We start from the raw sequence: 72,089 nt of genomic DNA, 5'->3' as shown, positions 1-72,089 counted from the left end.
CATTGCGTTGTGTCAAGATGTGCGTGGCCAGCTTGTTTCTTGTTGGGAGGTAGCGTATCAGCAAAGGACAGGCTATTGCCAGGGATGTAGAAGAGGATGTGGAGTTTGTGTGGCCTCTGAGACCCCTAGAAAAGTGGTGTCACCCAAGGTTTCTCACCAGAGAGCAAATTAATGTAGCAGCTCAGCTATCCCACCCTTCCTCCCCTCCCTACTCCTCTGACACATTCTCTTTCATTCAGTAGATGCATCTAAGCTAGGTACCAGCGTGGCTTTTTGGATGGACTACATGTCCCGCCCAGTGGTCAACCTATATTTCCAGATGTGCTTGTTTGGGAACTGGCTCAAATCCCAGCATTATCTAAGATAAGCCAGAGGAAGAGCCTGCAGTGGTCCAGCTCAGGAAGGCAGCTGGTGGAGTGAGGACTGCCTCTGTCAGTGGGTTGCAGGGAGCCTTTTGGCTTAAAGGGATAGGAATACCATTTCACCCTCTCTCCAGTGTTTTATTGCCTGCTGGAACAGCTCATGTGTCTCAGATGACAGGGTAGAGATGGTCTGACCCGTCTCTCCTGATGGGACTCTTAAGCCACGTCAGCAGTAGCAGCTTTAGGTGACCTTGGCTCACTTCTGGAGGCCATTCTCTTCAAGGTGTCATCTTTAAGCAGCACAGACATGAGGTGGGTGAAGGTAGAACAGACTCTTGCAGGTAGCCATGATGCCAATAGTTAGCAGGGGCCTGGCCAAGAAAAAGCCTATCTCATCTTACAGTGAGATAGGAGAAGGTCATTAGTTCCTACATAATAACCAGAATGTTTTGACCTTTCTCTCTGCAGTAATCTTTCAGATATAGACAGGTGATGGGACCCCCCATGCTCACCCAACAAATGCAGCTGCCCAAATTGATCAGGCTTCAGTGTGCAGGGGTAGGGCAGGGGATACCTCCAGCATGGAGCTGAAAGTAGCCACAGAGCAGCAGCTTGGTATGAGAGCAGGGGCGAGTTGTGGGGAAATCTCATGTGTGATCTAAACTTCACTGCTTGCTTCTGACTCTGCTTGCCCTCGCTCACTCTGTTTGTCACCCTGGATTACTCACAGTGTAAGATCCTTCACAGTGGGCCTCAGCAGAACAAGATGTGACTTTTCTAGCCCTGATCCAGAGAATATCTGTGTACCCACTAAATGTCAACATGGGAGGGAATTGTTGCCATTCGAGACTCCAACCCCATCTCTGTCGTCTCCAGATTGACCATGGAGGGAACAGTCAGACAGTCCCCATGACCTTCCCTATCAGTGATGGTGCCTTGTCTCCTTCCTCCCCAGGGGGCCCGCTGTGCTCGTGCTGCGTTCCAGACCCCATGGGCCTCTCCTTCCTGCCCACCTACGGCTGCCAAAGCAACCGCACCGCCAGCGTGGCCGCGCTGCGCATGAAGGCCCGGGAGCACTCGGAGGCTGTGCTCCAGTCTGCCAACCTCCTGCCCGCCACCAGCAGCAGCCCCACTCCTCCCACCAAACCCGGCCCCGAGGGCAGCCAGGACAAGCAGCCCTCTCCGGCCAAGGAGCACATGGAAGGGGAGAAGAGTGTATGAGACCGGACCGGCACTGGCCCCTCAGCTGAGGGCAGGGACCCGCCGCCAGGGCTCTGCCACGGGGTGAACTACAGTGTGGCCATGCCCCAGCAGGATGTCATGGGGCCACCAGGGACCCAGCAAATCTGAGTGGCCTCTTTGGCTGCCTTTCACGCACCCTTGCTTTTCTTGCGCCGCTGTAGGTCCATTCCCCTGATTTATCAGCACTATCTGTGTTTGGAAACATTTGTGAAACTGTTTTTAGCTCCCCCCTCCACATCCCAGGGGCACTGAAACACCCAGGATCCTGGCTTCCTCCCACACATCTCAGTTTCCCATCCTGCGTGAGGTGGAGGGCTGGCAGCAGGGCAGCACTTCCAGATGCGAGGTCTGAGGCAGGAGAGGCATCCAGGCATCGTTTACCCCACCGCGCACAGCAGAGGTGAAGGAATATGCAGGTATATACCAATTTGGCCTGCTGTTTTCTGATGGCATTTGACTTCAGTCAAATCTATCCCACGCAAGCCAGGTGTAAGAGAAGCAGAAAATAGAACAAAATTCTTCAGAATTTTTTCCTTGTCCCTTCTTTTCTCTGAAAGTGAAACTTTTCATGAGTAGATTACTGGGAAATTTCTGAGATCAGTTTACCTGTGAATAAAATCCTTGCACTAGTGTCTGTGTGAACATTAGTCTGCTATTCTTGCCATTCCCTGGGTTAGACATAAAGGACACATGACTGCAGAGCAGCATTCATAGCTTCAAATGGTAATGCTGGTATTTATTGGAGAGTGCAGTTGTGTCTAGATCTGCACAAAGCTGGGAGTATTTTAGCATCATTCTCTTGGAAAGAAAGACTGGAGAACAAAATAATCCTGCATTGCAACACTGCAAATATGTGCTTGCATGTTTTGTTTTTAATAAAGAGAAAATAAAGCTTGGAAGGATATTCCTTTATGCCATCCAAAATCAGATTATTTCATTCACTGAAGGCTTGTAATGAATCTAGATATGAAAATGTCTTAATTATTACAGAGTGGGCACAGTGCAAAGGAGAAATTGGTGCCTCAGGAAATATAGTTTTATCTCTGACCCAAAACTCCCTAAAGCAAAACAGACTAATATCTGATGCTCTAGAGCAGGCATTTCCATCTGGGGTGCCCCACATATTTTTCATGGGAAATGCACATGCAGATTTAAACTTAGTGACATGGATTTGCTTTTCTTAGGTGCGTTTTGCAGACTCCTTACACTTGTCCACAGATGTCTCTGGAGAACAGGGTGAAACCACTGCTCTGAGCCTTGACCAAGTAACGTGGAGGCTAGTGGAAGGATTCCTGTCAGCTCTGATTCTGCACGTTGTGCTGAGGACCTCCTGCAATGCACTGAGCATGTGCTTTTACTTGGGGTTGTGTTTGGCTTCTCACAGGATCTGAGGTTGGGTATGTGCTTAGAAAGGCAATCCTGAGTAAGATTGGCAGCAAAAATCTCTCTCCCCCACCTAACTGATCTCAGCCCATGAATTTCATAGAACCTGGGACTCCTCTGGGGTTTGCAGGACTCTCCTACCCCCCCTGGTGCACACCTTCCTTTCCACGAGGCAGGGCTTGGTGCCAGCACCCATTTAAATGGTGGAAGCCCTGGTCTTCAGGGGGTGGCTTGGCAGCACCAAACACCTTCATTGCTCCAGGAGTGAAGAGTACCAGGCATTCCTCCAGGGTGGAGTTTGTGTCTTCTGGACACAAGTCATCAGAGAGGGCATTGCTGGGTCTATCCTTGGATCCAGGTACAAAGAAAAGTCTGACAGGGCCCACATTCATCAAATGGAGTAATTTTGCTTTTCTTTTGCTACATGTGTGTTTCTTTCAGCAATCCTGAACTGTCCTAATTAAGGGGGAGAACATGCAGTAGTCTGTGATCCACCTTTGTGTTCCAGCTTCAGGAGCTGCTCTGCTGAACTGTAGGTAGAGGTGGCTTCCCTGGTTGCAAAATTATGGCTCAGATTAAACAACAGCAACAATCTTTTTCTTCCACCAAAATAAAATAGATTGCTGTGTGCTTTGTTGTGGGAAGTGGTTGGAGAAGAGAGAATTTTTCTTAGTGATCTTCCCAATCATAGTTTTTTTGTGCTCCCTCTCCCAAAAGACTAAAAAAAAAATTCCACTCCAAAGAGGCAGGTCCAACTTCATTTCAACATAATTACCTTGCATTCAGTTGATCTTCAGCCCTTCTGTACACTAACTCTTCAATCTAATTGTTTGATTAAACTCGTATTTCCTCCAGAAAGGTACATAAATAAGTGAATTGTTGAGCAAATTAAGAATACTTAACAGCATTGCATCTGAAAAGTAGTTACGCTGATTAAATTTTCTGTCCTTGAGGATTTTCAGGAAATTACTTTTGATCGTCAATAACACAATTAAGTAAACTACACACACATTAGCATGAATAATTGATAAGAAATTATGTATTACCACGAAGCACTGATTTAATAATTCATGATGCGACACTCTAGTGACTGTGCAAAACTGGATAGCATCGACAAGTCTGCCTGATGTTGCTGGAAATGCTGCAATTACAAACAAGTCCATAGTTTTGTTGTACAATAAAGAAAAGTATCTGATGCATGCTGTAGTTTCTGTTTGTTTAATACTTGAATAAATTTAGAAAGAAGACTCTGAAAAGTTCCTGTACTGTTTTCATTCAGATCAATTTCTCCGTCCAAGCATCTGCTCTCACATTGTTGACTGTCCAGTTCTGCTTAGACCACAAAGATGTTGCAGAGTGGAGGGGGCTCTCAGATTCACAGCTGGAACCTGCTGGGTGTCTCACAACTTGCAAAATCAGGGGGCTCAAAGTTTTGCAGAGACCCCTGTTAGGAACAAAGTGGCCTTAGTCCCCGTTAAGCCTGAGCCCAAAGTCTTTTACACTCTTCAGTGTCTGATGTATCTGTGATTATAATTATTTGGTATGATTTTGTGGGTGGTTGCTCTAAGCCAGCCATAAATGAAGCTTTCAGATTTGTATGTTCTGAGTCTGCACAATACCACATTAAACCCTAGCCCAATTCACCAATGATCCTTGCGACTTCCCTAGGGGAGGCAGATACATATTTTCATTCTCGTTAGCATGTTGGGGAAACAAGGGCATGGTGAGCCACGTGTTCCTCTCAAGTTTTGTTCTGAGATCTGTCTGCTCAGGGCAGCGCAGCCCAAGGGAACTTGCTCGAGGTCACTGAGCAGTAGCACAAGGGCAAGAGCAAAACTCAAGAGATCTGTGTCTCAGTCGTGCCCGCTTCTAGCCACCAGACCCTGCTCCCTTCCAGATAGACTGCCCACTGCGGATGAGCCACCTACCTTCTTTCTGTGCTATCATATATCAGGGCTATGCCACTTAAACCACTCCTGTAATGGCCATCTCAGTAGCTCTGATTAAGTCTGGCATTTAAAAGTTTATAACTCAGCTATAAAAAGTCACTCAGGCTGAACCCCAGCGTGAGAGGCCCAAGCCCAAGGGGATGATTTACATGCGAGCTATTCCAAAATCAACCTGTGTGATATTTTTTCAGTTCTGTGATGGAAAAATGGAAGCCCAAGGTTTGAGGGACAGATATAAGACAAAGATGTTTTGTTTAATGGCTTACTGCATTGTCACTAGATCCCATGCAGTAATTCTCTGTGAATTTCCACACTAGCATGAGCCACACATAGCATGAACAGCCTCTGTGCAAATGTCACTTGCATGATTTTGGTAAAGCATTTCCAGTTCTGTGCTCTTTTCTCAAGAAATCACAAACATCCACAATGCCCAAATTTACCCTCATCCCCCACCTTCCCTGTTTGGACCATCTCCCAACATCCTCACTCACTACTCTGCAGAAAGCCTGCGGTCCTGCCTCCAGCTCTGGTGCTGACTTTCAGCTTGTGCTTTCCCCATGCCACAGTCCCTGCTGCCCGGCGCAGGGCCCGGCCCCACTGCTGAGGCCAGTGCCGGGGAGGCTATGGCAGAGTCAGCCAGTGAGCCGGTGCTCCCGGCGTGTGCGTGCGGTTATTGCAGCACGTTGGTCTGGGTTTTGTTAATGGGGGTTGATGCAAAGCATCAGGCCATGAGACCTTCTTTAGAAGGTTGCATGCCATTCTCTCAGTTCTCCGTGCTTTTTATCTCTTGCACATATATTTAGGCCTCCTTATGCCTACATACATTAGCAGGAAATGTGGAGTCAAGAATGCACCTTTGCTCAGTTATGCTGTAGACCAGTCCTTCCTACACTGCATGCTGGATAGTAATGAGATTGTTAGGCTAATAGGCTCTTTATTAAGAGTATTATTTACAGTGATGCTGAAGGCCATGTGCATGCAGAAAAATATCTTGGTATACCATTAGTTCTTCCCTCTTGCAGTCGGTGCCCTCCGCTCTGTGTGCCCCACAGGTTGCTGCCCTTGGTGAGTTTGGGTTGACCTTCTCTACACCTCCCGGAGGACTCCCCCATCATGTGTCAGGGCCAGGGAGAAAAGCCTGCTGGTAGTGCTGTGTCTCTGGGAAGTTTGCACTTCTGCTGCGCACTTAAGCTTTCTGCTTCCCTGCAGCAGAAAGAAACCGGCACAGTGTGGGAGGAAGTCGTTTGCTGCTGGGTGGACCACGAGGGAGCAGGGGATGGAGATGAAATGCTTGTGGTGTGCTGCTGCGGCGCATTCTCCCTCTAAAAGAGCTGTTACTCAATAAAGATCCTGTTGTGCCTGGCCGTTTACGTGGTGGAAGCTGTGTGTAAAGCGGGGGAAGTGAGAAGCCCTGAATTGATACCCAGGCTCTGAGTACTTAATTCAGACCTTTCCACTGAAGAGTTTGACACCCCTTCCATAAATAAAAGAACAGTAGAGTACAATAAACAATGCTTTATTCTTTCCAGTTAAAAACTTCCTTTGCACTGTAGTAAAATATTGACTTCAGGTCACCATATTACCACACAATATGATCTTTTCCTGATACCAACCAAAGCAGCCTTTCAATAGATCTGGCCCGTGAGAATGAGAATATCATTGGTATGTAGCAAATCCAGCCTTATTTGAGAGTGATGTGTTGACAATATTTTAATAATCCAACCACAACATCCTTGTTACAAGGCCTAAGCTCTCTTCCATAAAACAAGTAGGTGCTGGTCTGCTGTCTCAGAAGTCTGAGCATCATTTTGTGGAGCTGTGACAAGTCTCCTGTGGTAAACTCATAATAGTTAAAACTCACCAAGATTTAAAGTATTGGCCTGCATAACTCGTCAAGTATCTAACCTTGATGGCTTCTTCTGCCCAGGTTGGGAGACCTCTGATAGTACGGTCAGAAAATGCACCCGAGAGAGCAGCCATTAGAAGGAAGCCCAGACACAACCAGTCTGAGATGCTGGTCCTTGGGACTGGTCAAGACCAGGAGAAAACTTTTAATTTCTAATTAAGGTGTGTTTGCTTTGTCAGCTGAACTGGTTTACCTTTCAGTTCTCCTGCTTCAGAATTTTTGTTTATTAAATTCCAGCATTCAGCATTGCCCCTAGAGACTAACACTTGCTATAGTGGCAAATTTATTAAGACTCCCCTAGGTATTGAATAGGCTGATGTTTTTTATTATATGCACACAGCTTCTTTACACCCGCACTGTACATGAGCCGATGTGTTAAATAAGATCCAAAGCCCATTAAATGAAGAAGCCCATCTCTGCAAAGAAGACTCCCCAGGAACCTAAACTCTGCCTGTTATATCACAGCTGGCTCACCCTTGCTCCATCGTGCTGGCTGAAGCCATCAGGTTTTGGCAGATGCTTGAGAACCAAGATGCTGATGTGATCACCACTCCTTGGCACAGCAAGGGAAAGGAGCATCCCTGGGAGTTGTTCATTTTTATTAGAAATATTTCTGTAGCAGTGTGCAAGAAATTGACTGCTGGCAGGGAAGGAAGATGTACAGGAGAAAAGAACTGATCCTATTTCTTCTCTGAACCATTATTCATGTTTAGAGCTAAACCTAACTGGGACTGAGCAAGAGGTTCTCCAGGGAGGATTTCACAATCATCATCTGATGGGGGTCAGAAAGTTTCAAAAATCCCACCCAGAAAGCCAAGTACCTGAATACTTCTCCTGTGGGGCTGAATGTGGGAGTAATCCAGATTGATGTTGCAGCTTGTTGTTCAGACAAATAATACAGACCATAAGCAGCCAGGCATTTATGTGTGTGTACACGCACGTGTGAGCACATGCAAACTACAGCTTAATTTATTTTTGGTGGAGCTTCCCTCCACAGAGCTCAGGACCTGCATTTAGGTGAGTCAGCTTCATGCACCCCACAGCCATTTCTCTGTCAGAGAAGCCCAGGACACTCTGCACATTTTATCCCTACCTTCACTATAACGCTGTGGGACGGAGCTCACAGCATGGGTCCAAGCTGGAAGGAAAGGAAAGAGGGTTTCTTGCTCAGTGCTTTCTTACTAGTGATCCCTTTGCACCGTGCCCAGCCATCCTGAGCCCTACGTAACTCTTTTTTTCAGTGCAGATGTACCAAAGGGAGGTTTTTCTTGCTAAGGATCCCCTTTTATAGTAACTGAACCAGCCTCCATAGCTTGGGAGGTTTGCTGTTCCCTCAGTGGGGGCTCATGGGCCATCTAAGACCCCTCAGTACCTCTGTCACCCTGCTGCTCAATGCCACACTGCCTTGGCTGCACCACATCGTCACCAGAGATGAGGAGCAGTACAGCTGAAAATAAAAGTGATCCTCTTTGCCCCACACAAAGGGATCACCAAATTTTGACTGAAATTGTGTTGGTTGGATTCAATTTGTTTTGTTAAAATATCATAGGTCTGCCGCTCTGTACAAATGTCAAGTGTCTAGAGAGCTGCTGAGGCTGGGAAGCCTCTCGTTTATGGGAAACTCTGGCAATCTTCCAATTTCTACCCAGTTCAGGTCAAATCAAACTTTTAAAACAATAATACAGTGAATTAAGAGTTATGCCTTTGCACCAGCTTGATGAATCAGATACATATTAAAATTACTTTAGTGACACAGGTGCTCTTCTGTTCTGCAATACACCATTTACCAGATACTGTGAAACAGGAAGGGAGTGAATAAATGAGAATCATTGTTATCAATTATATTTTAGAATTGCGTTAATGAGCCAGGAAAGGAGGAGCCAAGGTACTAGAGACACCTTGTTCCTACTGCCACCGTGTGGGCAGGTGATTTAGCCTTCATTTCATTGTCTCTGGGACTTACATGTGTCCAACCCAAACAGCTCCTGCATGTCAGGGTGGATATATCTGGGCCACAGTTTAACAAGGCCCATAGGAAAGCAAACCTTAGCACCTGCTACTAAAGGGACTTGCGCTGGCCAGATGTTACTTTTGTAAACGATGACACCTTTTAAGAACATTACTCTTCCTTCACCCTCTCGCCCTGCCCTCTGCCTGGGACTCTCTCGCTTCCTGAGCTCAGCTCCTCGCATTTCTATAAACAGGATGGAGCATTTTGGGCTCAGTACAGGCGGACTGGGAAGCCTTTGTGAAGTGCTCCTGCTGGCAGACGGCAATAAGCAACGAGGGGCAGAAAAGTCTTCAAACAGCCCAGCATGGTATGGAAGATGATGTCTGCTGTGTGCTGTGTTAGCAGCATATACACAGCAATGTGAGCATTAATTTGGGGGAATTAGGAATGAGCAAGCGTTTTGTTTGATTCAGGCTTGATTTAAGATTAGCCAGAATAAAAAGTACACGTTGGGATCTATGTGGTTTTATTTATGGCCTCTGAGCACCACAGGCTTCCTCCTGCTCAGGCCCTATATCAGGCATATGTGAGATTAGCTGACAAAGCTGTTCCAGCAAAAGCCCATAGTACAGATGCAGTCACATGTATAAACCTTAGTTTTAACACTTGAATCAGATTTATTTACAGGGTGGTCTTACTGCCATGGTACAAAGCTCGGTTCTACCAACAAAGCTGTGCCCCCTGAAGGAGTGTGTCAAGCTCTGTATGGATATACCGCTGCTCTTACATTAGTGCCACTCTTACAGTGTAAATGTGGCTGGAAGCTTTTCAAGGACCAGGCTGTTGTTTGGGTTTTTCAGATGAGAAGCATAAAAATTGACAAGTGTAAGCCACATGGTTAGAGTCCTACTGAGCACAATCAGATAACCTCTCTTAGTATACTCCAGGGATGCAGATATTGCACACCATTAAACATGTCTTGAATGCCCAGAAGGATATAAAACTACAACCAGGTTCCTCTACCACTTGAAAACACAGTTAGTTAGCAGCGGGAATAGCCCCCCCCCCCCCCATCAGTGTTAATAACAAGACCGTCAGCACAGAGCTGGTCGCACGGCAGCTGTATCCAGAGCTACGGACAGTCCAGCACAAGAGGGAGCTCCACAGTGGCTCATCAGTGGCAGCCGGCGCTATGACCACTTGTCTGTAACTGGACCAGAAACTGTTCTGCCCTCACATAGTCATTTTGCTGATGGTGACATCTCTTCCTCATTCCATACTGGAGCAAAAAAAAAAACCCACCTCAAAAAACAAACACTGAAAAAAAAAAAAGCCAAAACAATATTCATCCCAACCACCACAATGTAATGAACCAACTTGGACTATTGGAAACATTCTGAGATATTTGGAAATGTTTGCTTTAGCTTCAACTTCTTAATACATGTTTTTTAATTAATGATTTCTTTGAAAAGAAAAAAAAAGGTCTAGGACTGTTCACTTATACATACATGTAAGCAAATGAGGTCTTCTCAATAATCTTTCAGCAAATTTCCCAGCTCAGAAGTCAGCTGTTGAAATCAAGTGATTTTTTTAACCAGCAATTTCATTGTTGTCAAAGCAGCCTTTTTTTTTTTTTTTTTTTTTCAGCAGAGAAGCTGTTTTACTGGAAAATTCCTGCTAAGGTGCAGTCACATGACTTGGCTCTGTCAGTAGGTTTCTGGGCCAGTACTCCAGCTGGTATTTGATCCTGCTTGGTTTATGCTAGAGCTCATCTGGTTGCTAAGGTAAGAAGTTTACTGTTAGTAGGATCAGTGCTAGGGCCAGTTATGCTGATGTTGGGACTGATCCCGTTGCCAGGAGAAGTGTTTGGTGTCTTGAGTTGATAATTCAGTGGTTTCACGAAGGGGGAGTATTAAGCAAAAGGGATTCTCCATCTCGCTTTACAATCCTATCTGCCCCAGCCTGGGGGACTGCTCAGGACTCACCAGCTGCATCAGCTTTAGCAAGAGGTGTGAGGGTGACCACTCGTTCCTCCAAGAGGGGAGATGAAGATATGGGGGCATCCCAGGTACATCCCCTAGTCCTGGCAAGAATATGGAAAGAAACAAACATTCATGTCCCCAGGGTAGTGGAACATGGGAAGCCCAGGGAAAATGGAGCTCCCTTGAGGCAGACTGTGCAAGTAACTGGACTGACAGGTGGGAGATGCAAAGGACAGTTCAAGGGCACTGTTTAGATCACATCCAGACACTTCAATAGAACATGAATAGTATATCTATAATTATATATACAGATATAGACATACCTATATACATGTCTATATAGGCATACATCCATGTATGGATGTATTATCAACAGTAAGATTGTCTTATAATATAATGGAGTATGACATTCTCCTTTAATTTATTTCTGACTTTTCCATTGGAAAGTTCACAAAGACACAGCCAGTTTTGACATGGAATAATTCTGAAATGTTTTCATCCATATTCCTTGGGAAGGGATGCAGTCTCAGGAGACCTGATCCAGGCAGGCAGCAATCGCCAGCAGAAACCAATTTTGCCAAAAGACTTTCAGTGATCTCAGTGCAATCAAAGAAAGGATTTCTCTTGGGCCAGATCCAGTTCGCATCCTCTGCAGCTTATCGGCAATGGGAATAGCAAGAAGGATTGCTGTTTATCTCAGAGTCTGTCTGCCATCTGTGGCCTGTCAATGTAAGGAAGATCCCGTAGAAGGCCACCTTAGCTCACCTGAAATGCTTCATGTTGTTGGTGACAACACTGGCATTTCTGGCATAGCAATAAGCAGGGTCCATTTTTGTGTGCTCTGAATGCTGCCATTTCCTATGTCAGTTTTAAGCAACTGGAGGGACAGTTGTGAGAAGATGAGACTCTGACGCTGAATGCAAGTGGGCAGGAGTGTGAACACACTGGGGAGCTCCAGAACAAGGGATTCCAAGCCTGCCAGGCAGCTTGACTTTGACAAGCCCTGGCTTTTCAAAGCATACCTCCAGCTTTGAACATTTTTTACCTTTTGCTGGAGTTCAACTTCTTTCCATTGATAGAAGGATTTCAAAGATTGTCCCTGCTTCTCACAGAGTCTTCCCCTTCTCCTTCTTTCAAAGTACACGATATGGACTTTGACATGGGAAAGTGTTTATCTTTTAGCACTGCAAGCTGCTTCCCCAAAGGCTTGAGTTAAATCTGCTTTAATAAAAACACAGAGCTTTAGGCAATTGGGACATAAATGATTTCTCTTCTGCACTATTGAAATGCTGCTTTCTAAGTATGTTCAATAGCATATTAGAAACAAGTCTCTAACTGGCCATAGAGTACCAAAGACCTGACTGTCTAATGTAAAAAATCAACATCATGAAAACTTTGAGAATATAAAAAAGAAGAAAGGGAAGACCTCAAGTCATTTTCAGTCATTCCCTGTCCATTTAAACCCCATAATTACAATATTATCTTTAATATCGGGGGACAGTGGTGAATGTAAGATCATCATAAGACCAGAATAATCATCCTAAAGACAGAATAAATTAATCATTGACCTCTGTTGTTATAATGAGCATTTCACAAAAAAAAAACCCCAAACCACATTGAAGCTCAATTTACTCAAGTGTTCTGTTCTTTCTATCTCCTGTAAGGCTCTGAAGCAGAGTTTCTTTAATAAAAATGACTGATGTACACCAGTTGCTCCAAATTACACATTTGTATGTATTCACTAGAGCCCACGTAACCCATCATGTACAATATCACCAGCTTTTGATGCTGCTTTTCAGTGAGACAGAGGATCAAACTTAGAGTTCTTTATTTACTCAGAAAGGAAAGAGAGTATATCCCTCAAATACAGATATGCAAATCTGTCAGTGGATTTCTGGTAAAAACATAACTAGCCAACTTTTCTGTTTATTCTCTGTTATATTTCAACTACACTAACATTTTCACCATCAGCAAGGATTGCTTGGCTAGTCATGGATCAAAGCAGAGCAGATCTAAATAAAATTGCCAGTCTGGACAAGGACTGAGCCAAAATGACTTTGAGAAGAGTCTCTGCTGGGTTTCATAATCCAGCAGACAATAAGAGAAACTGAGGAGAAATGTAAAACCATCACTGACAAGACTTTGGAGATTACATACAGTCTAGTTAGTAACAAAAAAGTGAAGTTACACACTTGGTAACTTCCCCGAGGTGGCTGGGCCATAGAGAATGCAAAAGCCCTGCTGTCCTCTGGGTGATGGGAAGAAGGTGATCCTCTTCCAGTGCTGCTGGACTGAGTGCTGGTACCACATCCCCAGGGTCCTCTGGCCAGACCGCTGCCCTCACACAGCAGGGAGGGGTGGGAACATTCACAGGAGTCCTGGGCCAAAGGTGTTTCTGCCCAGCTTCCTGCTCCCTCTCTTCAGGAGGGGGAGGAAGGGGGAGGAAGTCCTGCATCCACTCATCTCTTAGATCTTTTGATTGTGTACCACACACATGCACAAACACACACTGCAATGTTGTCGGCTTTTTCTGCTGACATAGATGGAGATAAAATTACAACGAGACATAATTACAATGAAAAATCTGGCTAGAAGTCATTCCAGTATTGTAAAACAAGTCTCATTTATTTTGTTTATTAATTAATAAATAATTACTTATTTGCAAATACAGTTGCATTGATGGAACATGCTGATGACACACATTTTCTTGGACAGATGTAGGAAGGCACTGAACACACAAGGAGGAGTTAATAAAAATCCACACATCCAGGCCATTTCAATTAAACTGCACTCTCTAAAACAAATCTAGCAGTTTGCATGAGGAAATTTGAGCTCTTGGGACAGAGTCAAGGCTGAGGGATGGCAGTCCAAGTCTGCTGTGTGACAACTGGACTGGAAGGTTTTGCAGTTGCCCCAGAAGGAGAAGGAGGTTTAGAGGGAGGCAGTTCTGGCCCTAGAGCTAAAGACTAGGTAAGCCAGGTTTGGCCTCAGTCATGTCTGCCAAGGAAGAATGACCACTGTAAACAAGCCTCAGGGCACCAAGAAATGCAACACACAAAAAAGGCCACGTGCAGGAGAAGGGAGCAGTGAAAGCAATGGCCTTCTGTTCCCTTCAGCCTGCTGTACTTCTGTGCCTGCAAGGAGCTTGCTGTGTACTTTAGTCCTAACCACTGTCTGCTGGCAAGGCAGAATTCAGCTTAGTTTGTCGCAACACCTTTTTAACCTATGATTTAATGTCACTGTTGTTTGCCCCACAAAACAGTGCTTTCCTACAATTGCTTTCGTGACTATTGCACATTTCCCATAGCCCCCCCCTCCTTCAAAGAAAGAGGTGAATTCACAGTTGTCACTTTACCTAATAATGACCTCTCTGTCCTAGTTTCCCACAGCAGCAATGGAAAAAACTCCCAACAAACAGAAACAGAAAAGAATAAGGAAAGAAAAATGTTTGTTATTTGAAAAGGTGTCATTTGGCTTCCTTTTAACGCACAAATATCTTGAGTTCACCATCGCAAGCATTACTGCTATCTTATATTGATATGCAAATGGAAGTTTTATAGGTATATTATATATATAAAAAAATACTTACATATAAATAGGGTTGTTTATGCGCATGCACGTGTGTGTTTGTACATACACACTCCCATGGCCTAGCAAGAAGTTGGCCAACAGCGTGGTCTAGGCCACAGACAGGTTTGCTGATGGGTTCATACTCAAATGGACTCAGCACCAGGCTGGGACCTGGAGCAACACTTTTATAATATCATTCACTCCTTGTGGCAAATAACTCTAGGGAAAGCTCTGGATGCATGATGAGAGCCACTTTCATATTTGTTTTCAAAACTCCCAGTTCTGTTTGTTTCATTTAGCTACATATTCTCTAGGTCAAAACTCCCTTTGGGATGTGCATGTTTAGAGACACAGTCTGCTGTGAATGCAGCTCCCTTAAGCTAACAGAAAGGATTGGCCAAAATAAAGAAGTCCTACTTGAAATGTATTTGGTATCCAAGTTAGGACTGGCTCCTTTTCAGCTGCCCACATTTCAGTTTACCTTCACAGCAGAGTGAAAAATACACTCTGACTTCCTCTCATACCTAGAAGTAGTATACTGGAGAATCCCATTCTCCACAGTAAGAGTTTAAGAAGGCCCTGAAGAAAAGGGTGCACAAGGAGAAGTGTGAACATCTACAAAACAAATGACAATTAACCAAGCAGAAGGGATTTTTTTTTTTTTAATGCAGCTGTATATTTTGCTTATCAAATTACCATTTATTTTATATCTGTGAACAGATACTTTGTATCCACAGCCTCCCCTTGGAAAGCAAGCTTTTATCCTGTCCTCCGAGACTCTGCCACTTGACTTGTGGCTATTAAGGGCATTTAAATTTGTAATATCAAACAAAAAAAAATGGCTTGTGCACTCTGCTAGACTTTCAGATTACGTAGGTTCTGTCTAAATGTACCCTGGAAAACTTTAATAGATCTATTTATCCATATTTTAACATGTAGATGACATTCTGCTCTATACTGGATAGACATTATGCTGTATATAGTGACAGCAACAGAGAAGTGCAACATGAATGGCACCATGTCAGTTTAGAAAAATGTTTGTGACCAAAAAAACCAAAAAATATTTCCCTTAATTTAAAAACTTGAAAATTGATCCTTGTTCCTGGAACACTCTTGATTTTCAAATTCTTTTTTATTTCTTTCAAAATGAGTCCTTTCCCAGGGGAAACTGCATTTTCTGAGTTCCAAGTCAAAGTTGGTATAAAAATGTTAACATTTGCAGTATAAAGTCATAGGATAATTCAGGCTGCAAGAGATCTCAGGAGTCTCTGGATGAACCTACTGTTCAAGGAAGGTCAGCTCAGAGGGCAGCCTAGGTTGTTCAGGGCCTTATCCGGTCAGGTGTTGAAAACTTTCAAGGGTGGAGACTGAACAATAAATGTTTATTCAAATATGGGTATTTGGTTGAATGTGCTCAAAACCCACACCAAACCAGTACAAGCTTCTCTGCTTCTACCCCACACCTCTGCTGTAACTGTCCCTGCCAAATCACAAAATGGCAAAACTGACACAACTCTGCATAACAGGTGAAATGAACCTTAGAAAAGGTGAAATCCAAACCCCACTGAAATCAATGAAGAGATGCCCTCAGTGTCTGTCTAGCCCCTCTAAGGGAAATGTTTTAGCAAATAGCACTGGCGAAAGGAAGTGCCTGATGGGACCAGGACAGGTTCTGAATGCATGGCTCTTGTCAGGGATGGAGGAAGGTTGGGAACTGCATTCAGGTTAGGGACAGCGTCAAACTACCAAGTGTTCTGTGCCCTGAGAGCAGCCTCAGTCCTGAGAAATTAAGAATTTACTGAAGAAAACCTCTATCATAAATATTAAAACTGGGAGAGTGGAGCACTACCCGTGTCCCATCTCCACACTGTATTTATTAACAAAAGGCCTGATGCTTCCCTTTCTTTTCAGGAGTTAGCTTAACTGAAAACAATCCTGCAAAAATAGCCTAAGATGTGAATCAGGCTGATAGTCACTGGTATAGTTCTACCTTAGAGCTCCTGCACTTCAGTTTTAATTGGGGAAAACTATGAAAATGAGACAGAGAAAAAGTAAACCAATACTCCAAATATAGATATTTATAAGCAGGCACATTATATTCAATTTTTCCACCTTTAAACCAAGGTTGTCTCATTATCTATGATGATAAAGAAGAGCTTACGCAAGGATGAGTGATATTATGATACAGATCTTTCAAAGAAAAGTGATAATTCGAAGAAATACTTTTATGGAAATGAATACTTTGGATGTTTTATACCCTTTTTTAAAAAAAAGATCACAGAGTTCACAAGACCAAAATAGGTATGTTTTTCAGATTTTAAAAGTTATTGCTGTATTTCAGTGGGAGTCTGAAGACAAAACAAAACAACATGCATTTCAATTATAATAACCAAAGATCTTCTCATCCTAACAAAAAATTAAATACTGTCATGGGATTTCATTCAACTTTGCTCCTTACCAAAATATTTTAGGCCAAGTATCAAGATGAGTTGAATTTTTAAGCTGCATTATAAATAACCCCTGACTCTAGGGGAACTTATCTGGAGATTATCAAGAAGTATACAGAATTCAGCAGCATATTAGAGGATGCTGCAAAAGTATATGAGAAGTCTAGAGCAGCTGCAACTGTATTCTGGTTGTTTAAAGCTTTTTTGACAGGGCTGTTGTATTGTGCATCCAGTGTACAATCTTCTTGTCAATTACATCTGGGCAATCAATGTGTGCAGAAAATGAATCTTGGGTTTATGGCATACTTGTAAGCCATATGCTTTCTACCTGTTGATATAGTTCAAAGGCAGTGAGTGAGGAAAGTTCAGTAGATGCAGCATCTGTCCTAAGTCTCATAGGATGGATAAGATGGTCTCATAGGTTTTACTTTGTGTCATATATCATGCAACACATCTGGGCAAAAGGACACTTGCTTTGGCAATCCCAGCCACCATAATGGCAAAGCAGCAGCAGCAGCAAGCAGTGGCTTCATACTGTCATATTTATTTGTTTAGCTGGCATTGCCCCTTCATCTCACTGATAATTTGGTGCTTACTCAATTTCAGTCTTCTTCAGAGTGATCGTCACCTTGCATCTTTCAATGTGGTCAGCTTTCATTTTCCTTCCCACCCAAACCACAATGAGATTCGGACATAAAGTGTTGTACAAACATCAAATCTGCATGTGCTTTCATGTGCATGTGTCTGTCCAGACAGTTCTTAAAAACACTAGCTGGTGTATTTTGTTACTTCAGTTTTCAAGATACTCCTTCAGCAGCAAAATCGTCTAAATCAGTGAGGGACACTATGTCAGTATTTGGGGTTGGACTCATGTCCTTTCCTACACGAACTTGAGTTTCTTCAGTGTCTTGACTGTAGGAGTAAGAGGTGGGTTCAATATAGGGCTGAGTATCCACAACTTCACTGTACCTGTGGTCCTGTTGACCATCTTCAGGTAGTTCAGCTGGTTCTGGTACAGCTGGTATTAACTCGGTAGGTTCAGAGAGCTGAGAAGGTGACTTTAGCACTGCTACAGATGAAGCTGGTAAAGGCAGCACTCTAGGATAGGAGACATAGGGAGAATTCGTAATTTCTGAGGAGGGGGGCTGGTCTAAGTTCCCTTCTGAGGAAGGGACTGAGACTTGAACATATTTGCCAGTTTCTGGGTCATAAAATGTCTTTAAATTAACTTCAGCTGGTAAATCAACTACATAGTATTGACCAGAGTCAGGGTCTTGGAGGAGTTTACGCTGGGTTGAAGAGGGTGAAGGGCTTACTGCTGATGTACCACTGGGTCTTCCTGTACTGGTTTCTGTGGGAATAGAAGTTGAGTGAGGAGCAGGATGAAGATGAGAATATCCCAAGCGTGAAGGAGATGCTAATGTCTGTCCAGAATGAGAAGGCTTTCTCCCTACAGTATCTGTATGCTCAGTCTGATGTTTTTTCTGCTGCTCTTGCATTTTCTTTCTCCTGCTTGCTAGTTTTTTGGCCCGTCGCAGAGCCTTTTCTGTTTTTGGTGGCACAGCAGGAGGCTTGCCTGCTGCTCTCTCCCCAAGTCCCCTGGGCTCCAGTCTCTCAGCTTCCCCTCCAGAATCAGAAAGCAGATTCCTCCTTGCTAAATCAAGTATCTCTTCTGAAGACATATCAGCTTGGTTCTTTAATGCCATGTTCAGCAAGGCAGGGTTTGTAACATCCTCTGTCTCTCTAAGGCCAGAAATTGTTGGTTTGTCTGACGACAAACCGACAGCAAGAGAGTGCATCATGCTGCCTGACCTGGGATTTGTAACAGATGAGCATACATGACTGTCTAACAAAACCGGTGCACCTTCTGTATGTAGGATGTCCTCTAAAGCTTCATGGGATACAGGAGAATATGTGTGGTCCTCTGATATGAAGCCAGTCACAGGGGAAGTTGTCTCCCTAGTGATTATTTTTTTTGCACAAGAGCCACCTCTGCGATTAGATAAATGACGATTCTTAAAGTAATTTGTCTTTCTTTCTGTGGGATAGCTGGGATTGTTTTGTGCTTGGTCACTTTCCAGACCTAAATTTGGCTGTGTTAAGCTGTGTCTTGTCTTCCTAGTCTGGGGCTTCTCTTTCCTTCTGCAGACACTTTCCTCATTCTTTTTCTCAACTTTATTTAACAAAGCACAAGTGTCTCCATCTTCTTCCATCAGCTTCCCTAATGAAAAGCTCTCTCTATCTTCCAGAAGACTGGGATCCAGTGCTGTTGAAGCAGACCCAGGCTCACTGGCCTCTTTCCCTCTGTCAGTTGTTCCATCTCTCACATTCTGCTGCCCTCTGCGCCTTGATGCCAACCAGCCTACCTCCTGGGCATGCAACATGTTTTGGTGCTGCTTCTTGTGCTCCGTTGGGGGCATCAACCTACTTTCCATTTCCTTATAACTGCTGCTCACTGTATCATCCAGGGAAAACGACCTGAACAGTGGCAGCTTGACAGCCCTTATTACCTGAGGTGATCTGAATGTGTTATCTTTAATCATAAAAAGACTGGGTTTGGTTGAGCTTGAAGATGGTGGTGTTTGTGGTTCTTCAGACCTGGGGATAGACATCTCCCTCATACCGTCAGAAGAAGAATCCATGCTGTTGGTCTCTTCCCTTTTCTCTCTACTTAGTTTCTCTTTCATCAAGCTCCTCTGTTCATTCCCAGTAACCTTCCCCTCCCTCTTCTCTGCTGCACCAGTACCAGAGATGATACAAGCATAATATTCCAGTTCATCTTCCCCAACATCTTTCCCTCTCTCCTTGTGGCTTTTGTTACTGTCTGCACCTATTTCGCTCTTAGTCCTCTGGCTTTCCTGCAGGCATGCCTTCTGCATCAGGGGCACTGGTGGAAACGGCTCCTCCTGAAGTGGCTGCTCTACTGTGGAGACGAAAGATTGCTCCGAAGAACTAGTGCTTCTTTTGCCTTGGGCTTCATGGCCAAGTACCACCACATTGGTTTGGGTGTCACTGTGAGGCACATCCTCTGCTGGTGAGTGTTGGTTTGGGAGTGTTTTGAAGGTAAAATTTTCATTCTGAATAGCAGCCTGTCTCTCATTTTCCTCACCCTGGACACTCGGACTTTGCATGGGCTGCCCAGCTGCATTGTCTCTACTGAATGGTTTCAGTGCTGGATACTGCACATGTTTTCTTAAATCAGGTTCACTTGATTCATGTCTAAACAAAGGCAAGTTTTCATTATCCCTTGTGTTTTTAACCAGATCTTTGTGTTTTGAATTGTCTTGCTGCAAGTTGTCTCCAGTTTGGTAAAATAAAAGGTCTGCTGTTGTCTGGGGTGAACTTAAAGTCAGGTAATTGTCTGTAAAGTGTCCAGTTAAATCAGCTTTATTGTCCTTTCTGTGAACACTGCCAGACAATATGGAGGTTATATCACTTGATTCATCTTCCTCTGCAATATTTTTGTTACTTTTTTCTTGTAAAGTCGGGAGTGTGGCATTCATTTTTGTACTCTCTTGTATATTCTCCCTAGTTTTATTTTTCTCCTCCAAGGCCCTTAACAGGGGAGAAGGGGTATAAATGCTTTTAACACGTTTACGCACATCCTTCAAGTTGAATAACAGACTTGATGCTTTCGATTTGTAACTATCCCGAGATGTGTAGTCACCAAATGCACTCCCCTCATGGTCTCTTGATGCTGTGCTCTCAGTGGGAGGAGGTGTCAGTGGGATCAACTCACTTTCAACAGCATCCATCTCCTGTTTTGGTGGTATGATGGGTGTTAAGAGTTCGGTGATGTTGAAAGAGGGACTGATCGATCCAGGGGAGTTTACCTGTTTAGCCAGAGGAGTCACATCCATATCAGGCTTGGCACCAGTTGCCTTTTTAGACAATGAACACGTCTCATTACTGGCTGTGAACTTCTCCTTTGAAGTTTGTCTCTTCTCTGTTGCCTCTTTTGTAGCCCTCTGTCTCCTCCAGGGTGGACAGGTATTACCCAGCTGGGGACCGACAGCCTCCCCTTCAGTTAAGGTGGCCAGGGGTCTTGGTGGAGATGGATTGGGTGCCTGGGACATAGCTGAGGGTGAAACCATCCTGTAGGATGTGGACTGAGGTGAGACAGAGGCCTGGGACAAGGCAGGAGGGGAAAGTTGAGCTGGAATTGGGGGTGGTGGCATAGGAGGGGCTTCAGGGATTGGGGGTGTTGGTGGATGGCCCTGCTGGGTGGGGAGTGGAGGAGGAAGTACCTGGGGGACAGGGGGTGGCCGAGGAGGACCCTGGTGCACATGTACCCTAGCAGGGGGTGCAGGAGGAAGAGCAGCAGGAAATTCGGTTTCTGAAGGGAAGGGGCCCTGAGGTACACATACAGTTTGGAGAGGGATGCTGAAAGCAGCTTCTGGTGGAGTTGGCTTCATCTGAAAATCTTCCTCCTGCTTCTTAGCAACAGTGGTTTTGACAGGTGGCAACTGACGTTCACATATGTGGGATCCTTTAATAAACGGTGCTTCTTCCAGGTATGTAAGACCTTCCTTTTTCATTTTTATATCAACAAATTTGTCCTTTTCAGTCAGTTTTTTGTGATGAATATTCCATGATTCAAAAGCACTATTCTCACTGTGAAGAAAATTACCTCTTTTTGCTGGCTCATTAACTTTCACACTTCTGTTTTTTAAAGCCTTTTTAGAAGAACGGGAAAAATTTGACTTGGCTACTTTTGACATCTCAATCAGCACAGGATAATAACCATCAGAGCCACAATAACTCAGGTCTATTTTATTAGATCTTTTCTGTGGCTCATGTTTGCCACTGAGACAGTGGCTACCTTGACTAGCCTCAGAAAATTCAGAAAGTTCCTTCTGGATGCTTAAAATGTCTGTGTCATCCCACCAAGCCATATCATTTCCACGACTTAATTTCCATTTTTGAAAGCTATTCTTAATGGGCTGCTTAATGGCTATCAGGGAACCTCCTGACCCTTGGTCTGCTGTCTTATCAAATGTCTTAATCAGTGAGGACACTTTCGAAACATGTTTACTGTTCCTTGGACCAGGGACTGGCAAATTCAGATTTTTCCTTTCTGTGGCAAAGGTGTTATTTTTAGCAATCCTTTTCTCCTCTGGAACACACTTTGGTAGCTGCTGGAATGTGGAAGCCCATATTGTATGTTCATTGTTTCTTGCTGTTAGCTTGTTACAGACATTGCTTTTCTTGATTGCATGGTTTAACGTCCCTGGGTGAAATTTAGCAGAGAACTGGAGGGCAAAGTCAGGTGAAATGGCAAGATCTGGTTCATTGTAAGAGTCTTCAAGTTCTGCCACACACAAACTTTTGAAAGCCCGGTCTGTGAGGCTGCTCACCTCTCTGTCTGTGTCATCCAGGAGACTCCCAATACTTGAGGAGTCACTATGTCCTTCTGTATGTTTCTTATTTCCCTGCATTGTTCATAGGAGTCATGAATGAATTATCCAAAGGATTAATTTCAGGTGTCAAATAGGCAGATAACTGTGTTGGGTGGTTTCAGCTGTTTGCAATTCACAAGCACAAAGCAATTCTTCCAGATGGTGCTGTTGCACATCAATTCATCTTACGGAATAGCTGAAGGAAACTTTCTTCTCTGCAAAGCCAAAAATTATAAATTATAATTTTTCTATATCAACACTATCAGACAGAGAGCATATTCCAGATATATTAGTCACTGACTAATTTGCTCCTACATATACTCTAAACAAGGTGCTAGCAATACATGAAAAATAATTGTTATTTTGGTCAATTCAATTAGCTCATGGTAGATAGTTTAATTTCTGGAAAGTGCCATTAAAAAAAAGTGGTTTCACTTCAGATTCTTTACTTGGGCTCTTAAACAAGGATATAAGAGCCAAATTTCAAGTGCTTCCCTTTCCATACCTCCAACCATAAATGCTTCCAAGTGCTGTGCATGTATTTAGCGAAGGTTAGCCATTTTTTGGCCAGGAAGAAGTAGTAATAGAAAGGGAGAAATCTTACTTAAAAAAAGAATGTCACTGGGTATATCATTGCACACGATGTCCAAAATGAAAGAAAAGTTGATAAAACCTAGTTGGCAAGACATCATGATTATAATTTAAAATATTTTGTGAAAAATAAAGTTATTATAGAAGATTCTATTCTCACTCATCTGTTAGCTCATGACTGTGGAAAATGAAGTCTATAGAACCTGCTTGTATCAGGCTGAAGCTTTGCTGTGACAATTACCGTGAGTTGGACCCTTGTTTGAGAAAGCAGAATGGCACCACAGGTAAAGAGGATTTACTGTCCATTAGCATGTTCCAAGCAAATATTGCTGGGGTAAATTCCTTTAGCCACTCATATCCAGATACGGTTTGGTTGGTATATTGAAAGTGAGAGGCTGCTAATATCAGCTTAGCCAGCAGAAGGCAGGAGTGCCTAGGGGACTCTAGCAGACCCACTAAAGGAGCACAGGGAACATTTGGTTTCAGTTCCAGAATTGCTGAGAGCAAACGGTAACCCATTCAACACAATTATAAAATACACAGCCTTCCATTAATCCCTGGTTTCGATGCACAGTCAGGGCCCACAGCATTGTGGTTTTTGTCTATCTCCACATCAGTCTGAAGACAGGATGGGGGAATCTTTGGATGGAACAAGCAAAAGCAAAATAGACCCTTAAGCTATACTTGAAATCTATACACTAAAACTCTTTAAAGTTTGCTCTGCAAACTCTTTAGATACTTATTCTCACATTCAGGGGCTTAAGCAGGGTATTGACTAAACTACAGTGAGACTCAATTTAAAAGCATATTCAAGAGCTAGCTAAAACCTACTTCTTAAAGTCTGATCTGTATCTCCATTTCCTAGTACAATTGCATCATGAACTTGTGATGAGCTGAAACACCACAGTTCACATCTACAGCAGCTTCTACAAGCCTGAGATGGAAGCTGTCTCCATCTCAAGCCTGAAGCTGTCTCCATCTCAAGCCTGAATCCACTGTAGAACTGAACAACAAAATCCAGATCCAGATTTCAGCCCCTCCAGCTGTCCAAATCCATGATTTCACCTTTGGCCCATCTTAGTGAAACTCTTGGAAAGGGCATGTTTTCCCCTGTGATGACTCAGTGCTGGTCAAAGTACAAAAAGTCAGAGTAACTGGGCTTAATCAGCTGAATTACTCAGGCTCAGTTGTTTCTTCAAATGAAAACACTCCTCACCCTCCTTTTCTATTAAAAAAAACCTCAGCCAGCCTATTTTTAGACTAAAAGTATCACAGTGAATCTTGATTCTGTCCTTCCAGCCATACAATTCCAATGACTTATGCAGAACTACAATAGATTTACACCAGAAATAAAATGAGTTTAATAGAGCTTCTCCATTTTATTTTATACAAAGATTTTTCAAAAGTGAGTTTCACTCCCCACACTGCACATACATTTTTGTGTATAATGCAGCAAGAAAAAAAGAGAAGACAAATGAAAGGTTATTCCACTCTTGGATTTGATTCTTAACTGTTATATGAGTGGGCAGTACAGGTACATACCTGCCATATAATTTTGCTTATCTTCAGAACTCCCTCTCATGTTTGTATTTGGCTTCATTTCTGATCATCTTTAGTGAGGAGGTAGAAATAGTCCAGTGATGTAGATTTGACAGAAGTAGTGTCCAAGGATGTTTCCAACCTTCAGCATTTTTTGATCTTAAGTGAACTCTGTAACTTGAACACAGAGACATCTGTTTACATGATCTGTCATTATGTCATGCTATATTCATTAATTTATTTGTTCATTCACATTTTACAACCATTTTAGGAGTGATTTGCTGGTTTTCTTACCAAAAGAGACAGGTATTCATCCCAGAGTGATAATAACCAGATATCTTGAGGGTTTGGTAGCTCGTGGAGTGCAGTCAGGTTCCTAGCAAACAACTATCACAACCCCCAGCACTTTCTTGTATCACCAGCAGGGGCTAACAGCTGAGTGAGCAATGGTTTCCTGGTAGTCTGCCCATTGCAAAGGCTGGGTGACGTCTTCAGGCTAAAAAGAGGGGTTGTGCCAGATGATTTCTTCCCTGCTGCTGTGTACGTCCTTGCTGTGCCTCTCTTTCAGAGGGACTGCAGAGGAAAATGTGTGCCTCCACTCCACCTGTATATGACTTCCTACTGCCAACAGGAATAGACATCAATCTGGTGGACTGGGAACCAATGCAGCTGAGGTTTGAAAGTCCATCCTTTACACTGTCCCTGTTATAAAGGAGAGGAAAGGTGGACAGCTTGATGGTGAGGGGCAGTAAACAAAACATATTTTTGCTTCCATGCATGAATCAGAGGCAGGAGATGCTAAATGAAAGCTCAGCTGTGGTGAATGTGCATCGCTGCTGTCCTTTTGCTGTGGAGACCCCCAAGGTTCAGGCTAGTTTGCTTACTCTTTGCAAGAATATATCCATTTCCAACAAGGAGAACTGCCTGGCCCTGAGGTAATGCAAATAGCACAAAGGTGTAGATACAGTAGATTTTCCTGAAGCAAGGTTTTCCTCTAAGGAAACTTTTGTGTCAGCCCATGATATTCAAAACACACTAGCAAAAGTGGCAACAAGGGCTCACCCATTGGGATGTTCTTCTATACCTTACATGAGGAAGGACAGTTGTCAGTGTTAGTTTAGGGACAAGCCTCTACCAATCAGAGCTTTTTGTGGTCTGTTTAAGATGTCTGAGTGAAAAAAAAAGTAAAAGCAAAGAAAAAAAACCCCAATGCTATGTCTGGTTGCAGCCAGATGTAAAAAGGCATCATCACTGCAGAGATCTGTACTTAGTTATCTCTTTGCTCAGAGGTTAAATTACAGTTTTACTGCTTCTGTGGCACTCTTAACTGTGCAAAGCTGACACAGCCGTGGGAGATTGTGATTATGTTCTGGCTCACTCATCAACGGGGCTATTGACTAAATTCCAGCAGCACAATGTTCATCACTGTTTATTGGTAGTGGTGCCTGGACTAGGAGGAAGCTTGGCTTTCAGATCTTATGGACAGAGGTCTGAAGAAACATCTTGTCCCTTGTAAACTGAGAACATTTGCTGAAAAGTGAGTAGGGTAACAATAAACATGTAGATCATGATGTAATCTCAGCAATTATTTTCCTAGATGGAGTCACTGTTACAAAAACAACTCAAAGCCACTGATTAAAAAAGAAGCGACTCTCACTGCCTCTGAAACCGTTGTGAAGATCCTTGTCTTGCCTGGCTATAATACTAGTACTTGGACAGTGTAATGTTTCAAGCCGGAAAAGCTGTATCTACATCAAGTGTTCAAGGTGCAGATCACTACTGGGACTGGGTGGAAACAGCAGCACTGTACTGATCTAACTATCCCTTGTGTAAGTATGATAGTAACTTCTGAACTTTGGACAACGAAGCTGTTCATGGCTGATTTAATAACCTGGTAAAGTCCCATTTCTTTATCTTTTTGGACAAACATGGCAGCCTGCAGCAAGGTGCAGTGTTTGATCTTAGGTCAGGATTCACCTAGTTCAAACACTTAAGGATATCTGGATTTAGTCTATTTTCAAGACAGAGGAAAGCAATGCTGGGTGTTTGGAACTGCCTGGGAAATGCTGAGAAACATGTGAAGTGTTTGCAGTAGGCATCATCTGATATGAGCTACTGAAAAAGCTTGCATGAATGTACAGATTTCAAGGAGCTTAATCAGAAATGAACCTCCCCCCTCTTTTAAACAGGAGGCTTTCTTAAGTGCCTAGCAAGTTGTGATGAGGAGGTTAAATTACAGAGACTATTCCTGGCCTGGCACAGACTGAATGTCAACTCTTTTCACTAGACAGGAGCTGGGCAAACCAGCAAACTTCGCTGGAGAGTGTGACATCACTGCTGCTGCAATATATAAAGGGCCGGTTGGTTCCTCCACTCCCCTTGGGCTGGTATTTGGCTGAAATGCTGTGCCATGAGACATCGTAGTGGCATTTTGGCAGCACCCTTGAGAGTTCCATAGCAGTCTGAAGTCAGCAGCACTACATTCCCCTTGAGGATGGGAAGAGAAGGGAGAGGGAGGGAAGGTGGGTTTTTTTTAATCTTTGTGAGCTGATTTCTTCATGTGGTGCGCTCTATATGGCATCCATCCACAGCTCCAGCGCAAAACTTAGAGCCCTATGGCGACTGCTGGCTGAGCTTTATTCAGTGGTGTGCTCTACTTGCACACAGGCTGCTGCTTTGGGCTTCCAGAGGCTCATCGTGACAATGAATAGTGCTTCTTACCATGGGAAATAGGAGTATCCCTAATGAATTGATGACTTTTTTGCATAGGTGCATGTTTGTTCATGGCATACACAGGAGCTCATAATCAGATGAGAGGGCTGGATGGAAACAGGCCTGTTCAGCTTATGTGTGATCAGCCCGAGACAATGCTCCCACAGACAATGGCAGCTCCTCGCTAGGCTGAGCAGTGCTTGGCTCAGTGAGCTCTCTTGGCTCTTGGATATCACCAAAAAATCCTGCATGGAAGCAGTGATCAGTATGTGAATGACTACTGAGTGTGCTGCTGTCGGTCAATGATCACAGTACTGCTGTCTTCACTGTGCAGTTAGGAAAACAGACAAAATGGTGTCAGGGAGTTAAAGGTCACCCTGTAAGTCCCTGCCAGAGACAAGGAGCCAGAAGGACGTCCAGGAGAAATTAAAAACCTCTGTAGTCTGGTGTAGGATACCTGAACGTCCCTTGTGCTGGGCTTCTTGGACCGCCAAGGGTGTGTGGGCTGGTCATATTGGGCTGCATTGGAGCCAAATGCTCTTTCTGATCTGCCCTGCTGCCTGGACTACTCCAGGCACACTGCTTCTCTGAGCAGCCCTCAGGGCACATGGACCAGGAGGATCGCAATACCCTCGCCAAGGAGGGGAGCTGCCTGGCAAAAGAGACGGTGGTGCTCCAGCCACATTTCCCTGAACTGTCAAGAAAGGCAACTTCTGGATTAAAATGACCATAAGATGAAAGCTATTAGCATGAGCCTCCACTTCCCTTATCCAACAAGATCATGTTCATCTATGCTTTGTGGTCATAAAAGGCAGCCAAAATGAATTCTCCTGCTTGGGGAAAGGGGAACCAATTTCCTCAAATACAAATACCTGCTCCAGTAGATGGAGGTGAAGAACTGGATCTGTCCACCTTGCGGTGAAGATCCCAAACACTGACAGAAATGACTAGCATAGAACAAGGTGACCTCAGCTATTCCAGCAGCAGATCTTTGATCATTGCACTGGTGAGGCAAGGTGAAGGAACCATGTGTCTGAACCAAACCAGTGTAGACTGGGTCCATTCCCCTTGATGATTTGGCCCAGTAATTGTGTGTCGAACAGCTTGTCCTGGGCCAGCGAAGAGGAGAGACTGTTCTTGACTTTGGGCCAACTTCTGTTCTCAGTTACACTGGTATAAATCTAGAGTCATTTTACTGACGTCAGTAGAATAACTGAGAACAGAATTGGTGACTCTAAATACATCTACTTCCTAAGCTGACACTGGTGCACTATCCAGAAGGCTACATAAGTAACTGTAACCACAGTAAAGTGAAATCCAACATCTCTGAAGAGCCAAACCTCACCACCATGTGGCATTCAGACCAACATGTGAAGGAAAGGGATTTTTGAACTGATACCATTTTGCTATGCCACCAAATGATGTCCTCTGTACAGTTATGATTTTCTAACCTGTATCACTCACCACTGACAATAGCAGTGCATTTGGGACAAAGTAATTTTGATCTTTTCTGCAATATTCACTAGAATATCTAGACCTAAGAGTGGTGTGGTAGATGTGCAGTCCCAGACTGGACCAGCAAAGCTGGCTGCCAATCTGAATTGCCATCCTGTGGACAATATCATCTTTTGGAAATGTGTTTGTGTGTGTGTGATGGGAGGATGTTCTCATTTAGATTGTTTTTGAAATTTCACATGGAATAAAGATTCTGAAGAAAAATTAAATTGAAAAGATTTTTTTTAAATTCTGAATGAAATTTTGAAATTTATATTTCAGATTATTTCACTATTTTTACACTATAGGCCATGAGAAGTAGCATGTAATATATACCATAATAGTTAAAATAGTATATTATTACTGTCCTTAAGTCAGAGAGGGTGTATGCTATTTAACATTAACTGAAACTTTTCATTTTATTTTCTACATGAAACAATACTCTGATGGTATTGCAACAGAGTGTGATCTTGTTTTGAAATTTCCCTAAGTAAATATTCCAAATGATCAAAAAAATAATTTCCAATTATCTTTCTAGGGGAAATGTCATTAAAATGAATATGATTGTGATTTTATTTGTTTAGTCAAACCATTTTTTTCTGAAGAAAAGACAGCTGAAGTATTTTTCTCCCAATGAGCTCTGCTGAAGCTGGTGCATCTGTTGCCATGGGAGCTGGAACCAGGGTCTCACCAGACTCACAGCTCAAGGAAGGTCAGTGGAACCTGGTGGAAACATGAATGCAGGGAGGGAGTGTACCTAGCTAATGATCATGTGTTATGTATCCTGCACTGCATCCTTTCCCCAAAGGACGTGAACCTCCAGGCCCCAGCTGGAATGCTTACCTCTTCATCTCAGACCACAAAGCTTCAAGCACTGGGAGATGAAGACCTCACATGAAGAAAAATTGGAGGCACAGAGACTGCTTGCAACAGCTATGGAGAATCATGGCAAGACTCTCTACCTTTCCCTTTCTGGTTCAATGGCAAAGACCCAACAGTTATTTCCAGATGGTCTCCATACTGCCTTTCCCAATGTCCTCCAAATGCCCCATCCTGCCAAGAGGCCTGTCAAGTCTGGAAGAAGGAGATGTTTCTCAGAAAGGGTTGTATTTGGACTGAGGCTTTATTGCAACTCCTGCTCACTTCTTCCACTACCTGAGCCCTATTCACTGCCTTTGAAGAGTCAGTAACATGCAGACATGATGGAGGAAGTCAAAGACGCAGAGTGCATGACTAACACAGGCAAAGGGGGCAGGTGCAGCACTTGACAAACAGCACACGTCTACAAGAATCACAAGGCAAAGGGATGGTGCTCCTCCCATGACCTGAAGTCAGCACAGACAAGTGACATTTAAGCAACTGAACCCAAACAGTGCATTTCTTGGCATTAAATGTCTGACTGGAAAAGGCCACTGTCTGTAACCAGGTCAGTCATTATACACTGAGATATTTATACAGCTCTCCAGTAATATGGTACATGAACACCTCGTGGCTATTTATCCTTACAAACTCTTCCACTGCAATCAGGATTTCTGTCTCATTTACAGAACAGCAGCTAAGGCTCAGCCTCAACTGACTGATTTGCAAAGATCAAACAGGGCATCTGTGGCAGGGCAGGGAACGAAATCTATGTTTTCTGAATCACAAAAGAAGAACTTAACCTTTGTCAGTTAAGGCAAAAATGTGCCTTCCCACTGCCCTTCATAGGGCTTGGTACTTTACCACAAGCCTCTGTAAAAAACCTCAACTGAGTATGGAGCTGTAGCTTGGCATTACATTGTATAGTGAAATCCATCTAGATTTGCAGGTGACTGACTTACTGCAAAGATCTCAGCTCTGCCTCAGGTGCTTGATACCTATATCTCTCCAAGATCACAAAGACTCAAGCCTTCCTCACTAGTTCAAGGTGACAACTGACACTGCGTTGGTACGGCCCCCTCACTGAGCACTGACACGATTTTGGCTGATGAGACAGGTATTCATCTCCTTTCATTCAGTCTCAAGCAAGGTTTAGAGGATGAAAGCTTCAGAGGTTTCACTTCCTGAGTGGGAGAAAGGAGATTTTCCCACAGTAGAGGGAAAGTTGTAGAGTACCACAGCATCGCAATGGCTAGAGAAGGGAGATGACAAAGGGGGAAGGGAAGAAAAATAGATGGACAAGAAAATAAATGTAATGGCTTGGATGCCTTGTAAAGGAGTATGCCAGACAGTACTAGCCCCTGTCATGGGAAAAATGTAATGGTACCAGCAAATATGTTAGACACAAGAGGGAAGCAGGTGTATTCTCCTCTGTGACCTACACAAGGAAATCTGCAGCTAGTAACAAGTCATGGCTCACTTCTCTTTCCAGGCTGGGGAATCTGAAACCATACCCCACTTACACTGCCCTCCTCATCAGCCTCAGCACACCGATACCATCTGCACTGTCAAGTTTACACTTACACCATATAAGCTTCTTGACAAGGAGAGTCTGACCCACACCCACTCACACAGGATACAGTCTCAGGAAATAACAAGCTTGCAGAAAACAAGCACTATTCTTTTACTGGTAGTTTCACCTGCTCCTTTCCTTTATATCTTCTGGATATTTCCAGGGTTTGGACAAGGATTTTGCTGAATCTGTTTTCTACAAAGAAAAGAATTCAAGCCATTTGTACATGCTAGGTTCAAAATTGTTTCAAATTCTAAGTGGTTTTCTCACCCACTGAATTCCACTGGATTTAGGGTCATGCAATACCCTGAAATACCTGATGTACCAGAGAGGGTAAGAGAAGGTGGAGGTTTTGGTTTTCAAAGTTTTCTGGCTCAGGCTGCAGGAATAGAGTTACTTCTTACTTACACCTTGCTACAGCTTTCAAGTGCAGTCAAAAGAACTCAGTTCCTGAGTAAGCAGTGTGGCAGGGAGGGAAATACATGCTTATATACATGCCAGAGCATATGACTCAAGCACACAACCATCCATTCACATAACATCTTTCCTCTGATGACAAACTGCTCCTCAATCATTTGTGATCGTAACAGAGCCATTTCAGTTGAAGGACAAAAGCTGTGGCTTGCTTTACTCCTGCCTACTATCTGGAAGGTGGCCATGGGACAGCTATCCACCTATGGGACAACTTTGACAGGGCAGGGAGAGCCCACCCACCCTTGCCTCCAGGTGTTATCTCTGGAGGCCATATTATTTTCCTCCGTTTGAGGAGCAAAAGCCAAACAGTGGTCTTGTCCTGAGCAAGAGGGAAGCTCCTTCCAGCGCCCTTTTCACTGTGCAACAGGATTTAATTTTTTTTCCTGGGAAATGCAGACTTCCTCTTCCTATTCAGAGATTGATTCATTGTTATGATTTAACGGTGGGTCCCCAAGGCAATTCCTCATTCTTTTACAGTTAATGCACATGCTAAGGCATTTCTTGTGATTATTCTGTAAAGGATATATGCAAAAGACAGAAAGGAAAGTAAGAGTTTTAAACAGAATCCACACTTGTTCCCTAAGAGACAGGCCAATGACTCTGGCTAAATCAGCACCTCAGCAGCCTCAGCAATGCTGTCATCACAGTGCTTTTTGAGACCATCCAGACTGTCTGAAGAATGCTGCAGGCCACCAATAGCATCACTGGCAGCCCAGTGCTGTTACCAGCCACTTCTTTCCCAGCCCTTCTCCTCAATTGTCCCCCACACCCCAAGTGTCAATTCTAGCTACCTGTCTATGGCTTCATTCATTCACAAGCCTAGTCAAAGAATAATTTCTCAGTTTTGGGGAAACAGACTAAGTCCTAATGTCACTACTTCAAAGCAGATCAGTCAAAACAGAGTCTCAGTGAACAACATCATGACCAGGAACGTTGCCCCACTGCCCCAGCACAAACCCTGGATGTGGCTTGCAGGATCCAGTTCCCTCTGAACATGTTGTTGCCTCTGCACCAACATCCCAGACAGTTCTGGGTGCTTACACCAATTTCTGCACAATGGAGCCCTGTGCTTTGAAACATGCAAAGGATGAGGACAGGGACACACCTGAAATACATTTCAACAGAACAGAAGCCATCAGAAGTGTGCAGAATTGTACAAGGGACTACAGTGAAGCTGACAGGCAAGCCAAGCTGACCTTAAGGTATGACAGTTTATGCCTGATCCAGGTAAAGGTGATAGACAGAGGCACACCTGAGACTGAGGATCTGCAATATCCGTAAACCACCAGATACTGCCGTTTGCTGACTCCGCATGTTAAGGTGTAGCCAAATGTTAACCACATGTACCTCTTTTAGACACTTAAAAAAATTTCAGGGATTTTCACCTCAATCTTTTCCAAGTGGAAAGTATGAGTTAGGTGGCCTTCATGTACCTGACTGTCACAGCCCTATCACAGTTCCCAAAACAGCCCCAGACATAGTGAGTAAGCAACAGGAAAAGCATCCCTGAAGCTACTGGGATGTAGATATGTGAGAGACTGAAAATAAAGATGCATCACTATTTGACTTGCTTGGCTCATAAGAAGATTGGTCTGACTGTTACCAGAGGATTTAAATTAATCATTACTAGCTAATGCCTTCTTGTGTATCATTATTTGCAAGCACAGGAGATGGATGATAGAGAAACCTAGGACTATAATTAAATATCTGCTTTCTATGCCTGTCTAAAGAGGATCATTTTGGAGGGGAACCCAAGGGAGAGGGAAACTTTACTTCTGGGGAAGGGTTGTCCTCTTATGACTTCAATGCTGCCTCAGTTTCTCTGGGACTGCTAAGGGACAGCGGTCTTGGTGGCAGTCTCTCCAACCATACACACTTGAAAGCCATAAAAACCTGTCAAGAAGCAACACAGTCACAAAACACTGAGCTTAATACACACATGATATGTACGTATAAGCAGTGACTGTCCCACCCAAAAACATATGCAGGCTCGATTGAAGAGGGACAAGCTTTTCTCAAGGGTAAAGTTCCTCTATCAGTGCACACATGCAGCCCCCGCTATTGTCCCTTTTCCCACACACCTGTCAGCTGGCTCACAGACCACAGGTCCCAAAATGCAACACTGCCTCAAGCAATGTATGCTAGCTCTAAAAGCAATGGACTCACCCGCTCACTTATAGTAGACAAAGTTCTGTGTGACCCAGCACCCCGGCTGCAGGCAAGCCAGCACAGTGAAGCCTGCAGCTAAAAACCACTTGCAGAATTTGCCTCTGCCAGCAACTTTCTGTGTGTGTAAATTCAGCTAGACTAAAGAAAGCAAAGACTGATACAGATGAGTGGCACTTTCTCCCAACCTGGCTCATGGGGTTAGTTGGCTTTTTTCCTGTTCTTGGAGTGATTTACATTTTCATGGGCCTTTTGCACAGGTCTAGTAGTGCAAGTACAGACAAGACAAACATTTCAGAGAAGCAGGTAGGAAAAAGAAGCTACAGAGTGAAATGTCCATGTGCTTTTGGTTTGCGGTGCAGGGATGCAATTATACCTGCATACCTCTACCCAGCTGTGGCCTTCAAGTTCACTGGTGAGGGTGAGTGCCTGTTACAACTGTTTTAGTAACTAAGTTGTGAATATGTATGGAAATACCTCCTAATGACAAGCATGAGAGGATGGAGAAATTTAATTGTTTTGAGGCTCCAATATACTGGGAATCTTTTATTTATTAATATTCTCCACAGGCCTTATCCTTCAAGAATTTAACAGAGGGCATTTGCTTTTTACGTGGTCAATTTCTTGAAGAAGTGAAGGAAAATAGCCATGGATGTTGATCCTGTCCAGAAAGCTTATTTCTCCTTCTTATCTCTTCTCACTTTTCCTTCTCTCCAGCCTCCCTCCCAGCAATGGCAGAGGACTAGTGAGGAACCCTCTAGCTAATACCATACAAAGTCAGTGTGAACTGGTCACTTTGACCTGCTACTGGAAAACCTTTCCCTCTTCAGATTTAATTGAATTGCCTGCTCACAGACCATTTAAAAAGGCATAAGCAGTTTGGCTTCTCAAGCTCAATTTTAATTATTTCTGTTCTTATTTTGCTGCTGAGTTCTGCAGCTAGGCTAATAAAATGCTGTTCCTTGGGATGGCAGATTAAGAGGTTCTGCAACAACTGGAATCAGAAAAGCTTATGCCATTTAAGAAATTTTCCACTGATTAAAATTGGATACAAGTCATAGTCACAGTCATTTATAGTGGCCTCTTAGCACTGCCTAGGTATTTGAACTATTTTACTTTTTCAGGCTCTGTAGCATACTAATTGCTCTCTATAAAATATTTAAATTATTCTCTTCCTATTTGTTCCAAAAAAAGAAATAAAAATGCCTTCAAACCCCTATACAAATCACTAAAGTTTATATGAGTATCTTATCTGTAGGCAGGAAATCATCTGGAAAATAAAATCAATGTATATTTGCTTAAAGTTGCTTACAGCACAATGTGCAGGACAATTAAATGGAGTTTCATGGCAATTTAGTGGTCTTTTTAAAAGATCATACCCCTTTACCAAATAATTGTGTCATAAACAGTAATCACTGCATACAAATCTATATGTATGTCTCTTTCCACACACAGAATTTCAGAGACAATTCTGCACTTTTCAGAGCAGAAAAAAGCTGAACAAAATGAAAGAACTTTCCACCCCTAATCACTGAAAAAAAAGATATAAATGCTGTTTGATTTCTTTTATCTGATCAATTACACAACTGATTCCTGAGTGCACACAAATTCACATGCTCAGACACCACCATTCTTCACCATTTCCCTGTTTTAAAAACACTCATACGCTTCGTCCTTACCTTCTGTGCTCCAGCTTTGTGATCAGGGACAGTGCAGTGCTGCGCTTTCTTCCCTTAAGTCAAAGCCCCAACACATTTTACAGCAGCCTGCTTACTATTAGCACTTCCCATTATTTATGTGTTTCAGACTCTCCTTCTGAGCATGGTTATCTTAATAGAAACAACCACTGAAAAATAAATAAAACAATAAAAGTGGAGGAGCTAAACCTTGAGTCCTTACAGACCTGCCCAGCCAGGTGAAGTGAAGTGAGCAAGGAATCCAAAGTTAGTAAAATGTATTTAAATAGTTATCAGGCAAGGGGAAACCAAACAGAGATCATGGTGGGGAAGAGGCAAACATACGTATTGGAATAACCATGCGGTGTCAAGTAACAGACAGATGAAACAAACAGTCATCAGCTATTTTTACATTCAGATTTGCCTTTGGTAATGCTTCAGAGATAACTAATACAGAAAGTAATGCTGTGCGATTGGCTCGCTACTGCCAGTGGTTCAAACCTTAAAGCACTGCATTTTTGTATCTACAGGTGGGAGTCAAAATGTTTATTAAGGTCACCATTAAAAATACCGTGTAAAAAGCATGCATATGAGTAACACATTACTGTCCTACCAAGGCTTTTTCATAAATAGCTCATTTCATCATCAAGGCTGGACAAATGTATCCAGCATTCTTGGAGTAAGGACTCCATTCCACCATCCTTCCAAAGCAAACAAAACCAGCCGCCCTCCTGGGAGGCACATGCCAGCACTCGGTTTCATTTGGTGAACTGCAATAGGATGTTGAATAATAGGGGAAATATGCCATGAAGTCAACAAGCTAAGTTTTTATATTGCAGATATAAACAATGGATTGCATCCTGGGCTATGCTGAGAACACAGAGCTCCTTACTGAAGTCATGGGGATCTCTCAGGGCTCAGCATCATGCTGGACTTGAGCCACAGCCTGCAGCCAAATGAAGAGCAGAATCTCCTGCAATTACAGCCCAGCTCCTGCTTCCGTGGTGGAGCAGGGCTCCATGAGCCCAGTGCTCATTTGCATTCTAAAAAGAGCTGCTAATTACATTGCTACAGCATAAGCAAGGCAACAACCTTGTAGTATCTGCTGCCTGAGAATCTCCAAGCACCAAGAGGCTTGTGGTGAACTAATCCTCCCTGCCATCCAAGAGCAGCTGAAGTTTACCAGTTCTCAGAGAGACAATGACCTGCCTTCTCTAAAGCAACCTTCAGCTTTGAATTCCCCACCTGGAAGAGGTTCATCGTTCACCTTAGATGCCAGCAGGAAGATTTTGCAAAGCCCACTCTCTTAAATTCCTAGTCTAAGCTTTTGGTGCTCAGGTGCTCCTCCTAACTCATCCCAAACTGAATGCTGGTCTTGCCAAACATCAGGGCACTTCTGCTAAGTTCTGGCCCCAAACTACACACTTCCAACAGTTACCCATGCCCTGTACCCAGGAAAGCACTTATGCACAAAGATCTAGTGCATCATGAGTCATGGCACCTGTGAACTGAGACATCAGAGAGAACACAGGTGCACACACACCAAAAAAAAAAAAAAGTTTGGGATGAAAACAGTAGAAAAGTAATTTTCAGGCACCCACAGCCACTAATGTAGGCAAAACTGCCTGTATATAGTTGTCTGTCTCTCCCACAGATTTCTAAAGAGGGGTGGAATGTATTTCTGGAATACTTGTGCTAAAAATAAACCCATCCCTGCTGTCTATGAAGAGAGGCAGGTATAGCCCTGCTTTCTGTAAGCCCATGAACTTATGAACTGCTTAGAGCCTGAATTGCAACTAGAAAGACCCCTATGGAAATTGTAACTGCTAGTGCAGGAAGGGTGGCTGATTGCTTGGAGAATCCAAAACAGGCCTCTCACACGAAAACAGCTGGGGTTAACACTATTCATCATGATGAATATGCTTTACAGACTCCAGCTTTGAAAGGACTCAAATCTTGGGATAGGCGTTATGCTTATTCAAATATGATGATAATAAATACATATATTTGCAAATCCAGTGTTCAGATGAGACTGGGATCAGATGGCCTGTCATTAAAATAAAACCACTTCTGGGTAAAATTACTGAATAACACACAGCAAACACAACCCAGTGGCACTTAGGTGTTGTTATCCTGCTCCCAGGAAATTTAAAAAGCAAAAATTCCTGCTGTTTCCTTTCAGTGAGTGTAGAGCAATAACAGATCACACTGAACTTTTGTAGACAGCAGTTTGGACTTAAATTCTAAATTTATATGAAGAGTATGCAATTTGCACAAATATGTCAATGGACAATGAATATATGTATGTATAATGAACTCCATCTTTCACAGACACACACACACTTGAAACTCTGTATGCTTGGCAAGGCTGAGAATACAGACATGAGAGCCTCATGCAAGAGCAGTATTTTTCAGCCTTTTCTGACTTGTATCCCATCCCTTAACACTCTCCAGGGAAATAAATGGAGTTCTGCCCTATTGAGAGAGACAGTTTTTTCCTTTGTTACCTTAGCTGCAAATCCCAGAGAAGCAGTAAGCAGACCCCGAGGGGTCAATGGACTGATCATATGCAAAAAGTCCCTGGTACATGGAAACCAAAAAGTGGAACTGATTATAAACAGAAATGAAAACAATGCCACTCTACACTAGGAAAATGCAAGTATCAAACTGCTTTGGTTGTAGAAAGTAAATGGTTTATAATTCTCTTGGCATTAATGAGCAAGGGGCCTATTTAATAACCCATGAGATCAATATGACTGTATTGAGTTTTCAGTTGTTTGTTTACAGCACTTTTTGTCCAGCAGAGCAATGCAGGTTCAGTTCTTACCTGACAGCCACAGACTGAATAATTTGTTGACTGTTATCATGGTCAGTACAATAGCTTGATTGGTGGTCACTAGACAGATGAGTGCAGAACGTCGGCTGGACAGAGGAGCCCCAGTGTCATGTCAGCTGAACAAAAGCAGTGAATCAAGGACTAGAACATATCCCACAGCAGGACAACACCTTCTTCTGCTCTGGATGTTGATCCCCACACTTGCAGGTAGATATTGCTGTGCCCCACCTGAAGTCTTGCAAGGCCTGCGTTTCTCTGGGGATGTTTATAGGACCTGCATGCGTGCTCCTGGATGTGCCCAGAAGTGCAGCAGCAATAAAGTGCTGAGCAAGGAGTCATTGTGCAAACCAGTGCTGCTCCACCTGCCTCCTTGGGACAGCCCAGGTGCCTCCAGCTTGTTTTCCAGCAAGTGTGCTCCATCTCCATGAGATCTGTCTGGAGGGGGAGGTGGCTGCCAGTTCTATCCCATTTCTGCAGCATGTCAGCAACCTGGACCCAAACCCCTTCTTTCCATGCTCAAGCTGATCTGAATGCACACCTCTTCTGATGATGAAAATGCTCCCAGTTTCTGCGGAGGAGGTGCTTGTCTTGTTCCTCCTCTTGCAATCTTTCCATTTCACACCTTGCTGAAGGAGAGAGAATGCCTGAAAATGAGTTGAGGTCTCCAGTATTGCATTCTCCTCTAGGAGGCGCTGGACTTGCCTGAGCATCTACATATTTTCTACTAAATGTGAAAGCATCACTGATTCCTCCTGCATCTGGATTTTGTGCAAAAGCTCTGGTCAGACCTACCCCCCTTCCCTGTCTCCAGGAGGCAGCAGAGACCTGAAGGTCCTAAGTGAGGAAGATGTCTCAGTATTGCTATAGGTATTTTCTCATCCAAAGGGGAACAAGATCAAGGCTGTATTTTTTTGCTCAGCACCTCCTGTTAGACAACACAGGCCATGCTGCACCTGGTATCAGGAGAAATGGTAAGTAGATCTCTGTCATATTCCTCTCTGTCTGTATACTCTTCTGGGTCCAGCCCCTTACACATCCAGGTATGAACCAACATCTGTCCTGACAAACCCAGGTGAGAAGATGTAAGTGAGGACAGAAGGGTCCCCAGCACCTGAGCACCAGTAGCAGTCCTGTGGCCTCTTCCCTTGGGGACACTTCTCCACCTTGCTGAAAGCGCTGCTTATCCACCCCTACTGCAGAATTTGTGCAGTGAGACAGGTGCAGGACTCATCCACTGCCTCTCTCCAGGGCTACTCCTTAGGGCTCAAACCTTGTCAGTAGCTGGAGTTTATTGGTCCCAACTCCAGGGACTCCTAGAGCTCCGACAAGGAGAGAAATTCTAATTTTTGAAGCCCTTGGAGCTTTCTCTATTTGTCCTTATTGCAGCTTTGAATGAAGCCTGGCAAAAGGAAGCTCTGGAAGAAATTTCAGCATGGTTCAAGCAAAAAGAAATATTTCCTTGATTTCACTTTTTAGAATTTTATAATGTGGTGTTTAATATAATACAATATCAAAATTATTTTCATTCTGCCCTCAGAAAGTAGTTAAAGATATTATTTTCCAACAAACAAAATGTTATGATTCTTCTCTGAAATCAGATTTGTCTTGAAACCAACAAACTTTGCTACATTTCAGCTTTGACTGCATTTGTGATCGCTGGCAGACATTGATTCCACCATCTTTTTTCCATCTGTGAATACGACCTTAAATTAAATTTTAAAAGAATTTCTACAGCCTGATTTGCTCTCCCTGCTGCTGCCCCATCAACATCACCCAGACCCAGCTGACTCACAGATGACTTGTCTGGATCCCAGCCTTGAACACTCATCCTAAAACTCTGAGAGATGCCCAGCCATGGTACCAGACTGGGGCTCAGCAGCCCTCTTATGGCTTTCAGGGACAGACTGCAGGCCTTCTAGCCTCTAGAGACACAGCCTTGTTGATAGTTTGGCAAGGATGTAAGTCACAACCACATCCTACTTATTTTCCTCAAAGCAAACTGTCTCTTCAGTCAGAAGCAAAGTCTTGCTTTTGCCAGTAAGACAGCCGCCCCACACACATTGATCATATCTGCAAAAGATAGGATGCCAAAAAGATGCTTTTGTATAACTGTTTCACTATTAATCACTCTGCTAAGAGCAAAAGGCAGATGTGGCAGAAAAGAAACTTACTATAGGAAATGCTAAACACCAGAAGACAGCTAAATTATTCTGCAAATAAGGGTTTAATCCTGCAAAGCACTATTCTACCCTGGGCAAATTTTCAAAGGGATTGCACTATCTAAAACAGACAAAAAACATGTTAGGTACCTATCTGCCCTATGCACACTGATTTACCTTGGAATCTTTCCCTTCCCATCAGGAAACCTCAGTGAAATCAGCAGGAACTGACAGCATTTTGCAATTCGCAGGAGAGGTTCAGCCTGTCCCAGGACATGCAATGAATCAGTCTTTCAACTAAAGGTTAAGAAATGAGCACACTTGTGACAGGTCAGATGAGGGAAAAAATGCCTGTAAATAGTGATCTCAAAATTAGTTCTCTTTAAAAACATTATGTGGAAGTCAGTGACATTTAGAGATATTAGGACAAATGCATTAGGTATTTTATAAACATAGCTATAATCCGTCTAATTTAAGAAAAAAGGTTGGAGGAATGTGGAGTTACTGACCTTGCGTAAATAATTCCTATCTACAAATCACAAAGCAAAAACCGGAGGCCACGGGCTAATTAAAATAGCTGGACAGCAATGATGGTAAGCATAAAGTGCTATTTTTAGGGGATCATATGAGAGCCCAAGCAGCTAGCAGTCTAGTCATCCCAGAGTTGTCACATGGCTGTTCTCAGAGTCCTTTGCACTGTATCACCCCACCACAGACAAGGTGAACTAGCCAGTATGAATTTTGTTCCAGTCCTGTCCATCCCCCCATCCAGATTTCATACAGTATTTTGCATTTTACACAACATGTTGAATGAATTTCCATGGCAGTTTCCACAGAACCACTGGCCCTATCCTATGCCAGGTTCCATTGCAACTGAGAGATGGGTTTTGGGCAGCGTTTGCAGGGCTGACTCCCCCCACATGTTGGGGAATACCAATGTTTTACAAGAGGAAACTGTGTTATGCTGCAGTACAGCTGGTACTGCAGAGGTAGCTGTGATTCAAATGTGGGCTTATCTCGGGGGGGGGGGGGGGCGGAGCGGTGAAGAGAGAAAAGATAAAACATTAAAACTTCTTATAGGCTAATGACTTTGCCTGAATGACATGGGTTTTCATTTTGTGGTTTGCAGAATACATTTGCTGTGGGCCAAGAAGAGGAAACAGTGAAGCAGAGCAGAAGAAAATACGAGAATTTTATTCCTCAGCAGTCACTGAAGTTTCAAAACACATCTGCATTATCTCAAAAACTCATAGCACTGCAGAATGTGTTCAGAAAATACTGGGGTGCAAAATGTCTACCTGTATGGTTTTGTGCTGGAGCACTGGTGGGCAGTGAGGGGAATGCCAGCTTGGCTTGGGAGAGAGGTTTCAGCCCAGATGTGAATCGGACAGGGAAGGAATTTAAATTCACACTTCCTCCTTCTCAAACCAACTCTTCCTAGCTCAAAATTCTTTTCAGAAAAGAAGTATTGGAAGCCACAGAAGATTTGAAAAATATTTCTGTTTTGCATATCTTGGCAGAAAAATGGGCGTCGCTACTATGGAAGCCACAGCAAACACAATTGCCTAACCTGTTTCCAGTCCACTAGCAGATCAGAGTGTACCAGTTAATTGCAAAAAGCAACATAGCTTTTTGCTTTTTTCCCATTCCAGTAATCCGAAGAATTACAATACGGTATTTCTAAAATGATATGACTTTAAGTCATGTATAAGAAGAGTAAGTAATCTAAAATTGGCATTCAGTAAACCAGGAAGTACTAGAGAGAGAACCAGAAGTTTACACCCAGCCTTTCAGAAAAAGTGAATGTGTAATTGTTCAAGGTTTTGCTGAATGTCAGGAATGGAAGATTAACAAACCAACAGATGGTGATGCAGTGAGATTATCAGTGTCAGCGGGAGGAATTTGCGCTAACACAGAAAGGCCAAGAACAGCTAAAAACCTGGTCTGAAAGATAGCAAATGTGCTTCTCTGCAGAACAGTGCTAAATAATGACTGAGAAGAAAGGAGCCAAATGAGGAACAGAAAACAACCACTGCAGAAACCCGAGAAAACAGAAATGTGGTAATCAGAAACAGAGCTCAATTGTGCAGATTCGCTGCAGAAATCAGTCACAGCTCTTCTGCCTCCAGTACACCTGGGCTAATTGACACAGCCCAGGACCTGGCTGTAAGGTCCTTAGCATATTCTGCCCAGGGAATTGGGTAGACTGAAAACTAGGGATGGATCTTCATCCTTTCCCTGTAGCTGAACTTGGAGAATAGGGTCAGTGAGGTATGTGGAGTAGATAAGAAGACAACATCAAAGAACTCCCTAAGAATCCCCCAGACCTAAAAACTATGTCACAATCCCTTAATGAGGATTAACCAGATGAGTCCCAGGTAATCAGAGACTACTCTTAGCAGTAAAGTGATTCCTGGGACTGTAATTCACTGTATCAAATGTACTAAAGTGGCTGGTATTAATAAACTGACAAATGCAAACAGAAGAATTCTTCTTTAATATCATTCCATTAAGGAAAGGGCATGTGGTTTGAATTATGATCATATAAACCACTGACTTCAGGCACTTTTTAAAGGTATGTAGTGTGCAAAACTCATTAGAAAATCTATGCTGTCAAATATTTGAAGAAAAATATAATGGGAATAAAGACATAAATATTGTTTATTTATCGTTTCCTTTAAACTTTACAACGGCATTTTAGGCAAAAAGATAAACATGAAACAAATAATAAAATTATTACTGGTGAAAAATCTAGTCCTGCAAACATATATGTGATTATCTTCCTGCAGAGATCAAGGGCCCTTCTCTTAGGAACAAAACTAAACATGTTTGCAGAATCAGGGCTCTAAGAAAATCCATGTCATTCATACAGATATTCTCAGTGATTTCAGTGGAAGTGTCTACACACAATGTAAAGCACAGACTGAAGCATTTAAGCACTGTGAGCACAAGTGCATTTTTACTGCAATCTTTTTGTTAGTGACAGAAAGTATTCCTGTTTCAAAATACAGCAGTAATTCCCAAATTTGAGGTGTATCTGAAATCCATTAAGAAAATGCCTGTGTATGCAGGCAGGTCTGATGTCTCCACTGGTTACACTTTCAACAGTGTCTGTGTCATTTGGGATCACAAGTCCCATTGATTTTAATATTCCAACCCTGCTGAAGGACAATAGCCCCTCAGACATTTCAATGTGACGCACGGAAGCTGGATATTTTGGAAATTGTTGTTGACTGCAGCAAGCAGCCTGGCAGATATGTCTGAGCCAGCTCCAGTCAACAGAAACCCTTCCAGAGACATGAGTGGGAGCTGGAACATGCTCTGATTGCTTATTGCTTTAAAGATGGAGTTTGTACTGTCCTCATAGAAGGACAGTTAATTGAGACCTTGGACTAGTTAATGAGACCTTGGACTAGTCTTTTTCCAGCCTAGTTGAGCATGACAAGCATGAAACATCTCGGCAGAAAAAAATATCTCTACCAATTCTGAAAGTCTACAGATTTTTAGGTAAACAATTGAAGAAACAATCACAAAACTTCCATAGAAGTAATGCAAGACCAGGAAATACAAAGAAAGACATGGGTGAATAGATATAAATAGAAATGAGTAAAAATTAAACATCATTTAAACAACAATATTTTTTCGTTGTTCAACATTAGATGCTTTGATGTATGGTTAATTCCAATGTCCCGATTCATATTTTCCTCTGTACCTTTCACAGCTTTATCATTTATTTTGGCATCAATGTAAAAAACCATGGTCACCAAATTCTCGTAGTTGCCTTCAAAAATAATTTGCAGACTCACTGTTTCCATAGGATACTTCAGTTATAATCACACAGTCCTTATATTTACTATTTGAGTTACATTAGTTCGTGAAGTCCATGAGATTTTTGTAATAGTCATCCAGTATATTAGGAGTTTCCACTGTGGCAAGTACTAGAGTAAGCAAGCACTTAACCTCTCACTCAGAGAATATGATCTATAAATCTGGGCACATGTACACCTGGTACTCTTGCCTAAGACAAAAAACCCCACAACTGTCAGTCTGAATAAAATCATGCTGCAAACCACTTAGAGATTCATATCAAATACTTCTACTGGAATGCTTTCCAGATCTCACCTTTAGTTAAACATCTACAACATGCTGTATAGACACGTTGTTAGATTCAGATCAACTAAATGATATGCTCAAGGCTACACAGGGAACCTATAGAAAAGCCAGGAAAAGAATCCAGCACTCTCCTCTCCCAGCATTACTATTCGTCAGCTTATGCTGAGTCCTAGATGGGAAAACCTCCAAGCAAATATTTTTATTAGCATATTCTGCCTTCTGCAAATTACTATGGTATGATCATAATGCCTTTGTGCTTTTGTCTAGCTATTGGTAGTATTTAAAAAGTGCCTATTGCTCTTGAGTCTAGAGCTGCATAAACAACAACAATAATAATTAATAACTTTTGCAATTATCTTCTGCCAAATGAAATCTCATCTTCAGCTTCAACTGGATACATTCATCTGACTTAAGTTGTTGTCTAGGGTTGCTATGCACTATCTAACTGCTGGTATGTTCCATCCCAAAGGTGGCTCTTCGGGAAACTTTGAAGCTCTATAAATAGAAGGTATTATTATTATTATTATTGGAAGGGGGCAGGAATGCAGCAATGCACCCTCAAGGGACAGAGACACTCAAGAACACTTGTTTCAGCATTTGAATGCACAGATGGTTCACAATCAGTGATGTGAGGAACACAAAAGCTCTAGTGCAAAATATCCTCTATGGGCAAGAAGATGAGATCCAGTGATGGAATCATCACATCCAGTGTTGGCCTTTTACAAGTTTAAACCAGACATCTAGGCTCCCTTTCTCATCAGTGGAGGTTATCAGACACCTCTGGGAGGTTTGAAATGCCTTTCTTCCTGCAGGAAGAATCACAGTCTCAGGACACAGTGCTCCTCACAGATCAGTAGGAAGCCTTCCTGACCAGCTTAGCCTAGGCACCGCGTGCTGAGACAGCTGGAGAGGTTGCAGGACTATGCCCCCCAGAAAGGGGACTGAAACTCAGCAATGGCTGAGATCCCCAGAGCAAGGAAATACAAATGAAATACACACCAGAGGAGATGTAAAGGGAGTGGGGATACTGGGAAAGTCCTAAAAAGGTAAGGAAAGAATAAAGTGAAAACTAGGAGCAACAAAGCAACCAAAGTCATTGTTTTTCTTCTAAGCTTTGTGGGTCTGATCCTCTCTCTGTTAACTCCTTGCAAATTTTCCAGCAGGAAATATGAGCAGACTAAGATTTTATAGGATCAGATCAAAGGCACCTAAATGAATTAAGCATTCTCCTCTAAGTCCCTTAATTTCAGCCTTCCTAAGCAAACCGTGCTAGGCTGTCACTCTGCCTGAGAAGCCCTGTGAACAGTCCTGCTGTGCTCTCAGTGCTGGGCAAGCACCTTACCCCTGAGCTGCTTTTGCTGTAAACTTTGTCTTTCAGATCCAAGTGTCATTCTTGACCACTGCAATGCAACGGGGTTTTAGAGCTAGGCTAAAAAGAGGAAGAGAGAAGGTGGACACTGAAACCATTGGCAAATTTGAGCAGGACAGTGTGCCATCTCTCACCAGCAACAAGTTCACATAAGCGAAGGGTGTTACATTTCACTTCAAAATCAGTCAGGAAACAGTGTTTCATCCAGAAAAATGAACTAAGGAGATACATACCCAGTTGTCCTGGTAGAGAAAATCTGCCTGTGCCGATGCCCGCCTTTCCCCAGGGTGGCTAGGAGAAGGAATGTGTGAAACGGCAGGGCCGTGGCAGCCTCCCCCTTGCCAGAGAGGGGTGCTGAGCAGCGCTGGCAGTGATATCCCCCAGGACTGGCACCTAACCCACCTCCCCTCGGCCCACCAGCGCTGCAGGTGTTACAGCATGACAACATAGCTCCCCCTCCTACATAATCAGGAGCCTAAAGGGCCTTTTGGGCAGAGCCCATACTGCTGACAGGAGTGACAAGCAAATACTGCCTTTGCCTAAAAAGATAGGTGCTGTTTACCAGTTAAATGAGCCTTTAAGTCTGTTTCCTTTCACTGTTCATTTGACAACCCTGGAAAAAGTGCATGTCCTCAGCTCTCGGTGTGCTGAGTACAAGGGCTGGAGGACAGAGGAGAGGGTGGCAGTGGCTTGGCCCCACTTCAGCACCCTTCTGCCTGGAAGCAGTGAGGTGGGTGAATGGTTACAGTTCAACTCTTCATTCATCAAATGAAAAATTTGCCTTAAAAGTACCTCATTCGCCTCCAGAAGTCCAACAAAGGCCTAGGCTGATGCAATCTGCCTCTGCCCAGCCACTGGCAAAGACAACACCAACCAACCTCTCTCTTGCTTGTGCCAAGAGTCAGGGAGCTCAAGTATCAGGTAGACACTCACACAACAGTGTTAGAGCCAACGGGCTGACCAGCAAGGCCCGAAAAGAAGGTGGAAAATCAGTATTTATGAGAAGTGTCCATTAGCAATTAGGCTTCTGAGAAATGCTGCTAGTTAGAAGATCTTTGATTAATACTACTAAAGACAAGAATCCTTACCCACCTAGAACTAGTCATCTGCTGCCTAGTAAAAATGCCAGGATGGAAACTGTTTATGCAGCCTCTAGCAAGGAGTCACATTTTTTTTACAGACCTCTGTAGGGGCTGCACTGTCCACACAATGGGACAGGCCACCAAATCCAGGTGGATGCAGATACCATGGTTCAGCTCAACCTTCCTCATAGCAGTCTGGCATCTATCAAGATGTGCCTTGGCAGGTTAGCTAAAGAAAAAGATTCAGGGAGGTCCTTTGTGCACCCATTCAACTTTTCTTTTTGCTAGGTGATCAGCATAAACCACAACCCTCTCCCACTCTCCCCCCTATTATTCAGTGTCTTGCGAGAACATCAGAAAAAATATCCTGTCTCTGACTGTAGTCAGGATTATCTTTCCATTTTGTGGCCTGTAGTTCCTAGATTGTGGAAATGGTAAAAAAAATTCCCTATAAGTTGTCTGTCTTTTAGGCTGAAGAATCCTACTTATTTAATCTCTTCTCATGGAAGAAGATATTCTGCACTTCTTCACACTTCTACTCTCTGTACCTTCTCTAATCTACTTTTATGACCTTTCTGAGGTGACAGCAATTACCACAGACTGTATTCAGAATGGATTTACACGGAGACACAATACTATTCTTGATCCCTTTCCCAGTCTTCTTTTTGCCTTTCTAACTGCTGAGCGTGAAGCAGACATTTTGGAGGCATGAGTCTAACCTACCAGCATGGAGAGACACATCAAAGCCAACACAGCAATACACTTCAGCAAAGCATCTTGGAAAACCCAGCTCCTTTTAGCTCTCTGCCAAGACAGCCTCTCCATGAATGTATGCTGCATCCACAGCAGAGTCAAGGCCTCAGTAAATCCTGATACCATGTGTGGAATACACCACTCGGTTTAGCTTGTCCATGATCTCCTTAATGACTCCCATTCCCCATCCCTGATACTAATCCTAGCAGGTATCACTAACAAAAAACTGTTTCATTTTCCAATGAATTTGTCATTCATTGCCAAAGTCCCACAGACAGGGAGCACTGAGCTTGTGCCCGTTAATTTGCATCCAGTGTAAACCATACCACTGATGCAGGATGAGTCCTGCAGATGCCTAAGCACACAGATAAAGGAATGAGTCACATGAGGAAAGTTATTTGCAAGTACCTACAACATAGACTGGCACTGGTGATTTCAGGGCTTGATGCTACAATCACTACAAGGTGCAGCACTCTATCAGCCTTTGATTCCTTAGCTCATAGGTACAAGATTAAATTCTTCGGGCATTTCTAGTCCTTAGTCCTGGAAGTGTTTGCAGAGCTGTGAGTATTTGGTCTAGATTGCACTGAACTGAATTCAATCCCACTGAATGCCTTTCTGTTGGCTGCTGCTGGGTTTTGGGTTACCCAGCTAAGACAGGTGACATCCAAGTCATTTAAGGGCTGAGGTGCCACCTTACCAAGTGGATTTTGCCAGTGTGTGGTGCACTGGGGGGTGTGCTGCAGGGACCTCAGCCTGCCACCTAGCACGCTCACTCTGGCACTGGAAGGTATCCAAGCACACCAGTGGCAGTGCTGTTCAGAGGGAATCAGTTGCACTGAGTGGCTGTGATGCAGGGGCTGCAGCAGCTCAGGTGGTGGTGTTCACAGGTGTCTGCAGCACACTCTGCACCCCAGAGACATGCTACTGACAACTGGGGTCCCCACAGGCTCAGGAGACCTAAGCCCACACATTGCGGGAAGACACCTGGGAAAACCTTCCCCTAGAAGTTCTTGCACATCTGTCAGGTTGCTAATCATTTTATCCCAAGCATGACCTGTTTGCCTTGAAGTCAGAAATGCCTTCCATTTGTGGAGTTAATTCACAGTCTTAACAACACAAGGCAGGTTTTTGTGGTCAAATATATTGCCACATTAATAACTTCAGAATATTACATGAAGCACAAAAAGAAAAGAAGAGAATAAATTAACAGAAGAAGCCTGCATGGCACACTAGAGAATTAAAGTGCCATTTTATTACACACACCTTAGAGTTAAAGTTTTAATTTTCTTTTAAAAGATAGCAATATATCATTTTCATCTTCCATGTTCAAAAATAGAGACGATGATTTGTTCTTTGTTGTAATCTACAGGACAAACAAAATTGTTGTCAAGTGATAGTGACCAAATCCCTGCAATTTCACAGTGCTAACAGAATTGTTATTATTGTTTGTATTTATTATTGCTCTAATAAGGGACTTTTCTCCAAGGATCATGATGTATTTCAAATACAAATGAATGAGTCTTCCCTAATCCCTTATGAGCTGTTATGCAGTTTTATTTTACAAAGGGGTTACAAAGAAGGATACTGAGACAAAGAGGGGTTACTGGCCTCATTTTCACAGGAACTGACTTTGAAACAGTTCCTAGTTAGCGGTTTGGCTCAGGTCAAAGCTCTAGCTCTAAGTCAGAGGCAGCTCCAGGAATTATTCCCAGCCCTCTGCTTGGGACATGCCTCCCTGTCCAGATGTATGCTGCATACATTCATACAGTACAAGTACAGTAAGCGCTGCCATGTGGGTTTCACTTGCTCTGCTGAGCCGGCATGGAGGAGCTTTTAAAAGTGGAAAGGCATTCAGAGGCATCTTTTTCTTTTACAAGCTGCAGACATTTGCCTCTTAGCAAAGAAGGTCATCAACCAGGCATAGAGATCTCAGTGGATATCACTGCAGCACAGTTTCCAAATGGCTTCTCAATCCAGCAGCTCTCCCCACTGCCTTATATTGCAGACCAGCAGAGCTATATTTGGAGACAGATACAGGGGTTATGTTCCCAAGGGCTTCTGATGGAGTAAGTTCAGAGTGTGTTGTCATGATGGACATGCACACATGTGCCCTAGCAGAGCAGAGGTCAGCCATCATTCATGAATATGTGGAGACCTCTTATAGCCCAGTTACAGCATATGGTAGTAACACGTGTTCCCCACCCATCCTGCTTTCTCCCCAGTAAGCTGCTACATTTTTAATGCCTCCATTAGCTCTTGGAACAATTGACAGCTTCAAGTCTTTCCTTCCAATGAGCTCCAATGTGGAAATGCCATGCAGTTTTCAATCACAAGCCAAAGGCTAAAGATTTTGAGATGAGATTTCAATTCCAGAAGAGGAAGCCTGCCCAGTCAACCCTACACCTTTAATATAATTATTAATTATTTATAAACAACTATAAATTAACCTAGCTCCTGCAGTACTATTCATCTTTGGAAATGCCCTTGCTGAAATTGCAGGTAGGTGTCCAGGTTTTCCTCCTTCAGTGCATCTGTACCTAAGACAAGGTTGCTGGCCCTAATGCTTTTCTTGAGAGTCAAAAAAATCAGTGTTTAATGCAGACACAACAGCTTACCCCCAAAATACATGAATTTTTACATTCTTTTTGCACAAGAAATCATTCTTTCATTTAAAGAGAGTACAGTGCAATTAAATGGTTTCTACATAAGGCAGTCAGACCTCAGTCCCCCAGAACCCACATAACTTCACATTCACAGATGCAGAAGAAAAACTTGAAGCTGGCTGGTGTTGCGAAGGTTCAAAGTGCCAAGCAAATAGAAATAATATGAAGCACCTGTTCTCCTGAAATCTTGTGCTTTTAAGAAATGCTGTCAGCCCCACTGGCAATGAAAGATGTGCTCTGGTATGAGATAAAATGATGTTTCTCTAAGTACCATGTGATTTAGTCTGAAAGCAAAAAGGCACCCAAGGCTCTTAACTGAAACATCACTGACAATTACAATTTTGTTATCAAAATTTGGCTCAGTTTTAGTGGATATGCCCAGCTATGGAGAGACACAAGCCTGTCCCCTCTCAGGTTGTTCAGCTCTGCAGAGCTACCAGGAATAGAAAGAGATAAAATCATACTTCTGTCACTGAAGGAAGCCATGCACACAGTTTGAACACCAATTTAAATCAATTTAGAAAACAATTTTGTTAAAACTGATCCATCCCTTGGTATAGTTACTTTGATTTTAGCTTGACAGCACTATTTTGGCTAAGGGACTGACTGAAGAAAGAGCGAAGCAGGTCACTAAAGCTGCAGTTACACGTGCTGTGCCGACTGCTACCAAGCTAGTCAGGAGGTTAGTGCCCAGCAGTTTTCTGGCTTAACCTTACTGCCCCATCCTCCCACTCTGGATCTTACTGGCCCCTTTGCATTCTTCAAGCCTGACTGCAGAAACAGCACAGACTGAAAGTCCTCCTGGTAAGAACTTAAACTAAACTTCATCTTTCTGATGGAACTGGGTTAGGGGGAAACCACACATAATTATGTTGGCAGACCAGAGAGGACAATAAACCCCTGGGTAAGTAAGTAAGTAGTAACCTATATGCTGTAGGAACTCAGACCTCAGCCTAAGCCCTAAGTTATACTACTTAAAACTTTGTACATTGTTTGACTTGGTTCAATCATTCAGGACAAACCTTTCTGTAACACACTAAACCTACAGTCAGATGTGATTCTGTGACAAACTAGGTTACAAGTTTATCGCCACCACCACTTAACTGAACCATGCTAACTAGCCATGGGCTCATAGCTGCAGTTTACAGCAAATATGTGGCTTAAATTCCAGTGAAATGATTGATGTTAAACTCATTTAAGTTAAACCACACTGGCCCTTATGGACATATTCTTATTGTTTGAAACCTTGCTGGCATGCTTAACCATAAATACCAGTAGAAGCTAGAATGGTCTGGGTTCAGTTTTTGCTAACAGACATATCCACTGCACATGTTGGTTTTGGTGAACCATTTAATTTGAGCTTTTTGGAGGCACCAGTATGTTCCCAGAGGTGGAGAGAGATATTTACTGATAGGGAAAGGAAACCAAGTAAGAGAGATATTTGTGTGGTAAGCTGTGGCTAGCTGAAAGTTATGAGAGTTTACTAATTTTAATCTTAAACAACGGTTGCATTTGGAGTAAGAAATGTGTCTAAATGCTCATTTTCATGCTGTGGTACTGTCAACTTCAGCAAGGCATTATAGGGAACTCTGGCTACATGAAACCTTGGGGTAGTTATCTCCCTGTTGCTATTATGTTCCTTTCTTGATGGCACCCTTCCCAGTTGGGACATGGCCCAGCAATGATCTGTCCTTCCAAACCAGGGAAAGGGTCCTCCATCACACAACACATACCTCCGGGTGCAGGCTGCATAATCCTGTCACACTGTACAGATATGATTCTGATATTGCTTTTAGTTCATGTGAGACTTATCTCCACTTTTTGCAGATGAGAAGGAGATAGCATTCTTCCTTTCCCTGTCTCCTTCTCTCCCCCTTCTACTCTCACAATTTCTGAAGGGATAACACATGCTCTTGCTTTTTCCCACTTGGGAGCAAACAAGTTAGTTACCTACAACTTCCCAGCAGGAACACTTTGGACAAATACATTTCAACTTGATGACAATGTGCTTTTGTAGGTTACCATTCACAGTTATCAAATGAATGACAAATCCTTGTAAACATGAAGGAAATCAGCATGAGGGCATTACCAAAACCAGCTCACTGATATAAATCTTCAAGAAATTTCTGCTGTAGAGAAATGTTCTGGCAAAAAGCTCCACATGTTGAAGTCTTTCCCCTGTGAGATCACAAAAGTTAAGAAAATGGGTCATGAATCCCAGCAGTCAAGATACTCACCCACTAAAGGTCTTTATTCAGTCAGCTAGGTAGACAGAAAAAAATTCTAATATTTAAACACAGCTAGATGGAGGTGAACAGTTTTATTTTTACAGTCCTACACAGCTGGAGAGAGCCTTGGGACCACTGAGTGAAGTCCTGACCCTCAGTACCCAATCTCTCTCCTGGACAATTCTCCCAACACCAATGGCAGCCAGAGGAGACCTTGATGATGCAACTTCTTTTCTGCACTTACTGAATTGCTTTGGTTTTCAAGTCAGTCTACGGCACCATAAATGCTTGATTTAGGTATAGCAGTGTGTGTTTAGCTCACATCTGTCTTGATGACTTCATAAGGGAAAATGCTCTGTGACGACATGCCTCTTCGAGAAGGGGTGAATTGAGGGTTGTGCATGAGGAAAGACTGCCTACATCAGGCTCCCATAGCAGGGGCTCCAGGCAAGGCACTTCCAGTTCTCCACTGCCTGGGTCATGGGACTGACACTCTGCAATCAAGTCACTCTTTGGTCTCTTGAATTTAGACCCTGCAGGCAATGCCAAAGGAAGCAATCGGACCTCACCCCTTTATCTTTGTGCTCACACTCCAAAGTCCTGTTTTCAAAAGCAATGTGAGCACTAAGGAGAGTAAGTTCCAATGAAAATGACTTTGCAAGTGGCACTAAATCTCTTTGGCACTTTCAGAGTTGTATTGACCTCTGCTTGTGCAGGATGGCCTGCAAACTCTTTTATCCAGCTGCTCAGGCTCCTAGAAAATGTTTATTTCTAAACAAGACAAAGCCATAACTGACCAGATCTAGTGTTAGCAATAGACCAGCTCTGAGAAGGTAGTTGGGCAAGAGACCCTGAAGATTCCTCGCTACCAATGTTCCCATGATTTCTAAGGCTCAGGAAAGACAAGGTGCTGCCAAAACTTCACGTCAGTTCTTCAACTTCTCTAGCATTCTTCTCTAGTCTTCTCTAGCATCCTTCAACACAAAGATCCCCAGATTATCTACAACTCAATTTATTTCAGTCTCTGCAAATGAGCTGAAACACACCAGAGGGTGACAAAAAGACTCTCCTCTAAATCTTCCCTATCAGGGATTTCAGAGGGAAATTTGAGATGCACCTATTCCATTGTGGTGGGACCTTGAGATGTGTAGTCTTCAGGTCTATGCTGGGAAGGGCAGGGCATGACCTTCTCCTGAGGAAAAAGAGAGAAAGAAGGCATTTTTGTTGAAGACTTAACAGATTAGACATTTCTGCTGTAATACCATGGAGTTCAAGAGAGATTGCATCTCAGAGGAATGAGCAAATCTTTGTAAATGCTGATAGACTGTAAATAAATAAATGAAGTATTAATCATCACTGCCATCAAACTCGGGGAGAAATCTATCTTTGTATTATTTGGATGAGGCTCTGTCATTAGTTCAACCTTGCCATTTTTAGAAATTATTAGAGTTTTATAGCAGGTCTGAAACTCTATGCCAATATGACTGTGCTTTTAATGCATATTAATGGGACAAATGGGGGAGGGGAAAGGAAGTTGGTGCGATTCCCTTATAGAGTAGAATGCTAAATAAGAAGATTCCAGCTGTGCAACAGGAAAGTTAAAATGGTTTGTTTGGATCATTAATATTGCAATGAAAACTAATTAAACCTAGAGCTACAAGGAGGAGCTCATTAGAGATTTGAATAGAGGCAGCACAGTACTCAGCAGCCTCCAGTTTTAGCAGTTTCTTTTATCACACCAAGTAGGATAGCAAGGGTTCACTGAACAGAGGATAGTCTGAAGACCCAAGGGGATATAGATGCCCAGCCCAGGGAATGCAACTGCAAGAGGTACCTGGCTGCTGCAGGACTTCTTTGGAAAATGCTGAGTGAGTTTTGCAGCTATGTAGAATGAGTCAAGTCTTTTTACTGGGTCTCTGCTCAGACTAACATCACTGTGCTTTGTACTGTCACCTTCAACTTCAGCCTTGCTTCCTGCAATGTTGTGACTTTGTCCCCTTGTCTGACCTGACATTTGAAACTTTACCTAAAATTTCCTTATCCGAAGAGCCCCAAAAGCTCCTTTATAAAATATATCTACTTGTATATCACTGGTCCCTCTATGCCCACCCCTGGCCATGGCACTTCATAGTCTGTAGTTTTAGTGTGACCCTCAGTTTTGCATTTCCTTTCTTCTTCACTATGTCATGCCATGCCATGCCATGCCACTTTTGCTATAGCCAGAGAAGGTGTGCCTGCCTCTGTTCTGTGAATATTAGTATCGTCCGTCCTACAGCTATTTAACTCTTCTCACCTCTGATACTGTCTTTCCCTCGCTGATGGCATCCCTACATTGCAACCCCCACAAAACCCTGCTCACAGCTCCACACAGAATCCCAGTGATACAGGACTATATCAACCTCTTCTTTAGAGATTTGTCTCAGGCATGAATAAAGATCAGATTGGGCCTCCCTAAATCTCGCATCCTTGCAGCCTCAAGTACATACTGTAGCTCCGACTAAGCTGTTTATCCATGCTAACTGATGGTAACAGTGCTTGCATTTCACCCCAATAAAGGTTGCAAGGATGAAAGAATGATCTTTTAATGCTGCTCATAAAGGACTTTGTGGGGGGAGGGCCCTCACAGGTGAAAGACACCTTCTAATTTTACTAATGTTGCTAAATGTTGCTGGACTGGAGTCTTGCTGGTGACCTGGGAAATCTAAAAATCCTTTAGTCATAGAGAAAACAAAATAAGATGCTAAGCCAGTGACACACTAAATTGTACACATGTAACTCAGATGAGAATTTTCCTTAGTGAGTTAGATAACCTAATGCCAAAGAAACATGATAGGAAATGAACCCTTGCCTCTCCCTTAATTGCAGCATCAGACCATTTGAACACTGAAAACACTCCCATTTTCAAGTCAAAAATTTCCCACCACTATAGGAGGTGATGACTCAGGTTTTTATTAATTTTCTCCATCTTTGGGCATCAGGGAAATAAATTTTGAACAAAACCTCTGCTGCATTCACTGTTAGGAGACAGTACAGCCAAAGAGGATGACAGGAAAAAGAAAAGACTCAGAAAAGGAGAAAATGGGCAATTAATACTGAAGATCCCAAGAGGTGAGAATGGATACAAGCAAGTCAGCCAGGTATCAGCTCCAGCCCAGCCTGCATTTCCAGGTGCTATCAAGACATGGACTTCCCTAGATAGCCAAGAAGGAAAACATAGAAAATGGCTGTAAAAGTAAAAAGAAATCACTGGAAATGCAAAATTCATTTTCGAATATGACATGTAGGCATCAGCCTATTAAATCTATGCCAGTGAAGACCCTCAGAAATGACTCTGCGTCAGCATTTCATGGTGGGAGACACAGACAGGCTTTTGGACAATGAAGAATATTGCACACCCTGCAGAGTCAAACCCATTGCACATCCGCAGCCAGTGCCAGCAGCCATGGGGCACAGGGACTTCCGCACGGGTACTGAAGAGATGACAGATGCCTCCTGTCTGTTTAGCACTGTGTAACAAAACAAGCTGAAATGTTTTACAGAAAGGCTGCCAGGCAGAACCTAGAACTGTGTGCTAGGCAGAAACAGCCCCAGAGACTGGAGGAGTGGCACCTCTGTGAAGACCTCTCCCCCTGGCATGCCAGTAGTGGATGGTGGCATTTAAGGATACTCATCACCAACAGGGCATGATTTTGATTTTCTGTGACCAACACAGCATATGTAGATGTGATCTCTTCCTCACTCCTCACCCTGCAAACTCTTGCTTTGCTGAACCCATGGAGAGATTTGGTGTCCATAGGCAGGCTCAGGTTACAGCAAGCCCACAGGGAAAGTAAGACCCCAAGTGAGGCAAAAGTATACTTCAGATTGCCCTTGAACACAGGAGTCCCAACCTAAATTTAGGTGCACGGGCGTACACTGGACCAGAGTTATACAAACCCTGCAAAATTCACATCAAGAGACCTGAGGTAATGTTATTTGTACTGTTTTCACCTTTTCCCTGGGGGACAAATAAGTGAGTGTGTGATGATGGCACTTCTGCCTCTTACTAGACTGCAATCCTGAGAACCTTCCTTCCACTTTCTATTTTCCCCTCCCTGATGTTCGCCCTCAACCAAAGTCCTCAACAGCAGTTTTGGAATGACAAATATCTGCCCAGGCTTGAGTGACTGCAGTAACCTCACATTCCCTTTTCTGGTGCAGCTTGCATAATACAAATTCACATAGTTCAAAGTCAGCCCTTGAATACTTCACATGCTGGTTCTGCTCCTTCCTTTCCAGACATCAACACCTTTAAGCAACCCTGTATTGCCCCTGAACTGTTCAGTCTGATATACTTCTGATTGACAAACAAGGACAGGGATGAACAAAGGGGAAGGAAATCAAGAAACATGTCATGGCCAGGTGCTTGATTTCCACAGAGCAATGAAGACCAGAGAACACATTAACTTCAGACAAGCTGTGATCAATGGCCACCTCACATTTGTTGTCCACTACATAAGGCTTTTAAGGACATCTTCAAATAAATCTAATTTTACAAGGTGTTCTGTATAAGGGGAAGTGGGGGAATGGGAGATGGCAAGCTTAATAGACATGGACAATGAAGGGTAATGGCATCTACCTGAATCTGTGGTGCTTCAAGGATTTAGTGGGAAAGGCAGTCTTGTTTCAGATCCCTCTCATAAGATTAACTGGCGTTGTGATGCAGGCAGACGTTAGTAACGTAGTCAAAGTTGAATGCCTTGGCTGTCACTCAATTACACATAGTGATGATTTTACTAGCAAAGTGACTATGCACTGAGATGCTGTTTCTGCTAATTGCCCATCATTAACACTGCCTCCATAGGAAAGACCTCAGGCCTGATCTGTCAGAAGGACATTGGTTAGATTCTCTAACCTAATTTAAATATCTTAAGCCATAATGTAGGTGCTTAAATTTCTGTTGAAGGAGCTAAAACAGATGTTTACATACCTAAATCTATATATAAGTGCTTAAAGAAAGCAGGGAGGTAACTAGAAACATTTTTAAGTTTCTCAGTTCAGGCATCCAAATTTGGATTTTGGTGCTCTTCTTTATTGTTTGTCCATAAATATCTCTCCACTCTGCTTGGCACGCCAGAGCAAGGCAGGCACAGCCTCACCATGCAGAGACTGCAATTTTTGAGAAGCTTCTGTCAGGGGCTGAAAGCTTTCAGCCTTCCACAGCACCATGCACAAGAGCAAAATGACTGTCTTCACAGGCAGAAAATGTATTTGGGGGGAATCTGCATGGAAATGAATGATGAATGGTTGGGGTTTTTTTTAACTTGGTGTTTATGAAGATTGCCTACTGACTTCTAGTCCTTTTCAGTGTTTGTTAAATGTAAAAGGAGAAAAATCACATAATTCTAATCCCAAAGCGGGACAATTGGTTTGTTTATGTCTATTATATTCCACTAAAGATGCAGTATCTGATTTATCTCAAGAGAAGTCCCAGCCTATCTATGCCTAGTGTAAGGGCAAATATTAGCACCAAAGCAGTTAAGTCTAATGTCATGTCACCAGCATTACTCATATTATATACAAAGTAAGTGGCAATTACTTTGAGGCAGAACTGGATAGTTTGTTCAAGTGGCTCTGCTTTATATGCATTCAAAATTTGCTTCCAACAACAGGATTTCAAGAGTGAAGTGCAACCTGCTCATACATTTGAGGAATAATATAAACATGGTGTAGGAGCTTGTTTGTCTACTATTCACTAGTCATTGCTGCCCTTGACTAGCAGTCTGACATCAAATGATTCTCTAATCATTAAAACAAACAAACAAACACAGACACACCAAAAAATCCAAGCTGAACATTTCTACTCAGAAACTTACCAGGTTTTCTTGTGGAAGTTACACATCCGATATTTCATGTCCCCCCTTTTAATGGTTGAATTGACTAGTCAAAAAAAAATAAATCCCTAGATGCATCAAATTTTTGCTGTGCCAGTGCAATGGATCATTCTGTCCTTTGGTTACAGCACATCATGAGAATGCAATTCAGCAGGTGACCCAGCTAAGAGAGATAACAGGCACATGTACTACCTGAATTACAACTCTTATGAGGCACTGCATCTGCATTCTCAAAAAGGAACAACTGGTGCTTTTCTGGAGACAATCATGATAGAAGCTCAACATTTCCACACTTACGGCACATTTTTGTGAAAGATTTATTCTGTTGAAAACCCTATTTCACACCTAGGAACAGAAGAGACAAAAAAGTTTCATCCCTTCCAACTCTCACATTCTTTAGCAGGTCATTTGGAGACCTTTGGAGACCTTTGGCCATAAAGACACTGACTTCACCTGCCCAGGAGGAAAGCAGCAATAGATCTTGAGCCTTCTACACATTGCCTAGCCACTAAAACTGCAAAGCAACTTTGGAAAAACATCATGTACTTATTGTGCTCTGTATCTGTAGCAGCAGGTTCTACCTATGAGCAGTGTGTTATGATACTTCTTATTTCCTGAAAATAAGTATTACTGAATGCATTTGTGACTTTTATATTTAGATATGACCTAGAATTTTCTACATCACTGGTTTTAATTTGCCAAGTGGTCACATCAGCCATGACCACTTACACTTATTCACACCTTAATGAGGTTTGGGATTTGAGATGAGGTAGGCAGACAAAGAACGAACAGTTTTCTTTCTGCTAAAAACTAGAGAGACATAAGGACAGTTGTGCTCTCTGAGAGGTATCTAGGTACAAAGGGGAACTGCAGACAGCACAATTTTTATGAGAGAAAACAACAATATCTCATTGAAAGACACATTCTCTCCTGAAATCCTCTATCTTCAGAGACAGATACCATGCCTTTGACACCACTATTCTTGAAATATTAATAAACTGCTTAAATCACCACACAGTGAAGACCTGCTTCCCCCACATTCAACACCCAGCACAGCAAGTGACCTTTCTGCTACCCACAGAGGCCAGCAAGAGTAGATTCTCCTGTACCAACATGGGGAGAAGCCAGAGAGGAAATCCTGGTGTCGTGCCCTTCCTCTGTGAAGCAATGAGGCTGTTCATTCAAATGCCTCCCTAGACTGTAGCTGTTGCACATGGCTGTATTAGCAAAAAGGGTTAAATTAAGTATCCCAGTTCTCCCACCACCTCCAAAACTGCATCCTGTCCTATGCAGGACTCAAAGAACCTATTTCACTTTCCTGACAGCAGCATAATTAAAACAGAACACACACATGCAGAGAAGAGCAAAGCACCAGATCATCTCAGCATTTGAAAGCAAGTACCAGATCATCTCAGCATCTGACAGTAACTGAAAGCAAGAGCAAATCTGTCAACTCTGCCACCTTCTCCACCATCTACCTCCCTCGAGTCTTCCCTTCAAAGCCTAATTGATCCATTAAGAATGTTATTACAGGTGGGCAATTTATTTTTGCCATCTTGTTACTGTTCACCCTTAAAAAAAAGGATACTTAGTACCTCTAAAAACTGTTAATAACCCGAATACCTTAAGACACTGTACAACTACAAGGCAAAAACATCAAGAAAAGGCAAAGCTAAAAACCAGGAACTATGACTACACCAGGTGTCCTGTCTTGCTCACTCCGTGTCTTGCTTTAAGTTAGGTAAGTACTAATACATAAAGACGTAAGTGTTTTAGAAAAACAACAATAGAAATACTCTGTTTTGGCTATGGTGCCATTACTTTCATATCACTTGACTTCCTCATTTCTTTCCTGGGCACTCTTAGGTTTACCATTAACACAGTTATTTATGTTCATATATTTACAAACACTGGCTATAGATTGTGCTTCATCTGCTGAGTTAGCAGTGGAATAAACAGGCTGATTTCCAGAAGTACAGAGCACTTGCAGAGCAGAAAATTATGCTGCTCTGTACTGTGACAGCAGCAGCAGCAGAGGGAATTTAAGGTGAGCAAGACACAACCTGAGAGTGGCTGGGATCTGCCTCCCAGTCCTGAACCTTTGTAAATTTTAGAACTCCCAGTCCTGAACCTCTGTAAATTTTAGAACTCTAAATATCATCTGCAAAAAACAAACCTGAGTTTTTCTTTGCATTAGAAACACATACTGTCTGAATACAGCTAAGAAAACTTCGTGCCTTTGCAGTTACTTCAAAATTTCTGATGGTTTAAGTTCTCTAAAGTATAACTATAGCTTCAGATTTTTAGTCTCTGGTGTTTGGCTTTTTCTTTTTTTCCAATAACCACAATGCCTTTGGAAGCGTTTACCCCATTTTACTGATATAAATTACCCACAGTGGCTTCACTTTAACGAAGTCCAACATGCTTATGCAGGGTACAGATGGACAGGAGACGCAAGAGTATTGGATAGGAATTGGATATTCTTTACCCTTTCTTTCTCTTGCTCTGAATTTTCCTGGGCACTGCATTTTGCTCCACCACCACACATGCCACCTTCAAAGAGTAAATACCCAGCCATTTTCAGAGACCGCTTAGGAACTTTCTAAGTTATCATCATACACTTCAAAGGTATTTTAAGACACAGCTGAGTGTATCAGAATGTGCAACAACGACAAAGCCGGGCTGCCTAGGATGTTTTCTTCATGCCGTATGAAAACCTACATAGGAAAAATTCCAGCAGTGCTGCCTCAGTAAAGGAACTTTATCAACACAGAGCCCTCCAGCGACTGAGATGCTTCGTTATCAGAGGAGCACAGAATATCTTCCAGTGAGTACTGGAGCCTTCATTTAGGGTCACCCAGTCCTAAACTCATTGCTCAGAGAACCAAACTCTCCCCCAAGGACATCTTTAATCAACTTTGTGGGATTGTTTCTTCCTCCCACAGCCTCCCAGTTCCTCTACCACCTTTTCACATGCTACAGTATCTCCACTGTGACTTACGGTGCTTCAGAGAATATATAGCATGCAGAGGAATCTCCTCCTCCAGTAGCTCACTCAGATAGATTTGAGCAATGAGACAAATGCAACGTACAGAGGTTTTCCCCAGGAGGCTGAAGGCACTGAAATCCACATGCTCTGTGAAGAGCGTCCCTTCTCTCCCTGTGCAGACTCTTAATTCCAGTCTGGAGCTGACCTGTACAGAGAGGAACTGGTAGCCAAAACCAGCCAAGGAAAACAAGCAGACACCTCCTTCCCCAGCCAGACCTAGCTTTCAGATGGAGTTGGACCAAGTACGGAGAGGCACCTGCTGATGCATATGAGCAACTTTGCTGGGATTAATACAAATTTGTTCTGTGTTTGGCACAGGGGATAGGTAATAAATAAGGCCCGTTAGTCCCACTGAATGATGGAAATAAAGAGATATATTGAACAACTGCCTTCTTCACTCTGCCTCATTCATTATCCATTTCAGATAAGGTGAGGATCTGTTTTTGAAACCAGGTGGAGACAGGATGGGGAGGACTGCATACCATGGCACAATGTTACTAAAGTCCATACTATCATGGAAGTTTGCAACAGGTTGAATTAACAAATCTTATATTTGAAATTTCACATGGTTGCACAAAATAGCATTTCAAAAAAGCTCATCTTAGTGCAATAGAATTCTTCTAATGTTATTCTGATAGTGGTACCTAGGTGTGTGTTTTAGTTTTGGCTTTAAATAAATAAGTAAATAAAACTCCAGATTTGGTTCTCTGACTTTTTAACAGCATCTGTTCAAGCATCATCAGCAAAGTTAGACTATTGAATTTTCCATACTGTAACAATATTTTCTACTCAACACAAGAAATCCATCTATATGATCGAGAAGGACCCACAGTTGAGAAATCAATGGGTTATCCACGTGGCAGTGTATACATTCTTTAGACAACCAACATAAAAATATTGCAGGTTATTTCCAAGAGGCAGTGCGGGTGAGAGATGGGGGTTCTCTATGATGTTTCTCTACAGCAACAAGGCTTATATGATCACACTGTCTTGTGTGTGTTCCTCAGTCCTCCCAAAGGTATCTAAACTTACTGAACATTTTCAACTAAATTTGAGAGATGGTTAAGATCTTTTCCAGTTGGTGAAGTTATTGTAATGTTAAAAGAAATTTTCCACCTGCTAGCCCTCTGAAAGATATCAGAGAGCATAAATAATCTCTTTCAGGGGAAAAAGCAAATCAGATCAGATGGTCTCAAGTTGCTACTAAGAAGTGACCTGGTTCTATCAAGCTACAAAAAGAAACAGAGCCTCTGTCTCTGTTAACTATTATTTGCAACCTTGCTTTTGGAGGAACATAGGCCTCATTCTTGGTCTTCTCAGTTCTTTTGACTTGTTAAACTTTTGCTTCATGTGTTCCCACACTCATTCTTCACAGTGACTCATGGACTACTATGTCTAAGGCAGGATCCTGACCTCTTTCCTATTTCCTTAGCTGGCTGAAACACTTCCCAGTCATCTCAAGCATGAACACATCCTCCTACTTCTAAACTCTCTCAGCTAACTGACAGGGCAGCTGGTCATTTTATGAGAAGCCTGGAAGAGTATTTATTATTAATCTTTTTAACCTAAATAAACTATTTCATACAGACAAATTGTCTCCAACTTTTATAAACATTTTATACAACAGGCCACAAATCAGAATATGGTTGTCTAAAACAAGACAAGATTCCCCTGAGCTGTGGTTTACAAACACATATGAGGCTGTGGGCTATGTTTAAGGGTCATCAAAGGTTAGCCTAAAAACATACCTATAGGCCTAAATGCACTAGCTGGACATTGATACCTCTCCCAGAAAGTTTTTAGGTGAAAGCAGAAAGGAATTTAAATCCTCTGGTCTAAAGCAGAGGAAGATGGGAAAAAATGCTGCCATTGCTGATGCTCTCTGTAGGCTACCTGGAATCCCAGCCTGTAGGAAATTAACAGTAAGAGACATAAGGAAGATGCTAGCGAGACACTTGTTGCAATGGCCATGCAACATAAGGTCCAGACAGGAAAGAATGGTTTTCAGTGGCTTGTAACATGGCTAGCGCTAAACAGATCTCTGTCCCCCCACCAAACACACACACAGAGGACCAGAGAAAAAACATACCAACCTGACTGTAAGATCACCTCACTGGAAGCTTTGCTACCCTGTGTGTAAGTGCTAAAGCTCTCCAGCTGAAGGGTATCAGTACGGGAAAGCACACTGGAGAAAGGAACCATAAACACTCCCATTGGCTGTACTCAAGTCTGAGATATAAACCGTGTCATCAGGAAATAGTATCAGCTGATTCCCCAGGATCCCAGACGATACCTGCAGCACAGTGGCAGGAGTCTGAAACTCATCCTAGAATGAACTTGGCTGTTTCCACGCAAGTATCAGATATGCATCTTTCAAGTACACAGATTAGCCACATGTTTCCTATAAAAAGATTTATTTTTCAATCCAAATTTATATCTGTCTACTCGTGTTTCATCCCAGCACATAATATACTCATTGCTATGTGTTAACCCAAAAGATATACATCTTCCCAAAGTGATGTGCAGGTGTTTTCCTTCACCATGGCAGAAATTGTCTTCTGTTGTAAGACCCTTTTCCCCTGTTGCAGCATAACACAGAATTAGCCTGGTTTAGAAATACAAAAAAATCCTGTTCACTAGGAAGCAAGGAATAATGACACATAGATGCAGACCATCTGAATGAGTAATCCAAATACACCTGGTATGGAAGAAATTAAGCTCAGTAAAAGTTGTAACGTCCATGAGGGACACCACAGTTTTATAAACCTAAGAACAGAGCAAGATCCGGGGCAGGACTTCTGCAAATGGTCAGCTGAGCCATGGACTGCTTTGGAATTTTCTTTCCTGATGTTGTATGAAAGACGCTTGAGTACACATGTCTCAAGGCTTTTTAATTTGCCTCCTTGCACCTCTTGGAGTTGGCAATAGAACTGAGCTAGCGTCCCTCAAGTAAAATCAAGAAAACACATTTTTAAAATGTACCAGCATGTCTGTAACATAACATGTTCCCTCAAAAGGAAACAGAGATGGAGGGGCAAAGCAAAAGAGCGAGATTGAAATGTTGAGTGGTTTCCCACAGTATTCCTTAATGTCAGGGGAGGAAGGCATTAAATAACTGGTGCAGGCATGTTTCCCTTTGTTAACATACCCGACATTTGTGATTCTGCTGCTTGCTGAGATGTGGAATCCCTCCCAGTTGTCCCAGCAGCTCAGAGTCCTGACAGAGGAGGAGATGGAGAAAATAGCAAAGGAAGAGCAGCTGTGAGTTTTCAAGCATAGTTTCCATTTGTTCCGGATGCCCATAGCAAAAGCACCTTGATTTTTGGCAGTAACCAGCCTGAACATGTTTTCTTCAATTTGTTCCAAGATGTGACATGACACATTAATGGAAGGCAGCAAGTCCACACACACCAGACTGACCTGAGGTTGCCAAATCTTCATTGATATACATCAAGCCAAGTGCACAAAGACTTTCAATCTTTTTCCAAGAATCTTTTTCAATTGGACTTCAAGACTTGCTTGGCCACACTCTGAAAGCATATATTTGAGCCCAAAGAGTGGATTTATGTGATGAGCTCTCATCAAGAGCTGTTAATGAAGCAAAAAATATGACCCCTTGGATCAGACCAATGAACGATTTCACTCCATGTCTGCCTGCAGTGGCCAATACAGAGGATGCTAGCAATGGTTACATAAGTCAGTCGGTAACAGAAGATCCTGGTCATCCTGGAGGTTTCCTTTAGACTTCTCACTTTGGGACTGACATGCATCCTATTGCATTGGAGTTTCCTTTTTCTTTTCAAAACAGGTGGATTGCTATTATTTAAAGATCTGTTTGTTGGTTTGATTTGTCCTGATGAGATTATTCATTTCACAACACTTGCTCTCTCTCCCCTTGCTCATTTCTGTTAGATTCTTTAATTCATGCTGTCTATAGCTCATTATGGTTCCTTATATTTTTGCCATGTTGAAAGTAATCTGAATTTCCTCCTCTCTATTTAACTCCTCAGTTTGTTACATGTTTTGCCCTTTAAGGACCTAGTCTCACAAAATCATGCAGATAGTCCTGGTTCAAGCAGCTAACCCCAATGAGAAAAGAGGCACTGCTATGTGAGTAAAGGCTGTGGATAATGTGTTCCTAAATGCCGAAATCCCTTTTTTAGCTAAGCAGTATAAATCTGGGCATCTCCGCAAACACAAACCGTGTTACACCAGTTAAAACAAAAATGGAACAAGCACTTGCATATCTAGTACTTCAGAATCTTTTAAGAGGATCCCCTTTTTGAACCGACCACAACAATCATAAGCTACTGCACTGTTTTTTGCTTTGTTTGATTCCATTTTTTGCACATGGAATGAACTCCAGAGAGAATCAAAGTTTGTCAGAAGGACAGATTTCTTTGGAACCTCGGATGGAAGAGGAGGAACAGCATTTTAGTGTGTCTCTGATTACAGCCACCATGACACTTCATATGTGTAGCAATAAAAACAACCATAAACCTACCTAATCATAAAAGTAAAGCAAACAACTCCTCTCTGTATCATCATACACAGGTACTGGAGTTGCTAATAAACCAGGAAGAGCACTGAGGCACTGGAGGAGCATCTTTCCTATCTCCACAGTTTCTTAAACAACTTTAGAGGCATATTTTTATTAAGTATATGCAAGGCAGATGATCTTAAGCCTCAAAAAGAGTCTGTATAATAATTGTGTGCTCTTATAATGCTCTCTAAAGACCTATTCAGAGTCCATTCTGAAAGACAATAATATATCAAGAACTTCTGCAAACTTCCTCCTAATGAACACATGCCAATTTGAGACCAAGAATTCTGGCCTCAGAGGACAAAATAACCACTGCTCTTAGTCTCTGGGTGTTTTGCTACTTTATTTCAGAGTGATTCAAAATCTAATTAAATTTCTAAACTCTAATGAAATTACAGAAGAAAAATCATTTAGGATTATATTATATACAATTACTCACAGCTGAAAATTACAGTTAGCCTCTTTCACCAGGATATAGTCTCCTGAGAAATCCTTGTTATTCATATAACGTATAAATCTGACATTACTCCCACTATTTACAGGTCGAAGGTAAAAGCAGAATTAATTAAACATATATATCCTGCCCAGTGGCCAAATGGTGGAGAGTGGGCAATAGAGGGAAGGCTGGTAATGATGACTATGCTTGAAACCACATTTCCCAGTTTGGTCAAGAATCAGAATAAACCTACTACAAAGCGGGATTTTATTAAGCCTGTCTTATTCTGATCAGTGCTTTTCCTCACTGGAGGTATGCTGTGAATGAGACTAGTGAAGCATACATAGTCATCAGTGTGCAGTCAGCTAGCTGAGCTATCTAAAGCATTTTGTGGAGAAGTAGCAATGGAATAAACCAAGCAGCTTTAGAGAGTTCAGCCAAATACTCAGATGTTTAGTTACTTCTCTGAAATGCGAGAGTCCTCTGAGACCACTGACTCAGGCCAGGGAAAACAAACCAAACAAAACAACAAAAAAAGAGAGATACAGGGGGAGGGAGATGAAAGAAGGAAAAGACAGAGTTGACATTCATGTTATTCCTTCTCGGGAACCTTGGAGCATGGGATCTTTTGCATCAATTGAAACTCATGAGGTATGAAAACATTGGGGGTTTCTCATGAGGATCCTGATATTTTCCATCCAGCTGGTACAGAGATTTTTGTTTGCTTGGTTTTGGTGTTTTCAACTCTGATCCCAGAGAGAACCAGGAACAGTGGAAGAGCAAAAATGAACTACACATACATGCATGTGTGCATACAAACACTCACAGTAGGGCAAAGCATTAACAAATACTTTCTATCACATCTACCACAATCAGTCAGTTCTACCTATGCTTCATAGAGCAAAATAGGCCAGGAATTAAAGCCACCTCAGAGGGTACATGGGTCAACTTTATTTATATTTTTAGTGCCTCAAAAGTCTTATTTGTTGACTAACACTGTTCTGCTTACCCATCCACAAACACCTGAAAATCATAAACACGATTTGCACTCACTGCTTGTCAGAGCAACTAAACATTTGTAAACATCTTGCCTATTTGCAGTCATTTTTCCATGAAGGTGGCCATACACATGCAGTCACCAGCATTCCTTATGGACTACAATGGTCCCATTAAAAACAGACTTCTGGAAGGAGGGCTTTACAACTGTAATTTCCTCAGCAAGACAGATGTTTCCTCCAGCCTTAAGATGTGAGATTCTGCTGAGACCAGTTTGCTCGGACATTCCCTCACCAACAGTAGGAAAAAGAAATATCCAAGAGTTTTCTCTCTCACTCAAGATGTGTTTCAGATTGTTTTGATTGGAGTATATAAGCATCTACATGAGATGAAGATACCAGACAGCAAAGGACTAATCTAAAGCAGAAAGGTACATCAAGAAGCAAGTGGTAGAAGCACTTCCAGAGACCCCTGCTGAAAAAAAATGAGGCCCATGTTCTTGTTTTCCCCTCTGAAGGATGGGCCTGAAATGAGTTGGGAGGAATGGTTTCCCTTAGCAAAAAGCATTAATATTTACTTGTACCTTTTGCTGTCATCAGTTTTGGAACAGGTTAACCTGTTTGAAAAGATGAATTTTCCTGAAGAACAGAAAAATCTGTTTTTCACTGTGGTTCACAGAATAAGCTTGACTCCTATCAGAAGCATCGTCTGCTAGTAAGTTCCTGCTTTTTACGTGCTACTACATTAAGATATTTTTCCTAGGCAGAAGTTCTTTTGCAGGAACTGGCTTGCAATGGTTTTGCAGCCATGGTGAGATTCTTCCACTCTGCTCCTGAAAAAGCTGATTATGAAAGGGAAATGTTCAGCCAAGTACTCCTCTCTTCAAAACGTTACAATGACATTCATGTTGAGTTCAAAAAAAACGTGGCAACATTGAGAGAGATTGCCTTAGAAGCTTCTCCTTCTAAGACAGAAAATCCACTTGCATCTCCATGGATTTAGAAGACTTCAGCAGAGACCAATTCATTGTGGTAGGACTTTTTTCAATTTTGTTAAAATAAATGTTATCATTTAAAGGTCCCTTAGAGAGCAAAACAGCTGAACTAGGCTGTGACCGTTGGCTGTCTAACTTCTCCACAGGACATTTTCAAGTGGGGAGTTTATTTATGTCTTGAACTTAAACCAAAAAAGGGAACTTCTCTTCGCAAATGTAGCTACTCAGGATGTGACTGTAGTTTCCCAATATAGTCACGTGGCCTGCTTTAGGTTTGGGGTTTTTTTAAAAGACATTGCAGAGAACTAAATTCAGAAAATTTGGATGAAACCATTCTGTTGTTAAAACGTCACAATGTCCTTACTAACAAGCTGGATATCAGTCCTTATGGCATTTCTTCTCTTACGTAAGTGATCTATCATATTTCTTTTCCATCCTTTTTGAGAGGTTTTTTTTTTCTGAGCTTGGTGGGGTTATTTCCCAGTCTAATTGTATTTATGGTGTTAAAACTTTGTTTAGAACTCTGTTCCTTGGAGAAAGAACATTTGTTGAGACAGTGGGGTATTTTTCTGAGTTTTCTAGCTAACATTTTCTAGACTCAGTGTTAAGGGGTCAGCTGTGCAAAATCCAGAAGACACTGTGAAGTTAAATACATCCACCATCTTTGCAGATGAGATGGCAGAGCTGCTGAGCATCCTGTTTGGCACAGCATAGTAGAGTATAAGGAAAAAGTTGATCTGTGTGCATGCTATCTGCAAGCCAGTTTTGGTCTCTGCGACTCTCCCTTACAGGACTTTGATGCTCCTGACTCACGCTGCTTCTAATGCTTCCTGCCAGCCCAACGCAGGGCTTTCTCACAACTTGCCTCTTACTTTATGGTTGCTCACCTCCACTTTGTGCAGGGAAGAAATGGGGGTCATGGATAGGAGGTGTCATCAGGGGTCATATTAACACTGGGACTAATGGGGACTAATGGGGAGGATGGAGCTGGCAGCAACTACAAAGACAGATGTTTACATGGGTTACTGTGGTCTCTGAGACATTAGGCAAGGGGGCAGGCACCCTCTGGTGGCAAAAGCCCCATCTTTACCTAATGAACACCTCCCACACCTCCCTACTTTAGGCAGAAATTCATAGAAAACCATCATCTACACCTGGGGAATCCCACAAGGGCAGATTGCCTCACCTGAGGCATGCAGATCAGCTATTCTACCTTGCATCCACTGGAATCCATATTTCTGGAAGGAAATGGGAGACCTGCTTACCCAGGATATGGAGAAGGCTGAGGAGCTCAATGACTTTTTTGCCTCAGTTTTCACCAGCAAGTGCTCCAGCCACAGTGCCCAAGTCACAGAAGGCAAAGGCAGGGACTGGGAGAATGAAGAACGCCCACTGTAGGAGAAGATCAGGTTTGAGACCATCTAAGGAACCTGAAGGTGCACAAGTCCATGGGACCTGATGAGATGCATCCACAGGTCCTGAGGGAACTGACGGATGAAGTGGCTAAGCCACTGTGCATCATATTTGAGAAGACGTGGCAGTCTGACAAAGTTCCCAGTGACTGAAAAAGGGGAAATATAACCCCCATTTTTAAAAAGGGAAGAAAATAAGACCCAGGAAACTACAGGCCAGTTAGTTTCACCTCTGTGCCTGGCAAGATCATGGAGTAGATTCTCCTGGAAACTATGTTAAAGCACATGGAAAATAAGGAGGTGATTTGTGACAGCCAACACAGCTTCACTAAGGGGAAATCGTGCCTAACAAATTTGGTGCCTTCTGTGATGGGGTTATAGTGATGGTGGTTAAGGGAAGAGCAACTGACGTCATCTACCTGGACTTGTGCAAAGCATTTGACACTGTCCCACATGACATCCTTGTCTCTAAACTCGGTGGGTAAGGAATTGGCTGGATGGTCGCACTCAAAGAGTTATGGTCAATGGCTCAATGTCCATGTGGAGAGCAGTGACGAGTGGTGTTCGTCAGGGGACCAGTGCTGTCTAACATCTTTGTTGGTGACATGGACAGTGGGATTGAGTGCAACCTCAGCAAGTTTGCTGATGACACCAAGCTGTGTGGTGTGGTTGACATGCTGGAGGGAAAGGATTTGCCATCCAGAGGGACCTGGACAGACTTGAGAGGTGGGCCCATGCAAACCTCATGAAGTTCAACAAGGCCAAGTGCAAGGTCCTGCGCATGGGTCAAGGTAATCCTATGCACAAATACAGGCTGGGCAATGAGTGGATTGAGAGCAGCCCTGCAGAGAAGGACTTGAGAGTAGTAGTGGATGGAAAACTGACTATGAGCCAGCAATGTGTACTCGCAGCCCAGAAAATGAACCTTATCTTGGGCTGCATCAAGAGAAGTGTGGCCAGCAGGTCGAGGAAGGTGATTTTCCCCCTCTACTCCATGAGACCCCCACCTGCAGTACTGTGTTCAGCTCCGGGGCCCCCAGCATAAGAAGGACACTGACCGGCTCGCATGGGTCCAGAGGAGGGCCACAAGGATGATCAGGGGGCTGGAGAACCTCCCCTGTGAGGACAGGCTGAGAGAGTTGGGGTTGTTCAGTGTAGAGAAGAGAAGGCTGTGGGGAGACTTTATAGAGGCCTTCCAATACTTAAAGGGGGGTCTACAGGAAGGATGGAGAGGGACTTTCTCAGGAAGCATAGTGATAAGACAAGGAGGGTCTGAACTGAACTGAAAGAGGGTAGACTTAGATGAGATATAAAGAAGAAATTCTTTACTGTGAGGATGGTGAGGCACTGGAACAGGTTGCCCAGAGAGGTTGTGGATGTCCCCTCCCTGGCAGTGTTCAAGGCCAGGCTGGATGAGGCTTTGAGCAACTTGATCTAGTGGAAGGTGTCCCTGCCCATGGCAGAGGGGTTGGAGCTGGATGATACTTAAGGTCCCATCCAACCCAAATCATTCCATGATTCTATGATATCTGGTCTTGCTTCAGCTTCTACAAGCAAAGGTATCCATAGATCTACGGCAGTGCTTTATCCTCTTGTAGTCCTTCTCACAGTACACATAGGAATTTGTCATGCTCACTACCCTTTTTTGTTGACCCTTCAAGATCTTTGCACCTTCCTGTAAACACTTCCAGAGTCCAGAGGAATGGAGACTGTCCACAACACAGGACATGGGTAACCAACCATTCTTACAGATGTGAAGTTAACCATGACTGCTCCCTAGTTACTGAAGAGTTATTGCTCAAAAATCAAATAACACAAGTCCCATTAATACAGTAGCGTTTGCTTAGAGCACAGAGATGCAGACTCAAGAGCAGCAAGACACAAGGCACTTCTCCATAGATAGAAGGAAAATGTATCAACACACCTCCAAGTGTTGTATGGATAGGTGCAGCCAATGGCAAATCTATAAGCCTTGGATGGAGGGGTGCCTGGAAAGGACTAAATGTCAAAAAATTCCTGTCTCCATGTAGGAGTGATTCCTGTCCTCATCTATTACTACAAAGAAGGATTTTGACTCTAGTCTGAGGACTGAGGAAGGAACCAATTTGCCTGGATGTTAGTGTCTATCTCATGAAATTTACATGTAGCTGGGAATTTTGCTACACTAAATACCAGCCAAAATACCTTTATTTAATAATGGCTTTCAGGAATGGTTTCCAGCAGGATCATTGCCTGTAACCTCTTTATTGTCATGGGTATTCCTTATGTGACTCTGGAGTTGCTCAGACTGTAAGCCATCCCTTTTT

The 72,089-nt window shown here is 42.9% G+C and overlaps 3 protein-coding genes across 5 annotated transcripts in view; 2 read left to right on the top strand and 1 right to left on the bottom strand.

Annotated features, from left to right (window-relative positions):
• The window catches only part of DRGX (dorsal root ganglia homeobox), a 16,805-nt gene extending 15,222 nt beyond the window's left edge, over positions 1-1,583 (top strand). Inside the window, exon 6 of the mRNA XM_074874010.1 lies at positions 1,318-1,583. Within this exon, the coding sequence (XP_074730111.1) occupies positions 1,318-1,583 (266 nt within the window). The remainder of the gene's footprint in view (positions 1-1,317) is intronic.
• An 11,796-nt stretch (positions 1,584-13,379) lies between these two features.
• Positions 13,380-35,525, bottom strand: C7H10orf71 (chromosome 7 C10orf71 homolog). 3 transcript variants are annotated; one of them, XM_074874860.1, is made up of 4 exons: positions 35,278-35,525; positions 24,616-25,023; positions 24,325-24,498; positions 13,380-22,406 (listed from the first exon to the last, which is right to left on the bottom strand). In XM_074874860.1, exon 4 carries the CDS (start codon positions 22,228-22,230, stop codon positions 17,590-17,592), a length of 4,641 nt encoding a protein of 1,546 aa, XP_074730961.1. In that variant the 5' UTR covers positions 22,231-22,406; positions 24,325-24,498; positions 24,616-25,023; positions 35,278-35,525; the 3' UTR covers positions 13,380-17,589. The 3 variants fall into 3 exon arrangements, with proteins under 3 accessions (XP_074730961.1, XP_074730958.1, XP_074730960.1); XM_074874857.1 differs by lacking the exon at positions 24,616-25,023; XM_074874859.1 differs by lacking the exon at positions 24,616-25,023 and having other exon boundaries at positions 24,325-24,492.
• Positions 35,526-68,664: 33,139 nt separating this feature from the next.
• TMEM273 (transmembrane protein 273) overlaps positions 68,665-72,089 on the top strand; it is a 25,497-nt gene continuing 22,072 nt past the window's right edge. Inside the window, exon 1 of the mRNA XM_074874856.1 lies at positions 68,665-68,777. Coding sequence (XP_074730957.1) covers positions 68,726-68,777 — 52 coding nt within the window. The 5' untranslated portion in view covers positions 68,665-68,725. The remainder of the gene's footprint in view (positions 68,778-72,089) is intronic.

Source organism: Strix uralensis, chromosome 7 (genome assembly GCF_047716275.1).
Source record: "Strix uralensis isolate ZFMK-TIS-50842 chromosome 7, bStrUra1, whole genome shotgun sequence".
Taxonomy (NCBI): Eukaryota; Metazoa; Chordata; class Aves; order Strigiformes; family Strigidae; genus Strix; species Strix uralensis.
The sequence above is the reverse complement of the archived record's forward strand: the minus strand, read 5'-3'. Positions and strand labels throughout refer to the sequence as shown.

What these genes read in the sequence shown, in the direction of transcription:
- C7H10orf71 (XM_074874860.1), bottom strand. Translation starts at nt 22,230, where the DNA reads ATGCAGGGAAATAAGAAACATACAGAAGGACATAGTGACTCCTCAAGT.